The following is a 71,316-nucleotide window of genomic DNA, read 5'->3' on the forward strand; positions in this document are numbered from 1 at the left end:
ACCGAGAGAAGGCACCATTTACTATCAGTATTGTTTGTGTGGAGGTCTGCCTGTTTACTACAGTTACTTTAACAGGATATCATTAACTATGACTTATAGAGGAAAGGCAGTTAGGAATTATTGTCATCTTTGGGTCTTAAGTTTTCTTCCAAGCAAAATGACCGTTTATTAGTAACTATAACTTGAAAATAAACAATTGCACAACGAGGTGATATCAAGCATTTATTTTCCATCTTTACCAAACAAAACATAGAAATATCATTTGTATCTCTTCATTAAACAAAATCATCCACATAAACAGTTTTCTAGAGACAAGGATATAAATACACTGAATGAATCATCCTAACTCAGTAAAAATGAAACAAAAAGGCTACCTGAAGCCAGCAAACATTGTTTTTGTTCTGTTAGGCCTACCAACAATAATGTACCACAAGCTTGATGCACTAAGGCTCTTTGCAGATCAACAAGAGATTCCTGTTACAGTCTACTTAATCAGATTTCACAGAAAAACAGAGATTTGCCACCTTTAAAAAAGCTGTAGTAGTATATACACCAAGTGGTACTTCAGGAACAAGCATTAACAGTTAAAGCAAGAGACAGTTCAATTTCATGTTCATTAGAACTAGTATCAAAGTCATGCAAGATGAAATTAATTCTGACATCAAAACTTGCAACTAAATGGTAAAAAAAACAAACAAACAAACAAACAAAAAAAAACCAAACCAAAAAACAGATGCCAATACACTTTCTATACACCTATGGATTAAGGCAATGGAATTAAATTCCTTTACATATGTGTATCTTTTTCAAAAGCCAACTTTGACGTGTAATTAAAGCTGTTCCTTTTCATCTATTTCAATTTCAATTTCTGTCAAGAACCATGATTACTGCCATCATAAATCCAGGAAGTTGGGTACTAAAAATATTACATTTCACATTCTGCAGAACAAGATGCCAAAATCAAAAGGAACTCAATACAACCTTTTGCACAGTGCAATCAGAGAACAGGAAAAAGCCCTTACAATCTGTACATATGGCATGGCTTTTTCGAACACAATAAACTGTTACAACAACAAAATGTTGTTAACAGCGCAGAAAGGGCCATTTGTGTATCTAGAAAAATTGAAGCACAGTCTATTCAGAAAAAAGAACAGGGATTATATTAGACCATACTTACAAGGAGGGATAAGCCAAGTGTTCCTAAACTTTACATTACAGTGCCTCCTGGTGGATTTTACATGTTATACACAGTTCTCTATAGCAGAAACTGTGTTCTCTGCATAACAGTTCTCTCTCTGCATAGCAGTGACAATATTCTTCAAATGTCATTTTTAGGGTTGTGGTTGAAAAAATAAAAAATAAATTTAAAATAAGATCAGATCTGGTCCATTTTCTGCAGTCACTATCCTCCAAATTGTATAGTTTAAATTTAAAGACAAAGACACGAAAAATACTGATTTAATAAACTTCATTTTGAGCAGGACTTCGTGCATGTTTGAATTTTTGACTTGCAGTTGCTCTATGTGGTCATCACTTCATGAAGAAGATGGATCATTTCTAACAATCAAATGGCATGAGAATGTTCTTAAAAACATCCGGACCAGTTCATTAAACATTATTATAAACATCATTAAAAGTTAACTGGGGTGGGGAGGCAGTTATAAACATCAACCCTTGAAGGAAAAAACAAACAAAAAAAAAACACTTCTGATGAATTAAAAAATAATTATTCAAACATGTCCACTGCAATTCTGACTGTCCTGAGACTCCAACTCTGTTTGCAGTGCAGCAAATAGTGCAAATTAGTTAAGATTTCAGTCCATAGGACCACATTTCCTCATTATATTCAGACAAGCAGGTGGTGTCTCCTGCTTGCTTTCTTTTTGTTTCGGTAACTGATAAACTTTTAATGTACCTCAGAAAGAAACTTTATACCTGGTAATTATTGCATGTGACACTTTTAACAATCATTTGCATATGCTTGTTTGGACCTGTGATGTGACTTCATGTTTCTCTTCTGACTTTTTTCTTCTGTGAGGGCTTTGGAAGCTCCACAGTCTGCTCAGACTCTGGAAGAGGACGGGAAATGAAAAAGGAAAAAAAGAAAGGGATCATTATTGTTAATAGTAGTAGGGGTGGTGGTAGTGGTGGTTTACTCAACTTTTTCTATTTATATATTTATATGGACAAATTACAAGTTTTGTTCTAAATACATTTATGTAAAAAGAAGGACTGAATAATAGTAGGAGTAGTTATTGTTATGCTGAATTCAATTACTACTCTGCGTGATGCTTCTCCCTCAAGTAAGTAAACCTAGAAACAGAATCACAACTGCTGAAACCTACTTTGAATCAAAGACATGTTGGGATTCGGCTTTTTGGAAGCCAGCAAAGGAAGCTCTTGGGGTTTGGAACCTGTACTGACCAGGGGTGCTGGGCCCACCGTCTTTAATCATAAAATTGAAAATGGAAACAAAACAGGGACAATGGCAACATTAATTGTATTTAAATGCATGCAATAATACAACAATGTAATACTTTTAAGACCATATTGTAATTTTGACATTTATCTAGAATTTGAAATGGTTTTTTTTGCCTGAGCTTCAGATGCAGCATCCTCTTCTGTTTTCTTCTTCTTTTTTCTCCTCTTCTTGGATTTGGCTGTTCCCCCAGAGGGATCCTCTATGTCCTTCTCATCTTCTGACTCCTGCCAGAACAAAGACAGACATGAAAATTATTCACATTGAAAATGAAGGAGGTGGATTTGGGATCAACACTGCAAAGTACAGAATTTGTGGACATAATTTCACATATTATAGGACTCAGGCTTTGATGGGTGGGAATTTAGAAAACATATATACAATATACGGTCATGCTTGGAATTAAAATAGCAGGCACTAACTTTTGCTGGTGTAAAAATAATATAAAAATTATCCAAAATGATACAGCCTCAGAAGAACAATAACAACGTTTCCATTGTGCCATTGTTTTTTCAAACAAAGCCAAACAACAACAACAACAAAAAAAAAAAAAGCAAAAGTGGGCAATAGTAAGTACCCCCTTACTGCTCAATAAGATTTAAGAGGGTAAATTGCAGCCAGGTGCTGTGAATCTGCCCTCATATAACTGATCATTACCTCTATAAAAGCAGAAGTTTTTGCAGTTGGCTGCATTAAAGCATACATGGTATGTTATGTAGGGTGGGTTAACACAATCCCAAGAAGGAACGGCATAAACAGTGCTTTTAGAGAGGCTATTGTTGCTGCAGATCAATCTGGAAAGGCTTATAAAACTATTTTCAAACAGTTTGGAGGTCTTAAAAGTAGAAAGCATTCTACACAGTTGCCCACAGTTCAATTGCGTTGAGGTCTGGACTGGAATGGCTGAAAAAAATCCTTTAATTTTCAGCCATTCCAATGTAAAAATGCCAGTGTGCTTTGGATCAGTGTCCTGTCGCGCGACCCATTTTCAACCAAGTTGTAGCTGTCGAGCAGATGGCCTCACATTCACATCTAGAATCCTCTGGTACAGAGGAGTTCATGGTTGACTTAATGACTGCAAGGTGCCCCCATCCAGTGGCGGCAACCCAAGCCCAAATCACCAGCCCTTTGAGACCGTGCTCGACAGTGGGTATGAGGTGTTTCAGCGGCAGGGTCTGAGATGTAGGTCTTGTTTTTTATTTTTTTCTAACTGACTTTAGGGTGAATGTGCTTGGACGTCCACTCCTGGGAAGACTGGCAATGGTCTTGAATGCTTTCCTCTTCTATATAATCTTTCTCACTGTAGAAGGCTGTACTCCAAATTATTTGCATATAGTTTTCTAACCCTTTCCGCATTGACGTGCAGCAACAATCACTTCTCTTAAACTACTGCTCATGTCTTTCCTTCATGACATTGTGTTAACACACCTGAATGCACCAGACTAGCAAATTGCCAAAACTTGATGATTCGCAGCGCTGGCTGCAACTTACCCTCTTAAATCAAGTAAGGTGGTACTTGGTATTGCCCATGTTTTGTTTTTTTAAAGCTTTATTTTTTTAAATAATGGCACAGTTGAAAAATTATGTTGCTGTTTGTTTGAGGTTGTATTTGCCTAATACCCACTACAATTAGATTTGAATTATGTTTTAAACAAACAAAAAAAGAAACTGAAGACAGCAAGACCTTCTTGGCAGCAGGCTGTTCTTTTGGCTTGGACAGAGGGGCTGGTGTAATGAACACAGAAGGCTCTTCATAGTTTCCCCAGTGCTCTGCTGGGGCATTCCAATCAGAGGTGGGGTCCACTGCTGCCATCCCATCTACAAAAAACAGAGCAAAAGTAAGGTGTAGGAAATCCCAAATGCTTATCATTTATTTTCAATCAAGCAGCAGTTCTTGTAAGGTTGTGTTTGGACACGATTCTTAAACACTTACTGAATCCAGACCATTCATCGACAACAGCACGAGGGCTTGTCCACTGTAGCTCAATTGAGCTTGATACTCCTTCTAAAACACGGAAGGAAGGTAAAAACAATATAGTTACTAAAAAACAACAAAAAGGAAGCGCTTTCAGCTTGTCACTTCAGCGGTCGCCACAGCATAACGTGTTCAGCACGCTGATTTGGCATGAGTTTGTACATTGGATGCCCTTCCTGCCAAAACTCTCCCATTTTATCTAGGCTTGGCACTAAGGTAGCCCTTGATGCTGGGAGGGGCCACACCTGGTGGCACGGCCTTCTGCATCCCAACCTGATGCTCTAAGACACCAGGCATAAGAAGCTATTAAAATACAGTCCTGTTAGGGATGGAATAAAATGGGCAGTCAATCAAAATACAGACCTGTGGTGTTTAGGGCCATCATGGACAAGGACACAGGGTTCATGTCCTTCTTTGTCCGGTCATCAATGCCAGGCCATGCTATTTGTGAGAGCACAGAGAAACACAATTTTATTGTTGGAATACTGTGCTGCCTACGCTCTCAATAGAGGTTTGAAGGACTTCCTAATAACTCCGCACTGCCATTCATTTATATTATAAAAACACCATCCTCTTTCCCAGACTTAAAGATATGATCTATTTTAAAATATTTAATGAAAAAGGCTACCGTCTATTTCCACTTCATAGCTGTATATACACAGTGCTTCAAATTGAAATTTCTGTCCACAATGAAATAATTGAATAAATGCAGTTAAAACTGGGAGTGATCAGTCCCTTGAATAAAAAGGCCTTTGAAATATACTGTTTACTCAACATAGTTATAACTACTCCCAAATACATTTAAGCTCAAAGTCAGCAAAGCCCTTTCATTGTTTTTCAAATCAAATATGTATAACAGAACAAAAATAATAAAAAAACCTCATCATTTTTTGTTTAAATATGTTGTACTACCAGTTATTTCTGTCTAGATTGAGATGGTACCTTGTGGCTCCTGTCCCCAGCGCTGGGGCTCAACTGTAGCCCTGTAATGCGGTGCCGTGGAAATGGTACTCCACTTGGGTCCCTCTACAGTACCCATCTGACCTGGGATCTTCAAGGAAACGTCAGCCCATCCTCCACCATTAACTAAGGGCTCCTCTCTCCAGCTGGACGACACTGAGGTACACAGAAAGTCAGACTTTAACATTTGTTAGTGCTGAAATACCTGGATAGCAAATCAGCATGGAAAGCAGATAATTAGGTTTAGACCAATCTTATTGGTTTAACCATCACTTTTAGATAAACAAGTTTTACTAAAAAAAAAAAAAATAAAGACAGAAAATGACAATTATTAAAAAATGTTTGTCATTGTCACTTATTAGATAGATCAAAATTTAATGTTCAGTGTTCTCTTTACCAGCTCTACTGGCTGTATCTCCCTTTCCAGTGGTTCTTGAATGCAGGGAGTCTGGAACTAAAAGAAAAAAACCTTGATTTAACTTCAGTCAAGTTATTAAGTATATGTGAACTAATCCCTACCTAGCTCCAAACAAAGCTGCTTAGTGAAACCGAAAAAATAATAACAAAAAGGAATTTTCAACTTTTTCTGACAGGCACAACTTTTTTATTACTTCCCTAGGCTTGAGTAGAACATAAAATCTTTATATTCTAACATCTATCAGACAAATACCATTGTTTCCTCTATTCTTTTTAACACTGGTTGGTGCTGTGGCTACAGGTGCTGGCACAATGGTTTTGGGGACCTCAAAACCTCCGGGGCTACCAGAGTCTTCGGGACCCTTGTCCTTCCTGCGCTGCTGCCTCTTCTCTCGGTTACTGACTTTGGTCTCCCATGCACCTGATGGGCACAGAAAAAAAACGACAAATAGTTTGGTAGCCTGGTGTATGCCATGAAATGCAAGGGACAGTGTTTTAGATTTTTTACCCATAGGTTACTGTACACGGTTTACAGATAAGTGTACATCCCCCTACAAGCAGTTTTTATTGTAAGGGAATGCAAACTTAACTCTTAACTTCAAATAAACTAGTAAAAATGTTCTATCATCATAAGTAAAAAAAATGATTAAATGTGTGTATATTTATCAAATACTGAATTGAAAATGTACTTTGAAGAGACATGCACATTAGGTTACTTCGCATTAAATAACTTTAGCACGAGACATTATTTAATCAAAATGGTGGTTACGAGACGTGACAAGTGGAGCAGTAAGTGAGGCCAACCACAGCTAAAGTCATGAAAGAAGTTGTAAAAATTTAAACTATGGCAGATGTGAGTAGAATTAAAGAGTCAGTTTCAAAATGAGAAGTTGTGAAATTTCCCCCACAATGCAGACTTACCATCGTCAGGTTCCTTCCCATCATTTGTAGACAAATGCTGGACTGGTTTCACATTAGTCTTGGTTTTCTTCTTGTTCTTTTTCACCTGCACTGGGGACTGTACCTCATGCCCCTGTCAAAAGACACAACTAAATAAGTGAAGAAGAGGGTGTTAAAAAAAAAAAAAAAAGTATACTAATGGCAATTGTGTAACATTGCCATTTGAAACCATGCCACATTTGCCAATCTAACAAGGAGTGAGAGTAGGGTTTAGTAATATTTCACAATAACAAAATGTCTTATAGATTTTTAATAAATGTGACTAGCAAAACGTTGGGTACTCTACCCATTGACATCTACCAACAGTTTCAGGTCCTCTTAACCTTGGCAGCAGCTGCTCAAATATACCTTTTCAGTTTTGGTCTGTGGGGACGACTTCGATACCGCTTCAGTCACTTTAACTTCCTCCTGAGCTACAGTCACTGGTTGTCCATTAGAGTGAGTTTTCTAGTGGGCAAAGACAGATATCAGATAAACATGTTGGTGCTGATCATATTGGCCTGACTTCACCCCTTAACGGCAAATTAATCTAACATCAGTAGTACTGTAAACGTTTGTCTTTAGAAGAAATCTGCTTTTTCAGTGGGTTTTTCGAATGGAGTTTCACATTAACACAAATGCTGCCCAAAAACCCATCATTCTGAGACATGAATATTCTGTCTTCAACTTAAAACTGTTATTGTTGTTTACGTACATGATATGCAAACAATGCAAATGTGTCTTATAATTACAGTATACTGTAATGACATATAAAAGGTAGTAGTAAATGCATATAGTCAGCTGGCTGACGATAATGTTTTAACCAACTCGCGTTTGATAAAATATTATGGCCAATCACGCAGCTAATTAGCATTTATATCCAAACAACACTGGCTTTCTTTGTATATTTAGCCAACTAACGTTATTGTGTTCATTCGTAAGTAGGTCCCACAGAAAAACTGAATTTATGTGGCGTAAACAAAGTGTGGTGGTGCGACAGAACAGCCAAGTTAGCCCGCCCGTACTAATTTCAACGTTACACTCCGCAACCGTCGGAGCTAAAATAACAAAGGGAATAAATGTATTAAATGAGCTAACAGCGAGCTAACTGAGAAGAACATCAGCATCAGTTGTTCGCAGACACGCTTGTATTAGCAGAGCCATCGTGATTCGGTAGCCCGCTAACGCCGCGTACTGTACCTTGTCGGGGGTCTTCTTTTTGCTTTTCTTCTTCTGCTCTTCTGGCTTTGCAGCTTTAGAAAGATTGGCCTTGGCAGCTTCCCCGCTGCTCGGAATGACCGGGGATCCCCGCTTTTTCCCATCAAACGCACCGCCACAGACGGCGGCCCAGGACAGACAGAGTATCAACAGCAGACCCGCCGCCGCCGTGCACAGGATGACCCACGTCGGGTACAGCTCGGGCTTCAGACCCAAATCCACTCCGAACTGAGCACGAACATAAACTTGTCCTGAAGACAGGAGGTCCTTTAAGCGACTCGAAAGCAGTTCAGCTTTATCCAGCGCGAAGCCCTTCAAGTCCCCAGCCATCGTCTTAAATAGCGAAAACACTAGCAGCTAACTGTTAGCTATCATTTCCAACATCCGTATGCTAAAGGACGGAGGAGTGGCTAATGAAATCTGACCTTTGGGAGAAATCTCAGTGAAACTATAGTACGGAGCACATTGTACAGTAATATTCGATTCAGGAATTAAATCATTCCCAAAGCACGTTTGTAACCCACAATTAAGAGGGTGAAGAAAGGTGGCTTCATTTAGTCGTTACGCAGAAACCTCTTATAACTTGCATTTTATTGTACATTAAAAAATACAAAATGTTAAGAGTTCTTTAGAGAAACCAGCAACCAGAACTGCACACTAAATACAATATATAACATCTAGATTTAATTTTTTTTTTTGTATGTGCAAATAAGGTAGAAAAAAGTTGCTCATCATCTCTTTCATTGTTGGCTAAACCTGGGATCAAATATGACTGCAGTGTGTCATGGTCAAAAACAACATTCAACAGGATGTTCTCTTTTTTCACTTTACAAACTACACTGGTTGTTACTTGAGTCAAAATGTAATTCTCGATGTCCAAGCCCTCTAATGGTCTGCCTGAGAGTAGTTTTTAAAGTTTTCACCTTTAATTTGCACTATATATGCTGTTATGATAATATAAACATTTTCATAAGGCAGCATTCATCTACTGCATGAACAAATAATAAAATAAATTAACAAGTCAAATGTAACAAATATTTAACAGAATGTCATCTTAGTGTCAGAAGTCTGCATCAAGAGTGAATTCATAGTTCACTGTGTTTGACATGACTCCAAATCTCTGATACTCTCCGACCCGCTTCTCAAAGAAGTTGGTTTTCCCCTCTAGTGAAATGGACTCCATGAAGTCAAAAGGATTCTCAGCTTGATAAACCTTTGAAAAGAAGAAAATTTCACACTATTATAAAATAAACTAAACTAGTGTTACGTTACATATTTTGTTAAAATCCATTAAAATCATTAGTCAATAATATTTCAAAACCTTCAGCAAAAAATAGAGGTCTTACAGTCACACTTGACAGGATCCTGTTTTGACAGCACATTATGTTTTACATTTGACCTATTTCAAGATTTTAAAATATTCAATCACCTTAGCCAGTCCAAGATCAGTGAGAAGGCGGTCGGCCACAAACTCAATATACTGCTTCATCAGACAACTGTTGATTCCAATGAGATCCACTGGTAAGGCCTCAGTCAGAAACTCCTAGAATAGCAAAAAGGATATGTGTCTATATTTAAACAAGTACTATGACCTGCCAAGACTGTAGTTTGTAAACTCAGAGGAGAAAATCCGAAGAGCATAAACTTACAAGCTACTTTGTCTATTTTTATGAAAGTCAAAATAGAAAAAGTTAAAGGTAAAATTTAAAAAATGAGAAGCAGCAATATACTGTTACAAAACTTTATAATATAGGTGTTTTATAATGGGTAGTATTTTACACCCCCAAAAAACTGACCTGCTCAATGCCAACAGCTTTGGTGATTATGTCCTTCACTCTGTTCTCTGATGGCTTGTTTACCAGGTAGCTATACAGCAGACAGGCAAAGGTACAGTGCAGACCCTAAGAGACAAATCAATATATCACGACAGTAGATAGGAAATCAGAGATCAGCCATTATTTATGTTCACATGAAAATTGTGACCATATCACTACATAACTACTACATAAACTAACCCTAGAGCACCATAGCTAATCAGATCATTTTTAACAAGCAAAGTGGGAAAGGAATAGCTAAATCAAGTCAGCAGTCACACTGCAGGTCATGTAGCCAGGAATGCAGTATGGGAACTTCTTAGAGTGACCTGAAATGACACAAAAAACTTGTGCACTGTCAAACCTCAGTGCAGGTGTTTCAAACAAAGTCTTCCAAGATAAAAGTACTTGACAGTACTATGCCAGAACAATGGATAACAATCACCATGTTTTACTTTACATACCGCAAAATTTCACGTCTATCTAAAAATATAATTTGCAAGGCAACAATTTGCATTACATGGAGCAATGTGAGTTGTGTAGCCTGAGTTCAAACATAAATCCTCTTTATATTACATGATCATACTTTTTACAACTTTGTCTCAAATAAAGAGCTCCTTTCAACAGATATAACTACTTGTCTTGTTTGCCATTTCCACTAACCTCATCCCTGCTAATCAGTTCATTGGAGTACGTTAGGCCTGGCATTAGGCCCCTCTTCTTGAGCCAGTAGATTGCAGCAAATGAGCCAGAGAAGAAGATACCCTCCACAGCTGCAAAAGCCACAATTCGTTCCCCTGAGGCCAAAAAATTCAAAGTTACTGTTAATACCCCAAAATGGGAAGCTCCACCAGGTCAGACTTGCTCATGATATTGCTCATCAATGATATGATGATATGACGTTAACAATGTCATGTCTTCCTTACCAAATGTGGATTTGCAGTCATTTATCCATTGGAGGGCCCAGTCTGCTTTTCGTTTCACACAAGGCATGGTCTGAATGGCATTAAACAAGTAATCCCTAAACATAACAATTCCAGTTACGGGAGATAAAAGGACAACCTTACATTATTATTGATTACATTATTACTTCGCTATGGAATTATATTGGAGGCAGCTTGTTTGTGTTTTACTTCTGAATGAGCAAGCCAAAACAACATGATACATGTTATGGAAGAAATACTTTTTAAGTCCAGATACTTTTTAAGAATCATCCTATCGTGAATGAAATTGTCATCTTCCTAGTCTGTGGGTACATTAACAGCACAGCAGCTGTGAATGCAACGGAATCACCACAAAGTGGTGTTGATTTCGTCAGTGATGAACAGGTGTAGGTCTTTGTTTTAAATTGTTAAAAAAATAAGACACACAAAAATAACTTGTCAGTTTATGGTTACGCACTTACTGTGAGAAGGTTGAGTCATATTCCTTATCATCTGGCCATAACAACATTTTGAAATAATTTATACAAATGACACTTATACAATGCTTTTTTAACAAAATGTTTTATATTGCTATATTCAATTGTTTATTAAGCCACCAACTATCAAACAATGTGTCTCACACTGCGGTGGAAAATGTATGCTGTTATACTCCAAAGAAAAATGTAAAATTTAGAAAATTCCAATCACAGTTGGCCTAAAACTTGACTTCCCCTAAAGTTAAAAACTTAAACACCACGAGAGAGGACTAAACCAGTAAGTAACTGACCTCTCCTTCAAGTCTCTAATATATGTGTTGATGAGCATGCTGTACATCTCTGAGTGAACTGTCTCTATGAGGATCTGGAAGCTGTAGAAGGAGCGTGCTTCAGGGATCTGCACTTCCTGGCTGAACCTCTGCACCTGTTAAATTAGACAAATACAATGCAAAGGCTACTATGATACATTACTGTATGTAATAATACAAAAATACAAATTTAAACAACCGGATTTTAATTAGTCCTTCTTGATGGTTGTGGCACTCACAGTAGACATAAACAGCTGACTTATTAAAGAACAAATTTAGTCAGGTTGCACTTTGCAGTCATATAAAACATGCTGGTTAGGATATTTTCGAGGTGGCTATAGACGCTGATTGAGCACAGCTCACAGAGTTTCACTTTGGGATTAAATCGTCCTGCTCTGAATCTATAAATATTAGGCACATGAAAGAAATGTTGCACACTCTGCTATCTTTTCGAGGCACACATCTGTTCCAGCTGATTAACAACCTTCTGACCGCTCTCTCACCAGGTTCTCATTGACGATACCATCACTGGCAGCAAAAAAAGCAAGGACATGGGAGATAAAGTATTTCTCCTCAGGCTTCAACCTGTCCCAGTGCACAAGGTCTTTGGACAGATCAACCTGTAAGACACAGAGTCAGCAAATATTGATTGTTCAGTTTTATGCAACGATGTCAAGCTGTGTTGGACAGTCAATTGCGATTCATCATTAGATATACAAATGCATGCATGTATATTCAGGGAGGTTCAATGTGTGTGGCAATCTATCAGAAAAACGAAGTGTTGATTACAAAGTGCTATAAAGGTATAACGTAATATGAAACCGTAATGCATTAACAAGTGTTAAATTTGGTTCAATGATACATTATTTTCGCTGTAAAGTGGGTTTGTTGAGGGAAAGTTTTTTTAAACACTAGCCTTTAAATCTACCGAGCTAGCAAAATGTGGACCCCGCAATACCCACCTCCTCCACCGTCCAGAAAGAGGCTTGTGCCTGCTTGTACATCTTCCAAATCTCGGGGTATTGAATGGGGAAGATGACAAATCGTCTGGGGTTGTCTCGGAGCAAAGGTTCCGCCTCAGAATCATTTGGGCTTTTTCGATCTTCATATTTGAAGCCCTTCTACACAAAGAGCCCAGCATTGACACACAACAAATAAACATTTAGACTGCCATTGGTATTATTAGATGTCTCTGTTATTCCGTGTTATCGTTGAACTTTGGAGGACAAGTCTTACGCATATTTTTTTTTTTTTTTTTTTTGGTCCTTATCTCTTGAGTACAGTCCCTTCACTTAAAAAACAACTGGCCACTGCGCTTGCGCTTAACCTACAGTATGTGATAACGCTACGCTTGACAGCTAGCTAACATAAACAGGCAAAGCTAACTTTTACGTTAGCCGTGGTCCTCACTCATGGGATTAATGTGTAGTAACATTATATTTGTATAGACAAAAATAATTTAGTCTAATAAGCGCCGGCGAAATTAGCTAATTAGATAACCAGCCAAGTCCTCCGTTGTCGAAAACACACAAGCTAAATGGTTGACAATGAGCCCACATCACGTTATACTTCCCGTAAACACATTACACGCTTTGGCCACTCACCGGGTCTTTTACATTATCAAATAGCTCCTTCATGTTCGTTACATCCATTTCCTACGGTTACAATGTTTTCGCCCTCGGTGTCATTCGGGAGGACTCTGTTTGTCTCTTCTGGCTCGGTCTTCGTCTGCGGTACAACCTTCTGTGGCTGTACCTTTGCTGGTTAAAGCCATTTAAACTGACACTGATACAGAGGCGGAGCGGTTCCAGCGCGCGCGCACACGCACGCACACAACCTACGTTACAAAACCACCACACACTACAGAAACACATGACAGTGACAAGACTTCACACTTAAACGTAACTTCACTTATGAGTCATTCTTTGAGTAATTCAACAAATAAAGTATTACAAAAAGTAGCCCAGAGTAACACATTATTTTATTATACTGGAATGTAATTACACATGACACACCTGATACAAACAGAACAAATAGAGCTGTTCTCTAAGCTCAAATGTCTTGTGTTTTTATAATGACAGCATGACACAGTATGGAATCAGAGATGGATGTCAACCACCAAATTAAGACTACTAAACTGGTATATTGTGTATCCCCAACCTGAACACATCGTTTGTGCAAGCCCATGCACAGTTTTGGGACTTCAGCATAAACACTTGATGGAAGGCCATTGGTGGATCTTCATCTACCTGTGGTATAAAATGTTGTGAGCCTCTGAGTATATGTGAGCACATAGATGACAAAACAAACTGCACGGCTGTAGCTCAGCTCTAATCAATGTGTGTGTGTGTGTGTGTAAATGAGAAGCAACATTATAAAGCACTTTGGATAAAAACACTATATAGGCAGACTTTTTTTTTTAAAATATTTTTGCCACACAATATTCATTATAAGGACAATATAAATGTTGAGGAGGACAAGGGAGTTTTAGCTTTAAAATAAAATCTATTCTCAATACCTAGATGTTTTTTCAGGCAATTAAATAGTATAGTAAAAGTGTATAAGTGTATAATGATTAATTAAAAAAACAGATAAAATAACATAAAATCAAGTTATGTTAGGCTGCAAACTAAAAGTTTTAACTGTGAATTAGGTGCAGACTCATACTTATCAGCTAAACAAGACCAGCTTACCTGTAACTGTCCAAACACCATGATGAGGATACAACTGTCTATTGTGGGTTGGAAGTCTTGTTCTGTGATAATGTGCTTAATACGCTTGAAAGGCAGGTTCTGGGGAGTGGAAACATTATTATCATAAAGCGAAACAACATTGATATTATTTCTGTAAAGAAAAAAAAGGAGGTAGCTGTTCAATGCAGTGTGTACACAAAGGCAGGTACTCTTAGAAGACAGAACAATGCACAAGTGCTTCCACTTTCTTTGTGGAATGTGATTAATGCTAACCATGTAGGAAGAGGGTACTTACAACTAGTTTGCCTGTAATGGCTTCTCTCCCTTGAAATGGTGACCCTTCCCATGTCAAACAAGCATCAGCAGACTAGGAAAAGAGTAGGTTTACATCAGATACATGTAAATGCTATGATGCGTAATTTCATAAAACAGTAAGTGAATGTTAACTTAGAGGAACATTTTGATTTGCTGCAAATATAAGAGATGATTTAAATATATCTAAACATGCAATAACTGAATGTACAGTGACAAACATACATAAAGGTTACCCAGTCCCATCCTATTGGTATTGTCAAACTGGTTGTAATATTCTCGGACAAAGCCCTCTCCAATCTTTTGCCATATTTCTTTCTCGCAAGCCATATGTGAAGCTTTAGATCTGGGAAACAGAACATTGTCATCATTAGCTGGCAGTCACAGTTGTGGTAGACAATGGGATGTGTTTATGTTGATTAACACATGAAACATTGTTTTTCTGTGGTCATTTTTTTGCAGAATTCACGTTAAAAGAAAATCAGCATAGGAATTAAGGTAAATACTGTATGGATGGAGAGAGGACACATGTTCAGTGTCCAATTCTGTTTGTTCCACAATTACAACTGCACAGATGATACAACAACGTATTTTGGCAGAATCCTTGAAGGAAATACATACGCTTGAAATAATAAAAACTTCATGAAAGGATCTACCAGCCCTCATTGCTGTGTATAGGGTATTTGGATTGCATTAATAACACAGTACAACTTAATATCCATGCATATTTACAGGAAGGGTCCCATTTTGTGGACACTTTGAACTGTTTAAATAATAGACAGTGAGGGTGGCTGTCCGAGTTAGATTTTTTTTCAAAACACAAGCATCGTGTGTGTGCCTGTGTGCCTACACACATACACAAATATATATATATATATATATATATATATATATATATATATATATATATATATATATATATATATATATATATATATATATATATATATATATATAACATTTCATGGGTTAATTAGTTTAGTACTGCTGATAGTGTAGCTTAGATGATTATACATCTGAAGAAATAAAAACTTTCATCTTCTTTTACTTTCACCTGTTCCCTTTCACAGGCCACCACAGCGACTCATGTGCCTCCATCTAACTCTGTCCTCTTCTCTCACACCAACTAACTTAATGTCCTCTCTCACTACATCCATAAATCTCCTCTTTGGTCTTCCTCTAGACCTCCTGCCTGGCAGCTCCAACCTCAGCATCCTTCAACTGATATATTCACAAAAAAACCCTAAAAACGTGTCAACCTTCTTAATAGTATTCAGCTCATGGAAAACGCACGAGATCTTAATCGGTTGCAACAAAGAAAACAGAACTGACAAACACAATCGCAAATATATGTTATAGCTGAATTTATTTAATTATCACTATGTAAACAATTGTTTGTTATAATAAATTCTGTAACCGGTCCAAGTCATATTAAGGTATCTTAATGTTAACCCGGGCTTGGCAGTTTGACAGAAAATCCATCAAAAGTTACTATTGGGACCCACAAGCAACACCAACACCAAGTAACTTATGGCTAACGATTAGCGCGTACACAGAGACAGGATGTTCCCGGAAACGTTTGCCTATGCATCGAATTGATCTTCGTTTCATATAGTTTTACCCGCTTCAACACATCTAGTGCACTACCACTGCTAAGATATCTAATTTGATTCCAAATACAGTTGTTTTACATGCTGTTGTGAAGTTTAAGCTTACTTTTTCAAGCGGCGGATAAAGGCAGCGTGGAAAAAATTCAGTCCAATGGCGAGTTCCCGCTTCCTCTGAGTTATGACAAACTTATGACGTCGCTTAGAAACCGACCAATAAAAGCCCAGAAGATTTTCGGAAGAAATCCTGAGTTTAGTCTGTCAGGTTTCGAGCGGCTGAATAGACCGATGCCTCCAAGTGTTCGGCGTCATGTATTGCGTATATTAAAATATATGTTTTAATAACAAATATTTCATTATATCCTACATCCTTTATATTCAATGAGCGATTAGAACTTAACTTAAAAAAAAACGTATCTCAGGGCAACACCTCTCTTAACTTAACTCTTAAAATCACACTAACCACTATTAAGGACAAGCTTGAGAGAAGACATTAAATGAATACGCAACAAGTCTCAAATAAATCTTTAATGGCTATTTAAAAAATGTAAAACATAATTAACCAACTCTGTAAATTAAACAACTTTGTTTCTAACTCTTTTTAGCAAATAATATATCAAATAATGATTTACAGCTATATGGCCATTATTGATAAAACCTTAAGAAGGCGAAGGGTAACATTGCATTTCTAAGGTACAGCTGCCTTCTAAGTATGAAATCCAAGGTTCCTCCAGTTACAAAAGTCAGTCACATCATCATTCTGCAAAAACTCTGATTCATCAAACAGTCTGACTAAAAAAACTAACACAACCAAACTATACTGTGCTTTTTTTTTTTACATTTTGTTTTTTGGCAGACATTTTTATCTAAATGGACTTACTAGTGAGCTTTTTTTAAGTCCTTTATAAATGTAGCTTTATACCATCTACCATCCATTGCCAGTAACATCAGGTTAGCAATAAAGTGAGTATATTTGAATGGAAGATACTTAATGCTTAACTGGATGAGACTGATATTGCTTGGGGTAGAGTGATGAGACATTACAAGTAGAGATGGATTCATAACAGCATGCACATCTTTATAAACACCAGTCAGAGCAATGCAATTTATAAAAAAAAGCTGTATTAGTTCTTCACATAATACATATTAAGATTTTTACAGCTCCTCCTATTGTACCGTCTTTATGGTGCGATGAATTTGTCTTTGACTTGTCACAAATCTGAGATTTGATTATTTTCTTCACAATTAGTGAAAACAAGACTGACAGAAAAAAGAACAAATTAGGCACTTTAAAATTCATTTTGCTTCAGTTCAGTGCTTGTTGCTGCCAGGGAAATGACACTCAAAAATTCAGAATGTCTTCACGCACTTGATATCTGGAGACTTGTTTATGAAGGCTACTATTGCTTTGTTGAGGCCACTGCACCAACAGATCCTCATGAAATAGATGGCAGTAAAAAGGTGTCTCTACAGTTTCAGCAAACAGGTCTCTGAGGTTAGAACCATGTTGTATATGACATGTCCCAGCGTGTCACTGTTGAGGCTGTAATGTGAAATAATCATCTGTACGAAAAACACCGGGGATCTCTTGATGCGCATGCGCTGCTGGTCGTCTTGGGCTGGCCGGTTTCTGTCAATGACCAGACACAAGTTCATTCAAACTGTCCACTAGTACAGCCTTGGTAGAATTACAATTATTTCTGTGAAAGGGTTTTGTTAGTTTATTGGAAAAGATATTCATGATCATCATGAGTAAATGTGAGAAGACATAAAATCCACAGTTACAAAAAAAAAAGCACAATAAGTATATGAGGGAGTTCTTACATTTAAGAAACTTGGGGTGCTCATTGTGCGGAGGATCTTTTTGAAAGCACCCGGAAGTGTTCCTAAGTCTCCCTCTGCCTGTGTGACCTGCTCCTCCATGGCACTGACATTAGCAGCAACCATCCTTACAAAGGCCTGCAGCCACAGAATAAAATGACAAAAGGTCTATCAGAAAACTTAATTCAAGCTAAACAAACAACAAACAACATCATGTAAATAGATCAATGGCTTTCGGCTTGTCCCTTCAGGGGCCACAGTGAATGCACACAAACCCTACTTCTAATACATTAAAACACAGCATTCATGTTACATGGAGTTCTGAATCCCAATTTATATAATTTTAAGACTCACTGATCAAACATGCAGTACAAAAGCATCAAAGCTAATATTTTTATAAAGCAGCCATCCCATTCAACCTCACAGGTAAAAACATTAATTACCTCTAACTTATCAATTCTTCTGTATATTTGTCTCATTTCAGTAGACTTCTGCTGGATCTGAGGTAGGTTTTCATTCACTATCTGGGAGGTATCATTACGGATCTGGAGATGATACATTAGAACATGTGAGACAAATATGCATGCAATTCAAATGAGGTACAGGGTAATTACATTCTTTGATACTGTCAGTTTTCTAGCTTACCATGTCTAGCATACCAACAAACTCGTCTACTCTTGTCAGCATTTCTTCCAAGCTCTTCTCCAAGCACAGAATCTAAAAGCAAAGCCATTAAAAGAAAAAGTTGTAGGGGATTGACATTACTCGTTTCCCAATAAGGGAAGAAAGATACACTCACCAGCCACTTTATTAGGTACACCTGTACAATCTAATGCTATCCCATACAGCAGCTCTTCCATGAATTCTAATTTTACAATGTAATAATTTTTTTCAGTAAGATATGTGAAACTGTATTAGATAAGAACTGTCAAGATGACCTGGTCTGTCATACGTTCTCTTTATGTTTATTTGCATAAACATGTATGTACCCACATATATATAAAACTGCAAATAAAAAGTTTAAAAAGAGAAAAGACAAGGTTGCAAAGCATTTCACACTGTGCAAACTCAAACTGCTAATTAAACATCAACCTTAAATTTATGTAAATGTCCCTGTTAACTTCAAATTTAGTTCAACTTGATACAACTAGATTATGCTGGAATCCAATAAAATGTCTTAAAATCGCATAAGGAACCACAAGATCAAAACACAGGGGCCTTTGTCTTCCTACAGAGGCAGCCTGCTCACTCAGCTTCTATATAAATTGCCTGGTTTCACATGCATCCAATTAATGTCAACTCAGGAGTGACAGTGAACTGGTCAGTTGGACATCACGAATAAGACATAAGAACACATAGTCAGAACTCAGAAGCACATACCTCTACATTTACTGACACTTTTTCTGAGTTACCTGACTGTGAGCTCAGGTAGTTTGCATGTTTCTCTTATGACAAATATGATTTGTTTGTTTTGTGATCAACAAAAACCAGAGGCAAAATATCTGGCTCAACTTAACGACTGTTAACTGTGCCATAGAAACAACACCAAGGTGATCTTGATTGTCTTGATCTTTTTGAAGATTATTTTAAAGTAATAGTTGAAACACTCTTAATGGGCAGCAATACAGTGTCCCACATCTGTAAACATAGAAGGTAGGATAAAAAGACAGGTTAAAAATCTGTTGCAGTCCTTAATTGTGACTTAAGACTTAAATCATAAAAAGGACAGATGCCATCTTAATGCTACTGTTATTAATGTACAATTTTAAGCTATAAAAAATGTTAATTAACAGGTTTGAAATAGAACTGTTCTGCAGTCGTTCTCCAGACGGTAGGTAGTCAAACAGTTAAATAAAGGTTTCGGCTGGCTTATAACTGCTCTATAAAGCAGTATTAAACGACATTGCACCCTAGAAAGTGTTTATAACTGGTGCCTCAACATAGAACGATACCACAGAGAACATTACCTAGTGTTAGCGCAGTTAGCTTGTTTCCTGTCAACAAAAACCATAAACCCAAACCTCTTCTCCAGCTGTCGCCCTTATGTAGGATGAGTAGCAGACGGCGGTGTTTCTCAGGACTTGGTCTTCCTGGTCTGGGACGTGCTGGTCGGTCGTCCCGGACTCCGTTTCGTTGAAGCTTGGGCTCTGAAGGTTCACGTTAGCTGCTGCGCCAAAGCTGGGGCTCTGCGACACGGTACCGCTGCTGAGGATTTCGCTCACCATGGACAGGCTGCTCGTACTCTGGGACACGATGCCGCTATCCCTGCTTATCTCAGCGCTGGACTCCTCAAGAGGGGACAGAATTCCCACCCTGTCAATCCGATGATGGTCCATGTCGCCCGTCTTGCTGATCTACTGCCGTGTTTTGCTTTGTCAACTGACTGGATCACGTGTTTTGCATTGCGGATGGTGGCTCATAAGGGTCAATACAGTAGTGCGCAGCAAAGCGTTAAACGAATTGCCTTTTTTTGTTTCAGTTTACTTTCAATTTAATCTGCCTTTTAAACTGCACTGTGAGTGTTCGCAAAGTAAAAGAGAAGTCAAGGCAAAAACAAAAGACCTTGTTGTGAATAGTTTGAAAGATCACTAGTTCATGGTGTCAGATGAGATGTAATAAGGAATACCTTACATATTATGGTGATGTGTCTGGTAGAAAAGGTAATAGTTAAACAAGCATAATCTCTTAACCAAAACGCAGCAATAATTCCTGAAAAAATGAGTAACCTATTGTCATATGCCTACAAATGAAATGAAGACCGTGATGTTTTGTTAGGCTGATATTCTGTGTCGATGACAAATAATGTCGTTCCAATCTCGCCCAGCAGATGGCATCAGTCAGCAAAGCACAGATGCAGACGCACTCTTTTGCCTGAGATTGGTTGATAAGTTTTGCAACACCTTTCAAGTAGAGTGGATTGTCAAAACTGTTCATTTAAAAAAAGGGTTTCATCATTTCCCTTTTAAATAAATTAAGTTAGACATCTAGAAGTAAAACAAACACATAGCCCACTGTTTGTGAATTAAATGGCTGTCTTATTGTTTCAAAATTTAAATTACCTACTTTTCATTTTTTTAAATCTCTAACAAGACTTTATAAACACCAATCATTCTACCCTTATATCGCACTTAGAACTGACAATGGAACATGCGAAGAACATGTCTTTTGCACCTTAGTGCTAAAAGTCTACTGCATGTGCACAACTTCTGCTGAACGCTTAACATTTTTTATGCAAAGGTTGTCATGTGATTTAAATTTGGGTTAGGTCACTGATGACAAACATGTGTGTGACAGAAAATCCACAATATGCTGACTGGCAGTGCAGAGACCGGTTGGGTGATCTATTAGATGTTTGAGCTGTGTGGCATCCCCCTAGTAAACACAGCACACAAGCATTAATTAGCAGAGACGTGTAAGAGGTTTGTTTCTGCTGGCAGGCATCTGACCCAAAACAGAGCTGCATTCCTTCTTCATATCCAGGTCAAATTGTATTGGCTGTAACCAACAGCTACAGGATGATAAAGACTGGTTTTGTCTGAAAGAGAGAAATTCAACCTTGAGATACCTTTTTTTTTTTTTAAACTTTGTGATGTCTAGAACGTAATTGGAGTGAGGGTCAACTGACAATAAAATTGCTTATCTAAGTTACAAGCCCTCATTGCAGTTTTGCTTAGTTTTCTGTGGTTATAGTCAAAAACCTCTGCATGGTTTTACAGATGACACAGAATGGTTATAGCCCCAGCAGTAATTTCCAGAGAAAGCACACGCCATATAACATGTTTTGTGGTTATACATTCTTGGTCTACAGATGCTAATGGTGGTAAAGAAATGGGATGTCAGCCTCTTCAGTGATTATTTGCACTGCTGACTGTTAGCAGTGAGCCAAGAAAATATCAGTGACTTTTACTTTTAAGGGAATGGGACAAAAACTAGATGTAAAACCCAGTCGAGCTGATCTAGAAAAATTAGGTCTGCAACTATTTTGTGTCTACTAAACATTTTTCTTTGGTTAAAAAAACAAAAACAATAAAATGACCAACTGTGCCCAACTCAGGTGAGGAAAGGGAGGATTTAAACTGAAGTAAACCACAGGTCACCAACCATTATCGGCCATTAGAGCATTCTAGTAAACTCAGCCTTGTCTCAAATGCCCCACTTTCCTGATATTACTACTTTTCAAAATAAACATCACATCATTTAATTAGCAAAATTTTAAGACAGAATAATTTATTGGAACAGATACAAGGACTTGATCAGAATCGTCAATGCATAAAAGACCTATTAAAAAAAGTCATACTCTACACAGAATATAAGAAATATAGATTTACTATTTAAAAACTTCCATAAGCAACCCCAAGTTGGTCCCAGTAATAAGAATGACAAAATTTTAAAAGTGGTCACTAACAAAAATATTAGGCTGTAGGCACATTCAGAACTCTAGGATACAGTGGACTTGCCCCAAAACAGTTATTTGTTCTGATAGTTATTACATACAAATCTTTTCATGTAAGACAAAGACAACCTTAAAAATACAAGACATATATACAAAATATGTTCTTTGTTTACTGGCTTGTAACTTCCTATATCAATTAAGATTTAAAACAAACATAAGTTGCACAATTTGGATCTGACAAAACACATTTTGCTCACATTTATCCAGCCTGGTGTTCCAGTTTGAGTCTCTGAGCAGTTCTGATGTTTATGTCTCTGAGTGTTATGTCTATAGTTATTATAGGGTAATGACTGTGCCATCCTCCTCCACTCCTCCCCTGGGCAATGCAAGACTATTTCGTGGGTCCGTTTTCAGGGAATTGAGGATTTTGTGCAAGCTGCCGTTGCTGTGGCGGAGGGCCGTGTTGCTGCTGTGAAGAGAAGGCTGTGAGGGGTGGTGACTGTGCTGGAACTGTTGGTGCGTGTTGTGCTGTAGGTTCAGGTCTTTGTGGAGCTGGTAGCTGAGGCTGCTGTGTTGCTGGTGGTGGTGGGAACCTCCGTTAAGGCTTGGCTGGGAGTGGAAAGAGGCAATAGAAAGCACTGATGAAGGACGTGTAGGTGGGCTGGGAGGTACCACTGGGGCTGAAATGGTTGTTGCTGTCTGCTGGTGTGTACGAGACACACTGGACACCAGGGAAAGATTAGACCTCTGGGATGGACGCTTGAGGCTGCTCTCAATGACAATATCTGCATCTTCGTCACTCTCCAGGTCATCTTGGTATCCATGTGCTCCGGAGGACGTCACCCCTGCTGAGGCCACGGACAAACTTGGGTAACCACTTGACCCGCTGCTGTCAGACGACTGGCCTGAGCTGCCAGAGATTCTGCTACTGCGGACCACATTGTTGCGCTGGTTCACCGGCTTGACTGTCACAATCAGATTGTGGCTGTTGGCGATCATCATATCCGTTACCTGATCCAAGGACTTTCCAGTTACCTCAATGCCGTTCACCTCCAGCACCTCATCATTAACTGCCAGCAGCCCAGTGCTCTCTGCCAACCCTCCAGGCACCAGCCGAGAAATGAAGATGCCCGGAACTTTCTCCAGCCCATGCGGTGTCACCCGGACACTAGTTCCATCTCGGATGTAAAAACCCAGGGGTTTGTCCGAGCCATGACGATAGAGTCGGACACGCCGGTGAGATTCAGGTAGGATGTCCACATCAATAATGGAGGACACAGGACGGAAATCCTGGGGCATGCTGATTTGGATGTGCGGCCGCTTACGAATAAGGTCGTTGTTGCGCAGTGCGACCACCGCCTTCTTCTTACGAGTTAATGTGTTGCTGCCAAAGTTGGCATAGTCAACCTCTTCTGCAAAGAAATACAGGAAGGCAGAAAAGAGAGGAAAAAAAACGATTATTTTTCTATCATATATTAAGTTCAGTATTATAAATGTATATGCAAAGAAATACAGGAAGGCAGAAAAGAGAGGAAAAAAAACGATTATTTTTCTATCATATATTAAGTTCAGTATTATAAATGTATATTTCTTTTATTATTACAAATGTTTCTTCCCTACATTTTAAAATGCGCACACACAAAAAATGTTGAACACGATTTGTAGAGCAGCAAAAAGAAAAAGAAGAAGAAAAAAAAAAAGAAATGATGTGCAGACCAAAAAAAAAAAAGAAGTTTGAGGGGGGATTTTGACAGTTCAAACAAACTGAAAACAGAAAAGATTCCATCCATCAGCTACAAAAACTGTACACGAACACTTCAACATCTGCCTTATCCTTTGAATCAAACCACCTGGCTTATAAACTCAACAACCTTTGTCCAAACTATGCACAGACGTGCTTTTAAAATAATTCCATACAAATTTCTACATTAACACGATTCTTATTACAGAAGTTAACAAATCCAGCCATTGTATGAAGAACTTGTAAACAGGCCAACTAAATACAGACACACATTGTTGCTACTTAAATATGGTGTGTGTGTGCGCGCGCACGCATGTTCAGATAAAATGCTGAGTGTGCAGAGCATTCCTTTCTGTGCTGACAGAGGTGACACGCCTTTCTGCTACTAAGCAGCAGCTGTAGAGTTTCCCAGTGTGCATTTCCAAACCCAGATAAACAGGCACATCCTCACAACAAACACAGAAATCCAAAACAGACAAAAATACTGATTGTCCATTCAAGGTATTTGGCCAATTACAGTATAATACAAGCAAAATCATCGAAGATCCGCTACCTTTAACTAAGTATAACGTGAACCCAAAAGGAACATGAGAGAGTGCATTCTAAAAAGATATAGCTGTAAGGGAAGATCCCCCTTCACTTTAAGCACAAAGGTTTCAACTGGAGATTTAGAGCAATGAAAGAAACAATGAAAACCTTTATGGTGGACTAGATTACATATACTGTGGAATAAGGAAAAGAGGGGTTGGTTGAAGGTTGAAGTTTAGCTGCATTTCACACAAGAATATGTTCCATGGTGGGAAAAATAAGATGTAGGTTCTGAGAAGGAAACATTATCCATGTGTGTTCAGCTTAATGACAAAATATAACCTGGTCTCAGTAATCTTCCTTTCTCAGGCAGACAGGAAATCTGGACGCAGCACAACTTGATGTGACAGGAAGTGACGGTCCCCAAGCGGGAGCTCCTGCAGTTTCATGGCAACAACAATGAGTCATCTTTGCCCTACTGCTGGACACCTGCTTTATAAAATTACTGTGTGTGTGCGCGAGGGTGTGCATCTGTGGGTTAGCACACTGGAACTTTTGGCCCAGTCTTCAAAGTGCTCTATAAGGACAGAGAACACTGAAACAAATATGGCATCTCTGAGATGAGCCAGCTGGCCAGTCTTTTTCCCTGCCTTATCCCTGCCTTATCCCTGCCTTATCCCTGCTTCATAGGAGTATGGACGTGTGCCATGCGACTCCCCATGCACTGCTGAGTCATCATTAATGTACGTCTTCTACTTCCAGCACCTCCGGAGCAGAATGTTGACTAAGTAATGGCATATGCTGCTACAAGGTTAGAGAAGAAATGGAGTATGAATAGTCTGGGAGGAAATTGAGAAAAAATTGGTATGCGCTCACTTTCCCAGTGCAAGTCCTTACAGGTCAGGTGAAAAGCATCCGCTTGTGTTACACTGACACCAAACACAGAGCACATGGGGAATTGGCAATGACTGTTGACAAAGGGGGGGAGCATAAAGAAAATGGAAAAAAAAACAGGAGAATAAATGACTGAAAGAGTAGATTAGAGTCTCTAAGCACAGCATAAAAATGTTGAGCTCACAGACTTCAGCAGAACTGCTGTACCTAAAGTACCTAATATGTGATAAAGAAATGCCACTTACCGACCTCTTCTGTTTAAAAGTTTGTCGTCATTTTCATCACAAGAGCATCGGAACATCCTTAAACGTATAATGTATGGTATTTTCTATGAGTGTCGTAGTAGAAGCTGAATTGATTGAATCCAGACAAGGTATTTGCTACAGGGCTGGAATTTCTGCCACAAGTGCAAATCTTCCTGATGAGAACCATATTGGAGGGGATCGCATCTGATTACAGGTCCGGTGTACCAACCTAACTCTTTCACACCATCACCTCTGTGTGACACCAACGTGCGCCACATCACCAGCATGTTTAGTAAAACAGTCTCTCCTATGCATTAAGCTTTAATTATACTTTGTACCATCTCACAGCTGTACTGCAAAACCCAATAAAAACTCTATGTTGGTGTAATTTGTTTAAACAAAGCTACAAAGACAAAAGGTATATTTGATATATCTTAGGGCAATACGGGTGAAGATGATTGATTTTAGTTGAGCTCAGCAGAGAGACAACAGAAAACTTTGTGCTTAATGCAAGTAAAGTAACAGATAGCAGGGATAGAAAAACTGATACCACATAGAGACCGATTTAGTAAAAGTGGTTATTTATCTAACTGAAATGTCAATAAAAGGCTCATACTACATGTACCTACCTATATAATTAGGAAAATTCAAGTAATGTCACACTGTGGAAGAATGTGACAAAGAGAAGGCATTTAATCAATGTGTTTTTCAGTCCAATCAAAAATGTCAAACATTTCTGTCTTCCAACTTCAAATGTGAGAATCTATTGCTTTTATTTTGTCCTTAATGGTAGAAAACTGAACATGTTTGAGCCAACAGGCTGTAGGATGATTAGCTTTTATCACCAAGGCATTAATCAATTTATCAAGACAAGTAGATTCATTCATGATGACAGTAGCTGTTAACCTTTAAATGTTTTAGGCCTGCCACAAAAAGTAAGGCTGAAAATATATTCACATAGTAAGTGAAAGCCCTGGAGCATCATGGGATTATAGGATGTAGTGAGGTCATCAAGACATCAAGCCAGAGAACCAGACAGTGGCTACAAAACCCGTCCATCTGTCTAAGTCAATTTGCAAAGGCTGGAGCAGCATACTGTAGACCAGTGCAATCAAAAGGAAACTGCTTTTACTTTGCAACTTTCACATTATGTTCTCTGCCACTGATGAGTTTTAAGGGAAAAAAACAAAATACAAAAAACACCCTATTACTAACATTCTAAAGGTAAACTTACATGCACTTCTGTAGGAACTACTGCAACATTTATGTGTTATGTATTGTAATGCTTCTTGCATTGTCCTGCAGTCCAGGATAATGTGACATTAGAGATGAAAAGATAGCATTTCCTACAGCAATCCAATCTCATAAAAGGCGAGTGATTTCTTAAAAATAGCTAAGAAAGAATGACCTATTAAGCATTGAAGCAAACACAGTTCTGCCCAGTGTGACACACACACAAACACATACACTCTGGCACAAAGCAAGTCTAGGTGAAAATGTTCCAGCCGATCACACAAAGGTTATCGTAACAACTCCCGACAAATCTAATCCCTGCTAAACCGAAGCATGATGGGTAAGCCAATCTGAACCTGTTGATCAAAGGCTGTGGGGTCACCGACAAGAGTTTGCAGGCTCAACAGCACCTCAGAGCTAAAGCCTATTACGAAGACTTGATGCTTCAATTAGCTGCTACTCAATATCTACACAATGCTGTTTAATATCAAATAAAATTCCCCAATCAGGACATAGAAGATAAAGGGAGAATTTAGGTGATGCACAATCTAGAAACACCAACTGTGCTTGGAATGTGCATGCGGACACCAGGCATTTGTGTTCACCTTTAAACTTTAGTTTCTTCTGAACTATTCCAGGGAATTCCACCAAAATCCAGCCAAAAGCAGAGCTAAATGCTAACACTGATGGAAAAGCTTAAATTTACTTAAATTGCATTTAACATCTGTAGTCAGAGTATCAGTGAGGGTAATATGAGAGTTCAGGAATAGACAGTGGGATATCACCACTACAAATATATGTCAGCCTTGTAGCATAAATTCCAAGTGCTTTTCTAAGGAATGCTCAAGCTGAATCTAAAAACTAATGCGGCTCCAATCAACAGCTCATCCAAGACCAGGTGAAAGAGGTCAGAGGTGGAAAACGGCTTCAAGATTGTGTCTACATTTTGCTTTGTGTGTGCGCGCGCGTGTGCGTGTGTGTGTGTGTGCGTATGTGCCTGATGCTTGAGGAATGTGGGGTAAGTGTAGATGGAGATATCTCTGAACAGGTTGAAGACCTGCTTAACTTCTTAAGACAGGCACAGACTGCTGTCAACCGAAACAATTGGCCATTTCAAGCTTGCCAGGATACCGTTTTAAGTAATGAGATCCATCACTGTCATAGTGCTTCAAAATAGGCCACAAAATAGCTGGCAATCAGATTACAATTAGCTAGCAAACTGAAAGTAGAGGAGGAGAAAGTAGGGAGGAGAAGAAAACAGCTAGTTAACTATCTGGCTTCTATTTAGATACAATCTGAATGCCTCATGTGGTTTTTAAAGTAAAGGCAAAACATGGAAAACTGTATTTGTTCCACTAAAGCTCACCTTTAGTTAACTGGAGCTATGAAAAGAGGGTCTTTTAGAGCCCCGCTGCTTTTCCATCACCTCCCATAAAAAGACAGGAATCTAGATAAAGTTTTATGATCAACCAATAAGGCCTCAACACACTTGTTCCTTACAGGTCTTCTTGCGTTCACTTTTAGATCTACACCATTGTAAACAAACCGAAAATCATCATGCATCTGCATGCATGATGCAATTAATAGTATTCAGATATTTATCACCAGAATTCGTAAGAGGTGTGTGTGTGGTACACGTCACTGTCAATAGGTGATGTGAAAAGATTCATCTGTTCCTGGATTAACAATAAATATGCAACAACCACAGTCCAAACATTACTGGGATGCTTTCAATTCCTAACAACAATGCAAAAGTTCATACCTATGATGTTTTTTTAAGAGGCTTTTGGAATTTGGGGCTTTGTATAAGATTTGTTATACCTGTGCTGGAAGTGGACTTTTGTGGATCATCATAAGGGCAGGAGAAACAATTGGTGCAGGATCTTAATCCAGAATTAATATAAATATTTTTGTAATTTGTCAGTGTTTAGTCTACGGTTCTGGCATGTACCTGCATGTCCTGCACATGAGCAGTGATCTGTATGAATAGAAATCTTTGTGCTTGATGGCAAGTAATAGGAGCAACATTCTGTACTCAGCTTTAAAAAAAAAATTAAAAAAATTTTTTTAAATAAACTCCAGGCTCAAACTCTGACTGTCTGAGTCACAGTCAGTGTAGCTGTAAGAAAATATTTATAGGCACATACTGTAAAATACAACTAGTACATAAAAATAAGCCATTAAAAGAGCTTTTTGATCATTTCTAATAGTAAAACTAAACTATCAGTAGTGCTTGTCTGACTTAGGGCAAAGGCGACAGTAGTGACACCCTGCTAATAGCTTTAGTGGGGCCCCTCAGGGGTGCAACCCCCCCTTATTGATATTCCCAACCATTGATATGACACAGACACAAGAAGCCCAGCTGAGGAACTTTATGAACACAATCTTTTAAAGTTGCATCAGAAGGTCAATACTATGGCAACACTAGATCATGCCAATAACTCAACATTAAAATTGGGTACTGAGATATGTGAATATTTTGAGCAGGTAAAAGAAAAAAAAAGGGGGGGGGGGGGGGGGGGGAAACACAGAAGGAAGAAGCTTTGGCTGCACAAAAAAGGTTGGAAAATATACCTACTAAACAACTAATAATTAAAACTCATTGGATTACATAAAGAGCTCACCAACTCATCTCTTTGTTTTCATAGCTCATGACAAATTGAGATTATGAAAATGCGCATTTTTCAGAGCAGGGTGAAGTATTTTTCTGGACAGTCTAAAGTACACTACAGTGTATAACTCCAGTCTGTTGCTGTTTCTACAGCATATCCAGCTACAGTCTATCTATACAAGTGACATTCCTGCACCCCAACAACCCTGCCCCCATGATGGTCTTCAGCCAAGCGTGACAAAGTGCTTAGTGACAGGAGAGACCATAATCATTGGAGAGCGGGAGAGACGAGGCTCAAAGAGGAAATAGTGAATAGTGCTAGACCCTGCTGCCTTTTGCATTAGGTCACTGGATGCTGTGGCAGTGGGCTTCATTCTTGGGCCCCACAGACACACGCACAAACATAAAAGCTTTTGAAATCACCAGGAATATGGCATAAAGTAGAATGGGATGAAATGGGGCCACAGGACAACAAGAGAGCCAAATATAATACAGTACAGTTGGCATGTGTGTCCACAGACATTTTTGCTTTAGCCACATCTACATGGTTTGCCCCTTCTGCATTAGAAAAGACATGCATTAATGAAACGCAGAGGGTTCTGTATTGCTGTCTCCTCATAGCGTGGGATCCGCAACAGCAAGTTTTCATGACTCTCGTGGTTTCATACAACACATCCAAATACACAAAAATGAGCTGAATAGCAAATTTCAATGTTTCTTTGCCATGCAGTAGAACTGCAGAGAATACTAAAAAAGGATTTTTCTCTTCCAGTGGAGTTACATTTACTTGCCAGGTCACTTTTTTTTCTCTTCTATGCTTTGTCAACATAAAATGCATGTGGAGCCACTTGCAATGGGACGTGCACAAATAAATGTAAGGAATGAACTAAAACAATCAGTATGCTTGGATGTCTCTTCTCTTCCCATCTGGAGAAGCCTGGGAAGTCTGAGTTTTGAGGCAGACTGCTTCCAAGGCATTCTGCTAACACTAACATGGAAAAAGAATCTAGACAGAATAAAGACTAACTTTTTTTTGAACATGCAAAAATATTTCACATTCTTGCAGGGGTGGTTGAGGAAGAAGCTTGACAAACATTTGTGGATATAATTGACAGCTGGACTTACTGGAAGTCTGGGACCTTGTGCATGCTGTGTCATGCTAGGTGCTCAATAAAGGAGGAACACGCAGACACGAAGAGTAACTACCTTACTCAACATTTAGTCACAACATTTTTGTACCTCTTGTATTTCCACTGTCTTCTACTTTATACTTCTACTTCACTACATTTCAAAGTGAAACACTTCAGTACAGGTACCATTGTTGCAATTACGTGTTACTTAAATCAAGATTTATATTAAAATTAGGATTTTACTTTCACAAAATTTGATGAATTTGTAAAATTAGAATGTATTGTCACAGATTAAACAAACAGAATTTTAAAACCGAGGTATACTGCATAGTGAGTACTAAAGGGGAGTAAGTAAACAGCATGAATCTCTCTTCCTTACTGCACACAGGAGTTTTCCTTTGTATGAAGAAACAAAAGGCCCCAATAACAAAACAAAGAATGTTCTGTTAAAAATATGTTTGCAAGGGAATGAGGGGGAACCATAGTTCATTCTTCTTATAAAACAAGTTCACAAACTGTAGCATGCATATATGTGCTAGGCAGCACTCTGCACACACCCCCTCTTTTCCCTCAATCCCTGCACTCATTACACTAGCAGTTACCGCTGCACACATGGGGCCGAGATGCACATCTGGGACAAGTTAAATGGAGCTGCCTTGTCTGCTTCTTTCTGGCTCAGTCCATGTGGTGAGGTGGGGAGAGAGTCACAGGTTTAAAACTCACTGCAGGTATCCACATCCATCACACACACACACACACACACACACACACACAGACCCCCAACGGTATGAATACGTACATGTGTTAATTCAAATCACAAGAAGAACAGAAGACCATGAAGAGAGTATTTAAAGAAGGAGTACAACTGTGTACTTTTGGAGTTTAACCTGTGAACTGTGTGTGTGTGTGTGTGTGTGTGTGTGTGTGTGTGTGTGTGTGTGTGTGTGTGTGTGTGTGTGTGTGTCTGACATAACTGAGGAGGGGAGGGTGAAACATCAAAGAGGGAAGAAGAGGAGCGCGATAGACTAGACAGGTCTTGCATTCCTCAAAAGGAACAATTTACAGTCCATCAAGTGTTCCTACACTTCAAGGAAAAAAAAAAAAAAAACACTTGCGTGGGGGTGGGGGGGTGGGGTTCACTAACCTCCTTCTCTTTTTGAAATAAACCAACTACTGCTTCTGGTTTTAATCCAACTGCCTGTCTGCTGATCATATGCATGTTTTCAACCAACAAAACACGTGTCGTTGATTTAAACTACACAAAGTGTCCACTGCCATCTGGCCCACAGGTACACAAAGCTGCCTTTTCTGCTTACTACCCCTAATAAGATATTTTTAAAAAGTCACTGTATAATACAGGTTTCATAGTGTAATACATAAGTGTAGGACATTTTATATAAAGAAAACACACACTGAGCTATTGAGAGTGGACAGATTGCTGTACTCTTTTGAAATGACAAACACAATAGAGCAAACATTAAAAAACAAAAGTCACATAGTGCGAGTCAAAAATAATTTTTTTATAGGCATTTTGGCAAAAGGAGATCATGGAAGTAATGGGAGTGTAGTGGTGACACTAGCCACAGCAGCAGACATGGACTTGAGTCGTTGCCACCTGTCTGGCTTTATGCTTCTGTAAGTATCCACGTGAGCAACAGTAAAACTCAAAATGTATTTAATCAACTATTAAGAAAGAAGAGACCGAGTTTCCTGGTATACATATACCATATATATTCTTTTTACTATATATTCGTCCTCTATTGAACACAGCAAATACTCTACTGCGTGACAGACATTAAAATATTAACAAAACAAGACCAATTGTTGTAAGAGTTCTTAAATTCTCTCCCACACTTACAATCAAAAACACAAGCTTAGAAGCTCTTAGCCTCCTTGACAATCAAATGTTTAATGAGCCCCAAGGTGAAAAGATCCGCTCTCAACTGTACTTGCTCCACACTGCTTCACAAGGAGAACAATGTTAATGAGTCCACGTGATTGAGAAATTTCAGGCATGAGAAAAAGGGAACATGGCTCATTTGAAATAGCTTGTTGGGATAGTTTTATAGTTTTATTAACTAAATGAATAAATCCATCAAATCACGGCAGTTCAGTTTAAATAATTGTTGGTTGAAATAATTTATTTCATTTAAACAGAGGTTCACAGGTTTTAGTAATTTCCCATAAAATGTGGCCATCATGACCAAAAAAAAAAAAAAAAAAAAGCCTAAAAATATAAAGTGAATATAGTGGTTACTGCAGAGGGTGGGTGAACTGAAAGATTTTTATATTGCATAATCCAACTGAATTAAAATAAACACTAACATAGTGCTGTCTACAGCTCTATGCAATCTGAAAACATGCAGAAAATATTTTGATGTATTTGGATGTGCTATTCAATAGCAAGCAGCTCTACAGTCAGAAAGTAGTTACAAAATAATCTTAATAAACTTCAAAGAGTAAAAAAAAAAAATATATATATTTTTGCATCAAGAGTTGGTAGGCATTCATGTGAAAAGATGTTTTTAAATCAATATCTGTGAATCAATTTCACCCATCTGTTTTTTAGGCAATTTAAATAATAGTGTGTAATGTGTGTAATTTGTGTAACAGAGATCCTACATAACCTGGTAGATATTCTTGGCCCCAGTCTGACTTGGGTTTGGAATGGGATTCAGCTCTTCTACTGCCTTCCATGTTTGTCCCCTGAATTATTGTCCTCGCAGATCTGTTTGTACTGATTTGAAGAGTCACCTGCAATCTAATCTTGTCAGCAGCAGGTGACGGACAACGAGCAGACTGTCACTTTTGCTGTCACTCACTCACACACCAAGAACAGAAACAGACAAAAGTACCTTCTGTAAAAAGGAAAGTTAATTTTAAATTCAAAAGAGAAAGAGAAAGAGACTGGAAAAGAACATGATTGTCTGCCTTCACAGAAAATGTCATGCTGAGAAGGTCTAACATCAATCCACAGGAAAAGTGATCCTTTGTTATGAAGCTCTCTCTGGACACATTCAGCTCATTCACACTGTGGGCAAGGAAAACATCACATAATAAATCGACTTAAAGGTGGCCAGAGAAAATGTTATCTCTAAAGCTGAATGAGATACCTTTTTTTTATCCTTATCCAAGCAGACACACATCCCTTGCCTACTGAGAAGCTCTGGCAGTCAAATGTGTTTTGTTCTGTCTTGTTTTATCAATGGGGACAACCTCTATTTTTGTTGTTGATCCTGTAGTGCAAAAGTCTTGTATGTGTTGACTACTTCCATTAGTGCGAGCACTCCAAGTGACTTCTCTTCACTTATGGACATGGATCAGCGAAAAGCCCCTTTCAGGACTGCATGTGAGGGCCCCACTTTCCACAGGTGATATCCGCTGCAAGCACGGGCAGGCTTTAGTCTCATCCCCCTCCGCACCTGAAAACACTAGCACCACCCTCTTTTTCACAACCACACAAAATAACTGGACACTTTCTGTATGTTGCGACACACATGTATCCATGGTTCTCCCTGCTCCTACTTTGCACCATGATTCCATTTGTGGGTTACTTACTTCATCTCCTCCCCTTCCTTCCTATCCCCCTTGTGAACTGCTGACTTGACCTGTTTCAACCACCAACTCGTGGTCAACATGTTTGGAGAAGGGGGGAGGATGGCTGCAAGAAGGGGCAGCATCTCCTCACGGTGTGTTTCTTTCTGCCAGATTTTTAGGAGTCAGTTCAGGAGCTTATAAGATTAGCTTATTTTCCATAAGGTAATTATTTGGGTTTGCATTCAATTTCTGAACATATATTAAAATTTCAATGTACACATCCTGAATGTACCAGTCTAGCCTTCATCATTCAAAATGGCCTCAAGGACTGACCAATGTAGACACACTCACCTTTAGGTAACTTTGACAAAAAGGTATGTACTAGTGGGGGTTTTTAACAGTAAAAATAAAAAGGAAATTGTCAGTTTCAACCCGCCTCCCTCATTTTCCTGAATCATGAAACTGATCACTAAAATAGACTGGTTCAATAGTACGCAAAAATAAATCGGAAAATGTGTAATAAGCAAATGAGAACTGCAGCAACTCTCCACATGAATTACTTTGTGGACAAAGTACAACCAATATTTGTGCTTTAGATGCACTTTGTTGTTAAAATAAGGCGGCAGTGCCCACTGTCAGGCTCATTGCCAGCTCTGGTGATTTGACATAGCCAATCATTAACAACCTGTGGCTTTTTTTAACCAATCAGAGGCTTCCAGTGCATGTTATGGCTGAACAACAGCTACACTGGTTAGGGGTACGGCAGCTTGTTTAATTGTTTTAGTCTCATGACCTATATAGGCATGAACGTCTTCTATAGCTGCCTGTACATGAGACACACACACACACACACACACACACACACACACACACACACACAAATTGAATGTGTCACGACACAGGTCATCACTGTCATTTAGAGGTTCAAAGATGATTAACGGCAGTAATTTTCAGTATCAGCTGCCATCAGAAAAACAGTCCCATTTTTCCATTAAAAACAAAATAACCTCAGACTTCATCAGCATGGTTTGGAAACAAGGGGATACCAGAAGTGTCAAGAGTAACAGTATCTTTTTAAATGTTAAAGGCACTTTGTTCTGTTACATGAACATGCAGCACTGCGTGTAATCAGTGCATGTGTCCTTAGTGTATGTGTCCTGCATGTGCCGTCTATGACTCGGTATGCCTAATACAGGGGTCCTAAGGTTCCACTGATCAAAAACCATGAAACACAGAATCAATACAGGCTGCATGACAGTACACTGAGCATAATAACAAGTTTGCACAGGCTCTCAAAATGAATGGTTTAAGTTTTGAATGTTTTGTGCATCAGGGAGAGGGAACTTCTTACTCTAGATATCAAAGGGAAAAATAAATCACTTCACATGTGACAAGGCTTAACACATCTGAGTGAGTTCAGGGGACAATGAATGTGAGTGAGAGTGTGTGTGTGCAATCTAAAAAATGTTCTGAAAAAAAAAATGCATCTGGGCCTGTTATGTGCACCAGCAGTGGTATGAACAACAAACTATTTCAAAACAATGTTAAGAACTTTCCATTAACTGCAAAATGAGAAGGGTGATGTGTATACTGTGTATTAATGAAATCTTAGAGCTTGTTGTACAGCCAAGAAAGGGAGCAGAGTGGCTCTAAAGCCAACTTTGCCAGTGGTGAGTGTGTTTGCTTCGGGTGAGTTGTTGAGAAGCAAAGCCAGTCCCTCCTTTGTAATTAAGGGCTCCCAAAATAACCCTTTGCAGAGGCAATGCTAGGCTGATGTGTTAGCTAGCGAGCACTTCTCATGGTTCAAGTCACGTTTCCTAAAAAAAACAGAACAAAAACTACTTTTTCCCCTCTGAGGTCAGACTGTGAAGACGAGGTTATGATTAAAAGAATCACACATGCGCTTTGCAAATCATCCCTGTGTAATAAGAGAAAAAGTGTAGTTTATAATGAAACATCAAAGTGAACAAGATCTTAAGATTCTTAAAATAAATAAATAAATAAATAAAAATTCAGACTGTCTCCCATCTCAAGTGGACAGACTAAAACAACAAAATAGACAAAACTGTGAAAATTATAAGCTGAAAAGAAAACCTTCATACAAAGTGTGCACCAGTGTCAATCCACTATTACATGTTTGAGGAAGAGTAAACAAGTAGGCTTGAGTAAGGTAAACTAGGATTTTCTCAAAAGGAAGAAATCTGTTTCTCAAGCTTGTGCAGTTGTGTTCGTAACATTTGCGTGTGTGAATTAATGTTTTTTAGTGCTACGCAGATGAACAGGCAGAGCATGCCTGGCCTTGTCCTTCAGCAGAGCTGTAATTAAGGAGGAACTGCAGTGAGCCGTCTCGCAGCGAGCAGTCTCTGCACAAACCAGCAACTCCTCCCTCAAAAACCCACTAAACACCCACCCAGCATGCATATTCCCCACTGTCTCCAACCCCAACCTTCACCCTGTTCACTCAGTTTGCCCATGGCTTGGTTCTAAACATGGCCTGGGAATTTTCCACTGCATTCTCTTATTTGACCACTTTCAGTATCATCTTTGTCTTTCCACTGGCTGATAGAAAAAAAAAAAAAAAAAACACATTCCTTCATTGTTTTATGCCATAAACCTGTAAAAGTGTATGTATTGCTGATCAAATATGTTCTCTGAAATTGTTCCTGTTAGGTTAACTTTAACAATGACTCGATGTTTGTAAGAAATATGTTCAAGCCCAAAATGTCAGAAGGAAATGTAGTGCTAGTAACAACGTTAATCACAAGTGGTATAACACTGTAGTAGAAGGAAGAATGGTCTGTGATGCTGTCAGACTACAAAAAAAAAAACAGTGTTTTTTTCCCCCCATCTCTCGCTCCCTCTCTCCCCCCCATCTATATCCATCTCTCTGTTTAATGTAAACTTACAGCCAGCAGCATGTTAGGTTAACAGAAACGCTGGAGACAGGAGAAAAACCTTACTGTCCAAAAGAGGACCTCTAAAGCTCACTAAACAAATAAGTTAGGCCCTGTTGTTTACTGTATACAGAAGCCAGGGCAAGGTAGCAGTTTCCTCCTCATTCCAATTTTGTTTACATGCTTACGTATGCTAAATTAAGGCGAGCAGAGATAAGCAGCATCAGAATGTAACATCTAGCACAAAACTGATTGTTTTGTCCATATGTTGCTGGTGTTATGTTACGTCAAGTTAAGACAGACAAAATGCCCAAAACTAAATCCTTATTATTATTCTTATGACATCATACAAAGCAAACACATAAACACAGATCGTAATGCACACACGGTTGGTAAGTCTTGCGTGTCACGTGATGTCTTTCCACTTTCCCCCTATGCCAAGGAAAAGCAATAAGGCACCAATATATTTCCAGCCCATTTCCCCCCCTTTGAAGGTTCATGTTGCTGAGGAGTGGCCGTGGCAGCGGCTTAGGAAGTTGTTTGTTTGTCCCAGAAGGACCAGCTATATTCATTACATCCAGCATACACTTTTTAGAGCCTGTGTCTCCGAGCCTATTAAGATGCAGGAAGAGGTTAATTTCAACTCAACCACTGAGCTTTAGATCAGAGCAGTCTGAACACAAAGTGTGTTAAGGTGTGATGACATTTCTGAATTGTGAGCAGCTGTGTATACAGTTTGTACAAATGACAACTCAATGGCAGTCTTCAGGAAATTTGCATGTCAAACATTAGACAAAATTAAGCAGTTTTGTTAGAAGCCAAGACTTTTCTTTTGACAATTTTTGTTCATGCAAACCAAAAAGGAAACAATGTTGATTTAAAAATATGTCTGTGAAAGGCTCACCCAAAATGACAAACAGACTGGAGAAGTGCCCTGACACAGACACTCTTGTCCCACAATGTCTGGAAACTTCATTGTGGGGGAGCCAGGGTGCAGTTCAAAGCAGGGTCGTAAAACAAAATGAAAGCAGAGACTTAGGAAACACAAACACCAATATAGTTTTGCTAAACAGAAGAGCCTTAACAAGTTTAATTAAAACACAGGACCTCCCCTCAGTTCACAAACATAATCTAAGCACATACTAGATATGACAAAGTGTGTGTTTATGTGTGTGCACATCCTAACGTTTCTAGTATCTGCATGTTTAGTTTGGGTGTGGATTTGTGTTTGTGCACACTCATGCACGTTTGTCCATTTTGTGCCAGCTAACATAATTCACGGCATCATCCAAGCTGGTTTGCAGCAGTTTTACAAATTAGAGACACAAAGAGAAGCAGCTCCCCGTAGGACATGACTGCTGCTACTCTGTCCTGCTCCTGGCAGGCACCACACATCTCCATCACACTTTCACTATGGTTGGCATTGTCTGAGGACACGCCGAGGAAGGCCACACACAGGTTTTATATAAAGCCCCCCCCCCCACACACACACACACACACACTACCTAAGGAGGTTTTATGGTGCAGAAACCTTTCCGAGTAGTAAAAGAGATTTATTTGGTATGGCACAGAGATGCACAAGGAGATGCACAGTAGTTGGTGTAGGACAAATGTCCTACACCAACTACTCTTGAAACCCTTCACTTGCCTGTGATGAGGCATTTGTGCATTTGATGCATTTTCCCATGCTGCTGCCCTTTAAATATGTGATCAAGGTATCTGGCTAAAGATAACGAAAAGCCTTCAAACTCCACATGAAATTTGCTTGTGCTACCTCTGCTCTAACAGGGTTTCCTTCCTTCCTAAAACGTTTCTGATTTCTCTTGGCTCAGATTTTAACAAGAGGACAACAGAGAGAGCACAGGATGGAGGTGCATTCAACCTGCCCAGTCCTCCCTCCTTCCTTCCTTCTCAACGCATGTCTTTCGTTCTTACTGTCAGACTGACTCCCCACTGTCTGCCGTGGTTTTCTCCACTTGCCCTCGACAACTGGGTCAAGGCTGAGCTCTCATGTGAAAAGAAGATCGGTTTTGAATACTGACCAAAATGATTAGATGGATGGGTTGCAGTTTTTTGTTAAGTCTATTTGACAGGAATTGCACGCTTTGCCCATTGTGCTCAGGAAAGGGAAAGCACAGAAGGGCAGTGATAACAAAGAGGAAAAACCAAAGATGTGTTCTTACTGACAGCTGCTGTCTCCTTCAAGGAGCACTAGGCAGTTATGTAGGACCGTTGTTTCATAGCAAACACTTTTACTAAACCAGCTCCTTCATTGCACAGCCTGAGGCTGCTCTCTTGTACCAAGCACAAAAATAGTGAAAGCTCTGGTCCCTTTGACGTTTTACAAACAAAGTAACAAAAGCATACTAAGGCAAGGCAAAAGGCAGTGCTTTACATGACTAAAATAGATCTGCTGGTATGAGGAAAAGGATGCCCAGTGTGGCACTTGACGCTGGAATGTATTATTAATTCACCAAAAAGCATGACAAAGTGGTGCAAAGAGGAAAACGTAGAAAACAAGCTGCACGTTGGCATGAACACATTCAGAATCATGTACACTAATCAAGAGATTCATTTTAATCCAGTGTCCGAGGAATAATTTAGCTTTGTTAGGTCTGGCTAGGATGAAGAGCCCATGCTAATTACTGAAGACGTTCACTCTCTTCTCTACATGGGTGTAAATGCTGTGGGATCCCAGTTTTAACTTACAGCATGACTAAGCACAGGCATGTTGACACATCTGCTGCACAATCCCATCTAGCAAATAGGACATGAGGACAAAAGTACACACACACACACACACACACACACACCAACCCCTTTGGGTGAGAGAGTGGCCAGATGTGCCAACAGAATCCATGTAGCTGGCCACCAGAACACAGTGGATTTTGAATTTAACTTCTTTATGTACACTGCGTTAGAAAGTTACTGAAAACAGAAAATTCAAAAAGGTTCACAGGCTTTCAAGCACCAGAGACATTAGTACAGTGAATCAGAAAAGCAACAGAGAAGATTTGTTCCTTCTGGAGATGAAGTGTTTATTAGTGTAGTGTGACTACATAGCCAAAATCAGTTGGACTGAGATGATGACCCAAAACAACCCAAACAATATGTGAAAAAGTGAAAATATTAAGCCCAATGTTCCAAAGTAGCTACGGCTTTAAATGTAAAAGTTCAACCATAAAAATCTTCTTTTATGAGAGGAAACGTTTTATGAAAATTTAAGCAAAGCCTTTTGTTGACACAACACCACATTTAGGGTTTAAGTGATGCACAAAAAAAGTTGGAGAGATCTGAATGTGGAAAGTAAGAAAAGTGCAGGCAGCCACAGGAATATCTAGCATTTCTTTGATCTCCAAACAACTGTGCAGCCCAAGTTAAGAAACAGCACTGGTTTGGATGTCTGCACTTTTCAGCCTTAACTGGTGTAGCATCTGTAACACGTTGGCTTTTTTGTTTTGTTTTGTTTTTTTTAATTCTCCTACAGTGGCACATCTCTTTAGCCTGGCTGATGTTGATATCTGGCCTTTTAGTTTTCAAAGGTGTTGAGACCAGTTCTGTTGACGAAGCACCCAGCAAGCTGAATATGAAGTCATATGAGCTCGACCTTGGCCTACCTCAAACGCTCCATTTATTTAAACTTTTAGCCCTTTGACAAAGGGGGGTCTCTTCTCTGTGTTGAAACTTTAGTCTGTATGCAGGGGCACTGGCACGGTCTACAAACACAACTCCATTTTTCATTGAAAAATGAGCTGCAAAAACAGGGATGCCTTTTGCTTGGACGGAGACCATGTGTGTGTACAGTTATCACAGGTGCATTTTAAATTGAAGTGCACACATCCTTAATTAAATCCCACCTGTCACCAATGGTGCACAGACCATTATAAAACAATATTATTAATATTACTTTAGTCATTGCTGTAATGTGGAATATAAGTATACAGACAGTGCTTATATAGACTCTAATTTGCATCACTTTGCACAAGACTTGGAATATGAATTAACAGTTGGTACTCTCAGTAGTTTTCCTAGATAAACATACCATAAAGATACCTAAATGAGTGTAGTGAACATGCCTCTGAGCACAGTGTGTAACAGCAGGAACAGTTGCTGAATCCAACTTTTAAAACACATTTAGAAGAAAGTAGGAAACCAATCGTCAAGATCAAATTAAGATGCAGAAACTTTCCTCTTCTCTGTATCAACATACAACTAGTCACAGCCTTTGCAGTTACTGAAAGGTCCATTTGGCCCCAGTCTAACATCAATCATCAGCTGACCATACTTGACTAAACTACTACAATCACACACCCACATACTGAACATAGAGTCCACCTCCACATACAGTGCTGGTTCACTCACTCCCCTTTCACCACAAATCTGTTGATACATCTCATTTCTTCCCATCACTTCTTCACCCCTCCCCCACATGATTGAGTGTGCAAGAGAAATGTAGAAGACTCCCTGTACGAAACTCTGAAGTGACTACCCTCCCCCTCTCTCTACTAATGGACATTTTTCTACCATGGGTTTTACAAAACATAATAAAAAGTAGAAATTGCAAAAGTAACAACTGTGAAAAACGCAAGAAGTGAAAGGCAAGTTGTTTCTTCACACCCATGACCTATGTTGTTTTCTTCCCCACTGGCACTTCAATGTGTAAAATGCACAAATCTTTGCCCATTTACAAACTTTAAATTGAGGGGTTGGAAAACTTTGAAGCAGGTGGAAGGATTCATGAGATGAAATCTCACTTTCAACATTCAAGGAACCTCAAGGAACCTCCTATTTAAAGTAATCTCTACAGAGGGGTACTAACGTGCATGTTATCTTCATACACACACACACACGCGCTCTTAAAAAACATTTCGTGGCTTGGTTCAAGAAAAGTTTTTTCCTGCATCTAATTTTAGTCTTGCATTACTAACAGTTCTCAGCTGTAAATTTTAAACTTAACAGGATTTGACCCAAGTTTCAAGCATACTCTGACAAATTATCTGAATCACTGCCTTTTGCCTTGCGTTAGTATGCCAACTTTGAGGTGTGAAAACCCCAAATATAATTACCTTAAAACACAATAACAGAGGATACACCAGAGCAGCAACTGTGTAGTGTTGGGAATAAACCACATAGTGTAAGCCTTTATTCAGTAGGTGAAAGTTAAGACTTAAAAAAAGGTAGCCATCTCTCTTCAGTAGTCTCAGAACTGCTGCACATGCTGTAGCGACCGTGATAGCAAAGGCGATCTAAGCACAATAGAGGTATCAGGTCAAAACACACACACACACTCTAACACCTAGTGTTACATTGACAAAAGGAGACACACAAGGACAGTTGCATAAACTTATTGTGTTGTCAGGTTGTAGAGGAGGGTCTACCCTAGTGAGAAATTAAAAAGATCTAAAGTATCAGTCAAGGCTGCCCACTAAAGCAAAACTCTACTTTGTCCACATCTTTGATGTGTCACTTGACATTTTTGGCTGGGGAAAGTCTTTTTTTTTTACCTCACTATTTTTCTTCCACTCTCCTTAGACCATGGAGACACTCCCTCCTCTAAAAGTTCTTTTTATTTCCTGTTTCACCTGTGTCTGCTTCATCTTTAACTGATGAAAGGCTTTGAAGCCAATTATTGTACGATATTGGAAAGAACTTGTACCAGCATTGTGTAAATTGCAGAGTGTCCCTACAGTGACTGAATGGTGAGTCACTGTCTTTTTAAATATGTGAACCATTCATCTGGGAGACTTGGCTGACCAGGACAGAGAAATGATACCAAGAGCTCACTCAGAGATGACCTGTGCTTAGCAGGCTGGTACTGACTGATACAGTATTTGTCAAACACACTGTTTCTCTTGCATGTACCATACTCAGCGCAGGGCAGCTTTACTGAGACATGAGGTACTCACACACAGTCATACACACACCTCTTTGTCTAGCAACTAACAATAGACTGCAGTGAGGCTTAGGATGGTTAAATGGCTTCAACATCAGTAACAATATTAGGCATTCCCCTCAACCAGAGCGCCATGTCAGTGCTGTGTTTACACCACAACAGTAAATGAGCCATTTTCCTTAGTGTAACAATATCTGCCTTTCAACAAGTATCTCTGGTATTTTAGAGGGTTTCTCCAGTGTGTTCTGCAGAGTGACAGAAAGTGAGAATAGGATAGAGATAAACGTGGCAAAGGTCATGAGAAACATCTGCCAGATTTACACTGTATCCCAAGAAACGGAGACATCAAGACCTGACAAAGTTACAAATAAGAAATACAATAAAAGTTAGATATTTCCTTTTGTCTTACAAATGAGAAGGAGGGAAAGATGAAAAACAGTGTGAGTTAAGGATGATTTTTCCTAATAGTATTTATTTTTCTGGTAGACAAAAGTAATGCACAAATGACCTTTTTGTTCAGTTGAATGATACAAGCAATTATAAAACTGTTACATGGCTTCTTTTATAGGAGATGGGGACTATGGATAGAAGACTTTCAAGAAACTTTGCAAAGCTTGCTATCTAAAGTCACAAATTTGTGTGTTTTCAAAACTCAGAAAGTGGTTATCAAATTGAACATGCTTATTGCCCAAATATAATTTAAGATGTCTTATCAGCAACATACAATGATTTCATTTAGTTTTGGCCCTATGAGCTTAAGAGATCAAATCACACAACAGACAAGCCTGCTGGAGCCTTTTGAATACGCAAACATAATTTGTTGTTGTGATGCAATAATTGACTGCACCATGACTACGTTTTGTATTTGAACCACCAGACAACAATTAAAACAATACCTTAGGGTGTACAATACATAAAGTGGGGGACATTCCAAGAAGGATTGAGGGTATGAAGAGATGCAAATGGTGATAGATTCATTTGTATGCTCACTAGCTGGTTGGCAAGCAGTCAAGATCCACTCCAGAGTTGGGATCAATGAAAGAGAAATGGAGTAAGAGTGGGAGAGCCACAAACACACAAACGGAGGGAGCTCAGTAAGGAGCCTCTCTTTTCGTGCAGATCTTTTGTTTCTTAGTAATGTCTGGTATGCTGGGATTCAGGCTAGTCTCAATGACCTGATTTCTGTGGGGCTGTCGAGCCACTGGACTGTGTGTGAGTGTATGCGCTTGTGTGTGTGTATGTGTGTCTTCATCTGTCTGCAAGCTCTTCCTTTGGATAAGACATAGGACTTAACCACTTAGACCGAGTCCGATCCAGCCAATAAGAGGACAGAAAGAACACAAAACACACAGATACACAGTCACACACACACAGAAAGTTTGGTATGAAGTAAACAAAAAGGCCTCGAATTACCATAGCGGGAAAAAAGACATAATTGGATAAGGAAATATTCTGTGGGTAGACTTGATTTGTGTCAGCCCCATAATTGCAGCCCAAGATGTAGTTAATGCAGTAGATTATTGTTTTATAGGTTTAAAAGTTGCAGGATGTTTAAAAACCAATATCCATCCAATACTTATGTGGACTAAACCAGTTTTAGGATTATTTGAAGAAAAAGCCTACCTAATTTTTTGACTTAGTAACCTTGATTCTGGCTGTGTGAATAAATATAAGAAAAAGACTATAAAAAAGTCATAATGTCCTGATTATTTTTCAGACAACCTACCTTGTCTCTGTATGAAGATCCGGAGCAGTGGGTGAGCTGTGGACACCGCCTTGCAGAAGTTGTCATCATTGTTAATTGGCAGCAGGTCACCGTGGATGTCGGCGTAGCCAATCATCACCTCCATATTTGCAATACGGTGGATGTGAAGAATGAGTTTGTAGAACTCTTCAAACTTGCCGGGCTTGACCCGGTCCACGGAGAACCGGCGGAACTCTGCCCCATACTGAAAGATCAAAAAGACAAAGAACATTAAAGAAAGAGCCAAACAGGAAGAGGAAACAGGGATGTCTGACCTCATGCATTTATCTCAACCATTTGAGTGGCACACATAAAACTAAAAGCGTGGAAGTCCGTCTAGCTCCGGCACAGCCGTGGTTGGGACTTTGTAGCACGGAGGAAGCCATAGCAGACTAAAATCGATAGCAAAACCGTTTAAAATTTCAAACAACTGCATATTACCCTCAAACAATGATGAACAGACCTGTCAAAGCCACAGAGAGAGTCTGACAAAACACTGATAGCATAGCAAATCATTAATATTCAACCACACACCCAAAGAAAATGTTGGTTTTCCCACAACAAATTCAAAAACATTTCAGAATTAGTGTGGTATTTTGGGAAATGTGTGTTCATACCCTCACAGATAATTTGCAAAGAAAATCAATACCACTGTCACATCGTTACTCTGAAGGTGAGCTAACAGTCTGTTTGCTTAAATTAGCACAAAGGCTGAAAACATTTGTCTGAAGGTAACCCAGCAGCCCCTGTAAGTTTGATTCAGTCATACATCTTTAACTCTTGGCTAAGACTTTTTAAAAACAAACCATGCGAATTGTAAGTTTTACATGAGCTTTAGATGCGTTATGTTACCTTTAAGCTTTTCCTGTTTTCAGCTAGCTGAAAAAACAAATGCTAGATAGCTAGCGTCTGCCCCCCTTATTGTATAAATAACGTTTGGCTGTAATTTACTAACTAACCACTTAAGCTGGTGTAATATTGTAGCTTGCATCACTGCACAAACAAAAATTATTTGTTTGAACCAAGAAAAAAAAAAAAAAAAAAAAACAGGAAAGAGGAGGGGGCTTCTGTACAAAAGAACAATACAGGTAGATGAGTAAGCTGTCTCAGCAAACAGAAATGGCAGTGACAGGAAGCTCTTCCCTACCACCCACTATTTACGCACAGGACTACAGACTTGAACAATTGTGCCACTGCTTTTCTAGCTAGGTCAGCAACCACCAATGAGAAGACGGCTGAGGGTCACAGTGGGGTCATCATGTGACTCAGACAAGCATAGACATGTGCACAAAAAGCACAGCTCAATAAACCACAACATCAGCCAACTGCAATAGCACTGATGTCTGAATCACAGTGGTAATTTGTAGAGAAAGGTGCTGTTTGCGCTAATCAGCAGTTCACAGCTGAGGGAAGCCGACAGCAGAGGACAAGAGTGTGGAGATAATGTGAAGGAGGAAAGGGAGGGAGAGGCAAACTGTGTGGAGAGAAGAAGAGCGAGGGATACATTAAGTAGCTCTGTAATTAGAAGATGACATATGAATTTAAAACAAGGCATATTAGGAGACTAAGGGGATGCCAGCGGGGGTATGGGGTGAGCTGCCAGATTCACTGGAGGCAACCTGCAATTTGAAAGTATGGCACCCAACTTGTACTGCCACTAATAAAACTCAACCTACATATAAAGATGACACAAGAAGTTGACAAACGGGTTTGTCTTTATTCAGTAAGCGTACTTAACATTTAACAAAATGAAACCTAGACCTGAATTACCTGTGATTAATACTGTAAGACTGTTAAACTCATATATAATTATACAATCTGCATATCAGTGAGTTTTAGCTCTGAATGTTCTCATAGCACTTCAACAATCTGTTTTCACAGGCATAACTTTGCTCTGGGTTATGAGCAAGTCTGAACATGGGATATTAATCATGGGGCTTAATGCTCAATCCAAACCTAAGAATACACCAGTGCTATTGTGACATCACCCGTCCTCCTCGTCAACAGGTTCAAACATGTCGGGAGACTCCAACTCTGCCACACTGGAGAAAATGGAAGATAACTGACTTCGGTCTGCTGCCAACATTGGCTCTGCAATGCTGTACATATCAGAATCAACACACCTGGACAAATAAACACCCACCTTTTTTTGCATTTTAGTAGATGAAACAGCTTATAAACTATGCCACATGATCTGCAAAATTACTTGCAGTTGACACTCCTCAGTTGTAAACCTGAAAATGCACTAATATACTTTATTATAAATCTAATTCACTAATGGAAATTCAAGATAGATCAAAAGTTCATGGCAAGGGGAGTGAAAAAAAAAAGTCCCACCCAACCCCCACCAACCCCCTGCACTCTCTGTGCCTGGGACAGGAGATTCCACGTGAGTGAAACCAGCTTTCGGCTGAGGCTCCACGACAGGCTGCCAGACACCTCCAGTGTTATCACTGATAAGATTATCAATGGAACCATTTCCCCTGAAAAACTAACACTAACTAGTGAGACCTGGGTACATGACATGCACCTCACTCACTGTGCAGAAAACTAACGTCAGCTTTTGAATACTTTACCCAAATACCTGCTTAGTAGCTTTTCCTTTAGGTTTTTGAAAATTGTGACTGAGTTTGAGAGCTATGCATCCAAACAACCAATCCTCAAACGGAAGTAAGACTACTATGAATGATTCTAATATTTTCTTGATTAAACAAATAGTTTGATCCATTAAAGGTCTGCAAATAATAAAGAGAAGCCAATCATGTTTCTCGAGCTAAAGCTGCTGTCCTACTTAAATATCTAGTTTAATCACAATAGTCCAAAGTCCCCAGATGGGAGTTTTTAATTTCAGCTGTGTTTAATTTGTGTGTCTGTATTTATCTTCTGAAACATATTAAGTTAATGAGGTATGTTAAACTGATGAAATATATAATGTGGCAAGATTAATTTGGCAAATTTAAAGTTTCAATTTATTATTGTCAAGTTATGAGTTACTAGGATCGTCAGTTATTTGTGTCTAGTTTGCCTATATGTCAAATACAGCTTAATCGGATCCAGGAAAATGTGTAAATGATGATTGTCAGAGACTGACAAGTAAGTCAGAGACACTAGATAACATTTTTTTAATTCAACTATCCTCACCTGCCATTCTCCTTTAATTGGGTTAAATGGGGCCAAATGTATTAATACCTGAGGGTAGGACACCAAATTACTTAAAAGTGATCCAAATAGTTAAAAGTGTGACGTTGTGTGACGGTGAGTCAACTCTGCAGTGCCTTAAAGTCCCCTGACTTGTCAGTCCCACCCACAAACAACCTAAACTGGCTAAAGAGTGATCCGTCCTGTCTCTGTGGAAAAAAAAAAAAAACTCATGAAACTGAACCAACCCCCTCTCTCTGCAGGTCGACGCCCGCCACCCCACTGAAACTGGACAGTGGGAATAAGAACTTTAAAAAATAAAGTCTGTTGACTGAGTCATCTCTCGCAATACTTGTCCATCTCAATTTGGCATGTCAGCTGTGACTCAGGACCTCACCATTCATTTGAATAGACATACACACACACGCACAAACAACATCTCCAATGTCTTCATCCTCATCACCTTGCTGGAATGTAAAGAAAATGCTGGTAACCTGTTTAGTTCCTCCTTATTCCATGATGTATACTCTTAGGTCTATTTGTTTGATACAAATTTTAACTAATGGGGTTCTGGTGTGTGTGATTGGGTTTGGAAGGATTCAATTGTTATCATTTCCATGATTTAGTGTTTTTCTATTACATGCGGCTCAAAAATGTTAGATAATTTGTAAGTAAGTCCATCAGCACAGTTAAGAATGTAAACAGTTGTTATCACACTGTCAGTCTCTAACAAACTACCCAGGACAGTACTGAGCCTATGTAGCAGAAAACCATTAAGAAGAACAAACCATGTTGCTAAAAACATCCGTATTACAACACATTAGACCTTCTTTCGGTAACAAATAGCAACAGGTTTTTCAAAAACAATGTCAGACCAGTTTTCTTTTTTTTTCTCTCCTTCCCAGCAGCTTCGTGACAGAAAGAGAGGCGAAGAGCCAATTAGCTCGCCGTGCACGGTCGGAGGAGAGAGGGGAATAATCAGGGCAAATTAGAGAAACATCTACAAACTGTTGAGTATGATGCACAAGAAACAAGCTTCGTCTCTGAAGGATAGAATTATGACTTTTTAGTCGCAGACAGTTTGTCCGACCACCTCCAGCTCTGTGGACTGTGGGACGACCATGTGGGACGACCAACGCTTTATTTTCGCTCTAAATGTCCATTTAGAGGCGATTAACTCCCACCAATCAGCACTCACCTTGCTTTTCACTTCCACCGCGTTACATTCCGCAGTTCGCAGAGGTTGCGACTTGTTGAAGCTCCGATTCATTTTTTCTGGTTGCAGTTAAAAAATAAAAAAAAGAAAAGTTCAGCCGCCTGAGGGGCTCTGGTCCCGAGGTTTGGTATAAATTCCTTCTGCTTCTTCTGTACTAATGAAGTTCGTGTTTTCCCTTTCTTTTTCCTTCTCCTTTCCTTTTTAAGTTGTATTCGCCTCCTGTGTTTTTTTTTCCGTGTGTTCCGCCGGACATGAAACAGAAGTTCGCAGGACAATAAGCGGTGAACAACTCGCCGCGTTGACTTGTGAGTGTGAGTTAAGTTTTGAAATGACATCAGCCCTCCTCAAAAATGGGCTCCTATGACGCCTTCAGGACTGCTCGTACATCCCACTTTCTTCAGTCGTAACTTTGGGCACAACCGCTCTCATTGATAACATTGGCCTACATTACCCCTGCCCATATATTTTTTTGACTAAAACACAATGCAACATTATAAATAAACACAACAATTCTTAACATTTTGTATAACGTATGTCTACATTTTATTATATTTTAAATGGCAAACGCATTACAAACTCATACTACTTTAAATTTCTATGATAGAAAATTCACTGAAATGTTTCAACGTTTCAATAAACATGTTTTTTTGAACGCACATTTTAAAAACATACATTTTTCAACGTGCGCCTGAAAATAAACAATACCTAAGAGGTAAATTGTATCTATTCTTATCCATTATTTCATTTCGTCGTTTATTATTAAAATAATATTTCCCACTCAACGTTAAGGTGGCATGACGCAACTTTGATCGTCCGGTGCGCCAGGGGGCGCATTTCTCAACGTAAACCTTTCGCTGTAAAATGTTGGATTTAAATAGACAGTTGATTTTAATGGAACATTTTTAAGCAAAACACTAATCCACTATAAATCTTATTAACAAACGTATCTGCAGGGAGTCTGACAGTGTATGTATGCATACACAAGGCATAGCACTGTGTCTGTAACTGGTTACTTTACTTTCTTTACTACCAGATCACCATTCATACAAGAAAAATTATTCATTATATTTGGACTCTTTAGATATATGCCTTGCTCCTCACAGTCTCACTCTTTGTGACAGTGATCATCTGTAACTATCTACTATAGTCCATTATCTGCTACAACACACTTAATTTCACAGACCGACCAGGTGGAGATACTTAAAGCAATTTATTATGCTGTTTTATGTATTCATACTTCTGCAGGAATTTAATGGAGCTTTATGTAACTTAATTATGTATTATACAACTTTCAAATGCATATTACAACTAATTTTTTGGCCATGAGTCACTAAAAAATTAATGACAGATGTCTAGTCCTTTTTTGCCCTATCAGTGAACAATATCTTGCTGTTTCCTACCAACTATCCCAAACTGAAACACCTACAGTGTAAGATGCCTGTGAAGCCTGTGAGTGATGAGTGATGGGAATACTTGACTTCTGTTATGCTTTACCCAGTCCTAGGCTCCCTAAGTAGTTTGTATACAACAGCTGCAATACCACCGCAGTAGCTGCAACAATTGCTTGTTTACTCACTGCAGGAATGTGTTGACCAGTTAGAAAGCTGCTGGGGTTTGTTATATCATGTCTATGTTTTGCTTCAAGTGAAGATTGCTGATTTAACATTACTGTCGATACATTGTTACTTGTTTAAACCTTCACCATAGTTGAGATAAATTGTGAAAGTTTGACATAATCAAATGTTTTTTTTTTTTGTGTGTGTGTGTGTGTGGAGATGGCAGTTTGAGGTTTTAATACAATCCATTTAAATTGTCTTATGTGTTAAAGTTGCCTGCTAGTTAAAAGAAAAGGTCATCACTTTGGCATTCATTTACAAAGTGTTGTTTTAGTAAATGAGATTTAGAGTTCTGAGAATCACACATTTGGGAAAACAACAGATAATAATTACTAAAATATATTTCAATGTAATTAAATTATAATGAATTATTTTGAGACAAAAGTATTTATGCTAACACAATGTATGAAACTATTATCTTTGGTACATGTTAAATAAGAGAAATTAGTTACTTCATCTCATGGCGCCCACTTAAGGTTTGTGTATGGTATTGCACATATTTTCATTAAGGTTAAACTTTCATAGTCCTCTGAAAGAGTTTGGATTGTTGCACATTTTTTATGCTACATATTACTTAGTTGTGACATTATTTCATGACATTTAACATACAATAACACTAACAGTAAAAGAGTTAAAGGTACAATCCATGCAAACCTTGCTGCTCAGTTAATCCCGTGTCAATTCATTGGCTATTGATCAGGGCGCTCAGGCTCTGTTTTATAAATTCAGCTTCTCATTTTAAAATTTATGCTGGATCGTATATTTGTAGGCGGAGTTTGTTTGTTTTTTTACCATAGGAGTGTACAATGCTGTGTTGCAGTGAGTAGAAGAATCATGGGACACAAAGACAATTTATACCCTTGCTGGAAAGGAAAATAAAAATAAGTTGAAATCAAAAATTGAGAGCCGAAAAGCTTTATTTAGTAATACAAGTGTTTAACAATAACTGTGTAAAGAAACACCAGTGTTTGTTAAATCAAAACTTCTTATCCAACTCAGGTTGCAGATTTAACCTTGACTGACATTCAAGCTGTAATTATTTCTGCCTTTAAGCCAAGAAAATGCAGTAAAAGATTACGGCAGAAAAGAAGATAATCCTAGTTTAAATCCTAGTTTTGCTTTCAGGCTGCACAACCTTCCTCTGAGCCTTCATGGTCAAGAGTAGAATAAACAAATAAAAATGCATTAATACACCTCAGATAAATATTCATGAAACAAAAGCTCACTCTAAATTCAGATTTGTACACATAATTTATGTCAGGTGTGTCGTCACAATAAACCTGGGGCTCTGGCCTAATTATAGATCTGGGACAGTTACAAAATGGACAAACTTTCATTCAGTGAGAATGCCCATCTGTCTTGTTTTAAAACATCTGCTCAAAAAAAGGAGCTGTTTTAGTGTTAAATCATTTTGCAGTGACAGACTGAGTGGAGCACAGGGGAAAAGTGTCTTCGGAACTTTGTGATGTTTAAAGGCCAATAAAACACATTCCCACAGTTTCTGTTTTCTTCTTTACATATACAGACATCAAACTACAGAAAAGAGTGAGGATGGTGATGTAGCATATGAGACACGCTTGATTTTTGCTTACCTTACCCATATACAGTTAGACATATGCTGTGAACTTCTCTTTCCTGAAGGTCTTTGATCTATGTGATGATAGGACAGTTAAATAGCATCTGAAGAAGGACGAGAAATAAACATAAATTGAACAGACAGAGAGTCAAAACATTCATAAAACCTGCCATTATAATAACTACATCTGTCCTTCTTTAGAGACAGAAAGAGTAATAGAAAGACAGAAAGAATAACTAGTCTAAGATGGTGAGTGGAAGATAGAGTTTGACAGTAAAATGTCAGCGTCACAGCCGGCAGCCAATCAGGTTTTTCCCTATAATGTAATCCCACTTATGACCTGCAGATGTCAGCTCATACCCACATAAGTCACGCACAACAGCTGGACCTATGGGCTGAAAGAGCAAAGAGCTTTGTTAGGCACACAGACAGCTGGCACATTTACAAAGCATGTTTCTTCACTTTCATCTTCAGTAGGTCTGAATCATCTATAACAGTGACACATGATAACGAACATCAAACATTATTATCTGGATTAACAAAGGATGTTCTTTAATATGTGAAGTCTGGGACAAGGAGAGTGGTTTACTATTTTAATTCTTTCATATCCATTATGACTGTCCCATCTGCTTATTTATTTCTCATTATGTACTGAATCAGTGTGTGTGTGCATGTGTGTGTGCGTGTGAATGAGGTGCTTATTGCTACAATGTAAGACAAAGAGAAGAAAGGTTAAGAAAATGGAACAGCTGAGTGAAAAAAGAAGAAAATTCACACAAACACATAAAAATACCAAAAAAAGAAAATGCAGAAATGAAAGAAAAACATATGAAGAAAGAAGTTCTAAATGCAAAAAATAACAGTCTAAGTGAGTCATTTTATTGACATGGTAACTCTCACTTCCCCTTTTCTCATAAGGTGTTGTATTTGCAGCAGTCAGACACATAGCAATTTATACACAGAACTCAGCAGTGTGTGGTTTTAATCCTGCTCCATATGTCTGACTTTAGGTGGTCTTCTGGTGGTAATGCAAGAAGAAGATTACAGTGTGACGAAGAGATACTCGCAGTAATCCACCCTCTGTGTAGAGACACAGAAACATCCGGAGCTGGTTATAGGTATTGCGATGGGAGCAGTGCCAGCCTAAAGTCAGCTAGGCCGGCAGAGGGGCCCCTGACTCAACCTGGTCTGTTCTGCTCCACTCACTTTCTGATTAAAGAAGAAGGAGGGCACACACACACACACACACACACACACACACACACACACACACACACACACACACACACACACACACACACACACACACACACACACACACACACACACACACACACACACACACACACACACACACACACACACACACACACACACACACAGAGTTACTGCCTTCACATGCATCTCAGGGTGATCTCACCATTAACATTATGGTTGTATTGTAAAGAAGCAGACCTACAAACCTACACTAATCTTCATTCAGCATGACTGTAAATCAATTTTTTCACTAGTGACTGCAGCTGCTTCACATCACTTTGCAAAGACTTTGCATCATGCATGTGCTGTCTAAATCCAGCATATACTACATTTTATTTCAGCATATTTCCAGGTTCTCCCTGGAGTTGTCTACTTGTTGGACCAAACGAAATGTAGGCACTATGCCATTTCAAAATAGAAACATGAATTTGTTTCTCCTTCTCTCACTCTGGGTTTCATTACTATTGCAAATACTGTAGCCCTCTATGTCTGTGTGTAGTCTGTGGAGGAGGCAAAATAAGAAAGACAGTGAAGTGAACACATGCGGTGTTGTTGGCTAAAGCTCTTTACAGAGGCTGTCACCTCTATTGTGGGGGCGACTTGGCTAAGTAGCGCTGACCACACATCTGCTGCCATTGGATAAAAAACAAAGGAAATATTGATACATCTGATGCTGGTGCATGTTCCATTCTGGTACAACTGGGCCTTATGATTTTTTGATGAAAATGAAATTGTGTTCAGCACACAGCACTTTGCCGAACCGTCTTAAGACCTTAAGTCAGTCAGCAGAATATCTTTCTGTCTTCAAATCTTACTTGAAGCCTTACATCCTACAGAATACATTGTGCCACTGACCAAAAAAGGAATTAACTTTACGCACCTGCAACCTTGTGGCACGTAATAATGCTGTGCTAGCATGGAGAAAGTTAACCATGGTTTTATGTTTCTACTGCTGTAAGTCAGTTTTACCGGATATGCCTGAGTTGGAGAAGAGCAGCAACAATTAGGAACTTAAAAAATTCAGGTGGAAACACATCTCCCCCAATGAACCCTCCTTCCACTACTATCATATTCATCATTTTATAATTTTGTTTATTCTTAAAATAAGCTACCTCTGTGAACACCTGACACACATTGTGAAGTCCTCTGACATGGGTCCCCTGACTGCTTCTACTGTAGATCCAGAGCTTTAAAATGCTTTGTCAAATGACGCCATGCTTGGCATGTCTATGTTAACTTTCAAGATAAGACGTACGTCCTTATCAAGCTTTTTGATATGTGCACAGCCTCCAGCTTGCCATTGCCCAATTTCAGGTGATGACTTTATCTTACCATCTGCCTTTGTATTGGTGCATTTTGACCTGTGTCTTTTTTATTATGTCTCTTGTTTGAATATTTCCCTGTGTTTTTCCATCATCATCATCATTAATATCATAATTTTCCCTAAGGCGTACCTGTTTCTTATATTTTATAAATATTATTTGGGAATTATTACCACTGGGGACTTGTAAAGAACAAGACATTTAGACAGTACACGGTAGGATATAGTGCGTTTCACTCATAAACATGTGTTATGATGTGCACATACACACATTTACAAACAAACAAACACACCAGAATGCTCATACTCCTTGATGGACCCACCACCTGAGGGTGCCATTGTCATGCTGAGAGCTACACATGAACATGCGCTCAGGCACGTACACAGGCCTGTGGTGCTTTAACCCATTATTTCACTCTCACACTCTCTCCATCACACACACACACACACACACACACACATCGCCTGCTTAATTTAAGTCCAGTGCAGATGTCACATCTAGTGTGGATTATTTGATTTGTGAAATCTTTTGATTTCACAATATGTAGCCTGTAGATCTGGAGCAAAATCAGTGGAAAAAATAGACTGTGCAAGAATTCTTTCTAGCAGTTTAGTCTAAATCTAAGAACAATTAATAAAAAAAACCCAAAAACAAACAAACAAGGTTGTACTTTTTTCACTTATAAAATAAATATTGTAAACGAACTCTCTCAGTTTGCCCCATGATCCCTCACTTATAGGCAAAAATGCACATTAGTCCTTTCTAATTCAGCATTATCTGATCTGTTGATAGACACACACTCCCATCATCCTCCAACACTATCGTCCTCATTCCCTTCATGTGACGCTGTGTGATGTGGAGCCACTCTTGGTTCATTTCTTCTCCCTCCAGAATGAAAACATCAGCCATCTGGTCGAAGGGTGAAAGGTCAAATCTCAGGCTGGTAATGAGGATGGCGTCGCTAGGGGGACGTAGGAGGGGTGTGTGTGTGTATGTGTGTGTGTGCGTGTGTGCGTGTGTGTTAAAGAGAGAGCCTTGCTGAGCGTGTCTGCTTCCTGAGTGAGCATTAAACATTAACGAGTGAGCTCTGTGAGTCTGGAGAGAAGGAAGGAGATGTGAGTAGAGGAAAAGAGACAGTGCGTGGACAAAGTCACTTCAGAGGGAGAAGGGAGGCAGAAATGTGCAGGTAGACACTTGAATGCATGCACACAACTCACACATGTACCGATGCACAGAAAAAAAATGGAACGCATGTGGATACAGTCTTCCTTTCAGTCACTCTGTGCTCAAAAAGCTTTTCCTCTTGTTTATTGACTCAGCCTTCCAACATTCAGTACATCAATAGCTCTGGTCGATCAGAAAGAAAAAGGCACAGAGGCTGCTGTGATGGAGGTGTATGTGTGTGTGTTTCTGTGAATGTGCCTGCATGTTCATCACCTTTTTGTCCAAACCAGCACATTTTATTCAGCACATCTCACAATCTGTTGCAGCTATTTTCCACAAGGACTCTGGTCATTTCCTCTGCATTTCTACTGTTGGTAGCTATAAATTGCTGATCTATAAAAAGGTAAGCTGTTAGATGATAGTAACGGGTCTCATTTTGGCCTCTGCACTATAGCTGTCTAATTGCCAACAGTAAGACTCAGCAGTGTAAGTCAATACAGATAACTCACAAGAAAACAGAGTTATAAGTGTGTGTGTGCGTGTGTGATGTTTTTACTCTCTAGGCAGTTTAATCGCAATTTACAGAATGTACAGTAGATAGTCGCATGTACATAGTATGTAAAAAATAAATGAGTTTAAACAACATGAAAATCTTTTTTCATACTGTATGTACTTCTGAATGGTTCAGCTTAAAATATATATAGATTTTCTTTCTTCATTTAACTTTAAAAGAAAAAAAAAAGAAAAAACATTCAAGTTTAGATTTGCACTATATTTACTGCCCATTTACTGAAAATCCAAATATAGTGGACAATTTTTGTGAAGAACTTGCTAACTTACCTTTTTTTATTATATTAAGAGGACTACATAACTTTCTTTTTATGATAAACTTTTTAAATTTAAAGTTGTTTTCTTTGTTAATATTTTTTGTGCAGAGTCACTTCTCTACTCAAAAGAGTTCAAATTGTTTGTGTTTTAAACAGAAGTAAGTCTGAGCATCATTCAGGGCAAAACAGACACACACAAGTTAATGTTTGTACATACAGTATCTTACTAGTTAAGGAGAGTGTATTTGCTGGAATATTGCTGTGTGTGATGTATGTGCTGTATTGATTATTTATCATTGCAAAAATGCAAGCATAACACTAGGGAGAGTTTGGGCTTTTTTCTTGCCTTGAAGACTTGTATAATTTGTTCTTCTGAATACTTAAGACAGCTGGGGAAAATGAAGATATATTTCACAGAGTGTACAGAGAATATGTACAGTTTTTTCTGACACAGTTTAAGATATTTTCTGCACTCACACTTTTTAAATTTTTTATACTTCATTTAAGTTTGAGGACATAGTCTACATTGGTGAATAAATTCTGCCAACTCCTAAAGGTGTGTGTGTGCGTCTGTGTTCACAAAGTTTGGGTCCTAATATTAAAAAACAATAAAGTGTGTTCACACGAACACAGAGGCACTTATGCATCTTGTATTAACAGAATCTTACTATAGCCAGTTAAAGTTCTGCAGGTCACTAACATAAAGACGGGAGCTACGGATGCAGTGTCTACGCCCGACTCTTTCATACGCCAGTGGTAAAGAGTGTTTATGCGAGCGGTCTGCAGTGTGAGTGCATCCCACACAGATCCTTGATTGAAAGAAAACAACATCAATCTAGCACAGGCCCCAAGGCCTTAAAATAGCCGGCAGAGATCCCATTCCCTCCCTGATGCTGCAGCTGATTTGGGGCACACACACACACACACACACACACACTTTTTGCCTCTGCATAAATATATAGATAAACAGCTCTGTCTCTCTCTGCTACTCCTTTACCATTTAAACCTATACAGCCTCTTATCATTTTCCCCTCCTGTCCCTTTTCCACATTGTCCCCCAAGTCTATTATGGTCATTTTCATTCATCACCCCCATGATGCTAAAATGTCAAGGTTAGAGTGTGCCACTTCTCACACACACAAACACACACACAAACACACACACACACACACACACACACGGCGAGGGGAGAGGGAGGGGAAGGGACTACTGACTCTGAATGCAAGAATTAGTCAAGCGTGCATTTTCCTTCTACTCCCTTTCTTTGCTTCTGTCTCTACGCCGCTGTCCCCCGCTCTTTGTTGGCAGGGGCCTTTGGTGTGTGTGTGTTTGTGTTTGTGTGTGAGAGAGAGAGAGAGGGAGAGAGCGATGTGGATAGAGTTTAGGGGGTGAGGAGTTTGTGGGGCATCATCACAGGTGTTTTCACAGGGTTTGGGGATTTTGTTTTGAAGATATTTTATTATTTGATTTGAATGGAGTAAATTAACTTCCTGAACAATCAGCTCATTTAATGTTTGCTAATATTCTGCCTGTTCTAGAGCGAAATTTAGATACATTTACAAAACGTTACTTATTTAACCAAAAAAAAAAAAAAGTCTTTTTAGGACAAAATTCTAATTCACAAATTTTAAGTTACAGTAACCTTCTCTCCAAAATAGATTTTGGAATTTGCAAATAAGCACTTTTAGTTTTTAGAAAAATAGAGGGAAGGCAGAGAAGAGAGGAGAAGAACGAATACATGTGCTCTCAGAGGCTGAAGTTTTTATCAAATGGCAAATATTTACCTCTCAGTGTGGTAACTACCAACTTTTTATGTACCACACCACAGCACTGTGTAAGTGTGAATGTCACATGAAGTGTGTGGAATGAAACGTGTGATTACCAGAGGAAGTGACCAACATGCATAGGACGATGAGCTGTTGACAAGGCTGTCTAGGTTAGAACATAAGTCGTTTGTCTCATGTTTCACTGAACCTTCTGTCATATCAAAACAAGCGTTGCTAAAAGAGGGCAGTGGAGGACTACGCAGCCTTCACTTCCCCCAAATATCTAATTTTACCCCCTCTTACCCCCTCCTAATGTGCTCCCCCAAACTCCCCCTATCCCTCGAAAGAAAGAACCATCCCCTCCCCAGCCCTATAGCAGTGCCCCAAGAGAACAGAGGTAAACATGCCCCCGTTCCCTTCACCCCACTCAGCTCCCGCAGTTCTCAGCTCACTCCTCCTCCTCTCCTCTTTCTCTGTTTGTTTGCCAACGGGCTGCTTTCTGGACTTTTTGTTTGGTGTTGCAAGGCCTGCAAGGGACCTCCAGCTCAGGGCACACTTTGAAGATGCTGCAGAAAAAAGGCAAGACAATGAAAAAGATCAATTTGTAAGGTTAGAGGAACATCTGTGCATACCTTCTCTGTATGTACAACCAGAAATGATTTGACTAATGCCTGCAACGCCACCTAGCACCTAAGAAGCGTATGTGCAGTTTCAGTTGCCCCGTTTTCATACCCCAAACAAAGCCATGAGACACTGAAAAATATATATAAAGCCCAAATATTATTTCACTGCCTTGCCAAAATAAATAAGAAAAAAAAAATTGTGTTAAATTAAGGTTGACATTTGTTCCTACAATTGATCCCATAAACAATAGATTGCATTATTTAATCATTATTATTTTATATTATATTAATTTACTCCAACTGTTTTTACTCAAGAGACCATGGATGCCAAGCTGTGTCCATTTTTTTAAACTAGCTGACATGTTTACAGTATGTTCATGCCATGCTGGAATAGAGACTGTGTAGGAGTGAAAGGTAAGCGTGGGAGAGACGAGCAAAGACGAAGGAAGACTGCTGTTGGGGCTTCGTTTGTGTGTGTCTGTGTGTGTCTGTGTGTGTTGTTTTCCCTCCTTGTACTGCAATAACTGCTCATACCAAGTAGAAAAAAAAAGACATTTGTAAACGAGTTGTACTACAACCACAATACAAGAAAATAAACACTAATTAAAATATAGTCCAACCCCATATGCATTTTTTTAGCAAGGAGCCACATGTGGAAAAAAGTGTTTCCTGATTAAGTCAGCTTTTTCTACAACTACACTCCAATTTGCATCTTATGTATCTCCACTGACCCCCCTTCTGTCTTTACTGCAGATGTGGAGACGGATGAGGCTTCTTCATGCATCTCTGTCACACAGTAATGCAGTCCTCTGGGTCACCTGGTAAAACAGCCCATATGGTGGGAGGTTCTGACAACCCAACACACACACACACACACACACACACACACACACACACACACACACACACACACACACACACACACACACATAGACATGTGCACAAGCATGCACACACAGTGCGAGTGAAGGGGAGAGGCTGCAGACTCTGCAGAAAATCTCTCTTTTTTAAATAATGCAGACTAGTGTTCACCTCCTCCCACACACGCACGGACACACACACACACACACACACACACACACACATACACACACTTCACACACTTCAGCGTTACGAGGTGTCGCTGGTTGAAGACAGACGAGGCAAGTCTGGTTAGGATTAGTTCACCGAAGCCCTGTCCCAACGGTCTGGACTTGGCTTCCTTGTCTTAATATCTTTCTTCCACACCTGTTCCAGTACTGATTTGTACAGTAGCTCTCTCAATACTCAGCTATTACATTTCCTTTGAACCCCCGTTTTTATTTCTTGTGCGGATATTTTGTGGCAGCAGATACACAGCAGGGATTCAGTGCATTAGAATTTAACACTTATCTGCTGCTGAGAAGTTACAGGAGCTCAGTGAGAGAGCCATGTGCCCTTCAAAGGTCCCTACAGAATGAATTTATTTGCTTCAGAGCCTCCAGAAAAAAATCTCCATTGTTCTAAAGGCTCTGGGGGTACGCTTCCTCATAAAAGAGAATGTTAATGTACTCTAACCCGGGGTGGGATTATTATTTCGACAGTCTCTTGGCACATGGGGAGGATTCAGCTCAGTGGATGGCAAGCTTGGCCGGATCATTCAGAGCAGGTTGGACAAGGTGTCATCAGAAGCCAGATGCAGGATCAGCTATCAAAGAAAGCGAACTAGGTGTTTTGGCTCAGCTTGTGAGACGCCACAAGAGCTGTGGAACAGTAGAAATGAAATGATATACGAAAGCAGTCTGACGGCTTTGCATATTTGCACACATATTTACAAAACACGTACATGCTCTCAGTCACGCAAGCAGTTGTCACCAACTTGTTGAAGGTGTTTGTTTTGTGGAGGAAGTTAAGAGCAGACAGAGGCAAAAACTGTATGTCAGCTGTACATTAAGGGGTAAAGATCTAGAGCAGTATGTTTCATTTGCTTCTGCTTTTGTTGCTTCTGTTTTTTTAAACTTGTACTAATGCATCCAGGTTTAATTTTAAACCTTTTAAAAATGAGTAACTTTACTTTAAAAAAATGTACAATTGATGTTTTATAAAACTAATGTTTCAGAGGATACTGTGAGAACAACTTACACTGAATTATCACCCGAGTGTGCAGCCCCCTCTGAGCTTTATATTGACTTTATATCAGGTTTCAGCTCATTGTCGAGCCAGACCACAACTTACTGTAGTGGTTCTCTCCTACGGGTCTCTGAGTAGATTTCACCCATGAGAAGCAGTTGTGTTTATTGAAAATACCTCTCTCGCTCTCTCTCTCTCTCTCTCTCTCTCTCTCTCTCTCTCTCTCTCTCTCTTTTATACACCACACACACACACACACACACACTGATCATTCAATATTTAGTTAGTTTTCTGGTTTCCTTTCTCACCACTAACGTCTGCTGTCATTAAAGACCCTAGCTACTCCTTCCTGTCCCGCCCCTGCACGATCACTGCTCCTGCCTGAGCACACACCTGGCTCTTTTCTTTCTCTTGAAACACCTGCTGCTCAGCTACCTTAAATCAAAGTGATTTAAGGTAGCATGTGAATCCAGCTACCAGGATTTAAAAATCTGGGAGGTTTTTTATTTCAGTGTGTGGACAATCCCTCCCCTTTATCTTGGATTACATTTTTGTCCTGCACCTGTACCCAATTTGAATTGAATGTGCACACCTTTCACCTTTTGTTTATTACATAAAGTAGTTTAATTGAGAAATTAAAGATTAACTCTACTCTTATGGCTCTTAATGTCTATTTTCTTGTATATGACACAAAGGACCTTTGTAATTGACTACAAAGCAAGCATTTGTCTGGCTCAAGTGTATTTGTCAGGAACCACATCTTGGTCTGTGGAAGGAAGTTTAAAATGCCAAAATGCAAATAAACAAAGAGACAAAGTAAAATACCAAACATTTATTATGTGAAAAATGAATATGTATCCCCCAACACTATGTTTTTGTAGAAATGCAGTGTGAATAAAACTGGTGTGTTCTGTAGCCAACATTACTGAGAAATAAAATCAGCCAAGTGTGTGTAATTTGAAGTGCCCTGACTTGTGTGTTTGTGTGCCTCTACGTGCTTGTGTGGGCCTGTGTGTCGACTGCACTTTTTCTCACATACCTGACCTCACACAGTTTCATGTAGCTTCTGGTGCAAATCGCCACATGCATACATGCATTCACACATACTCTCGAGCTGCCTTTTGAGGAAGTGGTTGCCATTTAGGCTTTTTGGTTTGACATCTTGCTACCTTTGTTTGTGGGTGGTGTGTGTGTGTGTGTGTGTGTGCGCGCGCACAGCAGGTATTAAGCAAGACCCAGCTTGAGGTAAAAAGTCAGACGTGGTCACTCTTTCCTTTGTCTCTTTTCTGTTCTTTCTCTCTCTCTTCCTTTCCAATTTTTCTTCTCCTGTCCTCACATCTTCATGTCTCCATCTCTGTCCCCAGTGGCAAAGTGATGGATGGCAGACTGCAGGGGTGAAGGTGGAGGAGTGTGTGATCAACTGCCAGGCCTCTGTATGTTTTTTTGTGTGTGTGTGTGTGTGTGTGTGTGTGTGTGTGTGGAGTTCTCTACAGGAATGGTTGTGTATGGAGGTAAGCAGTGTGTGGTGTGAAACCTGTAATGATGAAATGAGTCACTAATCACAGTGATTAGTGTGATGATGAGGGGGAGGCAGTGACTGGATCTGGAATGGTGCTGCTTTCAAACACAAGCGAACTCTCAAACACATTGAAAGGGGCACATACATGAACAAACACAGAGACAAAACACACAAGGCCTTCTACACAGAACAATGCATACACGAACTGGGTAAATATGCACAGACTCAAAAGATTTACCCATTACAACACACACACACACATATAATGATGTTCATACACACACATGTGCTCACATAAAATTAATTAATTGAGCTCATTTAATAGTCTATGGGTTTATGCTCTCACATGTCATGATCACTTACAATGGAAATAAAACCTTAGCACATTACGCTTCAATTAGCTGTTTAATGTGTCCCATTAAACGGCTCCTATTTCAACTGGTGTATGATAACAGTTTGGAAAGTGATATAGGATTTTATGGGCTGTCCTCAGTGAATCTATATGATAAGAGGGGATATGGTGGTTTTACTGTAGTAAATGCAGTATAATTGAGCAGTGATGATGATGTGACTTTCGGGTGAGACCACTCAGAGAGTCAGGGGCTATCTGCAAGTGTTGGGGATATTCAGCAACCTAAAAAGATGAAAAAAAATGATGAATGAAAAGGATTAATAAGGAATTCTTGGATAAAGTCAAGTTTGCTTCTAGGACAGTATCCTAAGGACATGCAGTAACCTATTTGTTTTTTATTTAAAACCTGGCAATAAAAAAATGAAATGAGTTTCTTTCACTGATCATATGCCAATATACTCAACTGTGACAGAACACTATGAACAGTTATTAACCCCACTGGGAAACCCTCCAAATATATCTGTGCTCTGATCACAAATAAATACATTTTAATGTCAGATAAAAGATCATTTACTTATTTAGTGCACTGCACCACATGTTTGGACAGAGCAGGCAATTTTACATTAATTTCATCTAACAAATGAAATGATTTATAAATTGTTTAATAATAGGAAAAACAAATTCTTAAAGACATTCCTGAGCATTGTGACCTTTACTCTACATCTCTGTTTTTAATATGTCACTGATTCTTTTATTCACACATCTCTCTTAAATAACAACTTGATCACAACGAAACAACTTTTTTTTCGAAAATTATGAAACAAATAGATAAAATACAAATAGCGAGAACTGGCAGGATATAAAATATTACTCCTCCAACAACATTTATATTAAGTTTATTTTCCACATAAGTCCTCTAAAGTTAGAGTGCTGCATATTTTACATGTATTTGAATATTATAGTAAAATGTATAAGTCTTAAAAGTCTTTTATTTTCTGTATTATCTGGTTATGTCAGTTAAAGTATGTATATCATATTTTACAGTCTTCACAGACTCTGCACTTGATTGAAGTCTGTGATTTTGATGCATTGCAAATGTGTGTACTGCTTCACAAAACAATATGTTTGTAAAGCCAACTTGTAAAATGCATTTAAACACCTTCATCTTACACAGGCTGCACCTTACATCCTGTGTGTTGGTTTGTGTATATGTGCGTGATCACACAGGAGAATATATGTCAAACCACTGCAGTATCTCTCCCCCACCTTAAACACACGTTTCTTTGCAAATGCACAAGGACACGCACTTGTACACAAACACACAGTGATCAGCAAGCACAACAAGCCCCACCACCAGCAGCCCCACGACAAGGTCTCGGTGTTCAACAAGGTACAAACTCCCCTTTCATTTGCTAAGCAGAAAATAAGCAGCTATAAAGATAGAAGCTTCTGCCAAAACAATGACTGTGTGTGTATTTCCTGTGTGTTGTACCGGAGTCAAAATGTCAAAAGCTAAAACAAATGACAACCAACCTTCAAAAACAGTGTGCATTGCTAAACGATGATCAGCATAATTCTTCATGCCTATCTGCCTAAAACCAGCATCCACTGCAATTTATCATTCCCAGTAAATGTGTAGATGAGTGTTTTGAGAGTGTGCTTGATTGTACATTTCTGCAGGTGATATTTCATGCAGCTACGACACGTTCTATGCTATATACCTGTGCATATTTGTGGGTTGGGGGCTACACTAAACAAAATAGCAATAAAGGAACTGTAACTAATTGATGATTGCCTGTGGGCAGTATTTATTAACATCTCCATCTCAGCATAATGAAATGTTCTAGGGCATTTTCTCAAATACACATAAGAGAGCACAGTGTGACGGTGTGAACAAGACAGAAAATAACCCAATTATTAGACCATCTGACACCATACATTCTGTTGAGTGTGTGAATCAGTTTAGAGGCTTGTGTTTCTGATATGAGTTGTAGCTACACCTTTAAAATCACAGTTATCAATCCCTACTGTATACTGTTAGGATTTCATGAGTTCACCTGTCTTTAAAATGCAGATAAAATCTACAGTCAGATTTTTGTGGTGAGTCAGGATTTGAAGGTAGGACAGATGTGCCTAATCTAAGGATCATGTTTTGCCCTATGTGTTCCTCACAAAGACACTTTTGCATAGAGATTGTATATTATACACACAAGCAGACCCACACACACACACACACACACACACACACACACGCTCACACATATTTTTCCCCACCAGAGGCAAACCTGCCGCCTTGTCCCATGCTTGAACGGCATCTGATGGATTATGAGGACACCTCAGATATACCTGCAGGTAGCAAAGAAATCCATTTTGGGACAGACCGTCAAGCGTAAAGTTTTATTTTGCTCATCAATGAAAAGACGCTGCTAATGCATCCATCTTGGCTCTGGTGCATGGCTGCAAGTGAGTATAATGTCAGAGATGATGGCTATCTGCAGAGGCTGATGTAAACAATTCAGAACTCTTACTTTCCCCGTGTAAAACAAGATAAGAGCGAGGCCCTGTAGAGGATGCCACCGTGGCAGCATAGTTATGGCGTGAACTTTGTTTGATGTACTTTGGTACGAGGGTGGTAGAGAGAATGTATAAAAGAGTTATGTTTAGATCAATATCACAAATCACGAGTCAGAAAACCACCTGCAAAGACCTACAGAAAAAATACATCCTCCCTGCACATGTTTCTCATATTGCTCTAAGCTGCTTGTTTGGCAGGAGGGTTTAAAAATAACAGTGTACGTCCCCCTCAGCTTACTATAAAAATGACTCGTACACCATGTACAACTAGTACTACTACACTTTTCTTTCTTTCAGTTTTTTTTTTTTTGACATGTTGTTTGCTTAAATAGACAATGAGTACATCTGAATGACACACATAAGCTTGTTTTAGCGTTCTCAGCTTCGGCAGAGACAATTCAATACAAAAATAGTAGATTAAAAGACAAGCAGCATAAACGGATGATGAAAACATATTTTCAGTATTATATGTATATACATTTAATTTGCAATAACCAGTGGTCACACATTAATTTGTGGTGTGAACAAGTAATAAACTGAAGAGATGTGACCAGCACTTTGATGCTTCACTACATTATCTTAAGTTTACCATTGTATATCAAGCAGGACCAACGCTAGAAGTGATACAGTGTGAGGACAATGATATTTTAAAGAAACTAATGTACAAAGATCAGCTGGCAGTCTGGAATTTCTGCAGCTGGCACAAAGACAATAACTTTCATTGTGATTGGTGTGTTTAGAGAAACCACAAAACAAATTTTATAGGCAACGTTATTGCTGCCAAAGTAAATGAAAAGACATGATGAGATGCAAATATGCCTGGGGTGGTGGTGTGAATTCGCTCGAAGACACATCAACCTTGGGCTGCATGATTACTGTGTTCTTGTGAGCAAAAAAATAAATAAAATTTTTTTTAAATTGCAACTCTTATAAAAAAAAATTAGGCTTATCATCCGCCCTTTATGAATCAACTTCATGAATTGAAAAATGAGAAACTGGAGGCAAAATAAATGAAAAAAAAGGCAATTCTGAGACAATTCTGCACAAACAATAGCTGCATGGTGCAATGTGTGAAACCTCACTCTCTTCCACCGTGTGACATTATCCAACATCAAAATCTCAAAATACCTACTTTACTCTGAATTTCTGCAAAATGAAATCATTCACATGCCGTAAAAATTTTAATGCATACATTTATTAAGAAATGCTTATGCATTTATGCATAAAAATAGGGAAGAGCTACAGTCAACTAACTTTATTTTAAACTCTGGAAGTGAAGGAGAAACCACTGCTATTTACTGCACTGTCCTTGAGAAATCTCCCATATTAGTGGCATTCTTCCAACACTTACAATTTTACTCAGGATCAAAAAACATCACCCTCAACTCCCCACAATCAAATGGATTTATGCCTTGTCATTGCCAGACGTGAAAAATTGAAAATGATGGATTTGGCCGTATATTACTTATGCTGCACTTGTCAAATGTGATCTTGCCGTCCAGTATTGTTGATGAAAGGCCAGAGCTGGCAGAGGGAAGTAAATCTAATTCCTGCTCAAATTGAAGAGACTGTCAGAGCAAAGTGGAGCTGACACAGTCACAGGAAAAAACCCATCAGATCCACTTCCAGGGAAAAATGACCATGCTGGATATGTCTGTCTTTTTTAACAAATCTGACAGACGCAAAGGGAAAATCTAAACACGGATGTGTACAGTATACAAAGTTCCCTAAAGCTACATATTGTGTAAATGCACAGAAATGTAAACATTCAAATAATTTTAGCTAAACTTTAACAAGGAGACACTCTGTGTTACACACGTGTTGGCGTTTTTCAGTCTGGAAAATTAAGTGAACAATTTAAAAAAACAATACACATTAAAGATTTTTAAAACTAAAAATATATAAGATTTGTAGCTCTGAAATTTAATGCTGCACATATTGAAAAAGCAGCAATTTTTACACACACACAAACACACACACACACACTCACAAACACACAAGCTGTCAATTAGATGAAAACATTACCTTCCGTGATGCCACATGCTCCATGCAATTATTCAATTTGCTTGGTCTGCAGATCATTGCTGCACAGAAGACCTGGAGAGCGCAGCTGAATCTGCCATATCTCTACTCATCTGCCCTTGAGAGAGAGAGAAGCAGAGAAGATTGGATAGCTTGGGAGAGAGAAAGGTATACGGGTTTGGAGCCAATAAATGCCATGAAGTTTCACAGCACTTCAACTATATAAAAAAACGAAGTGATTTTTACTGCTCGTGTTCATTTTAGTGAAAGCACTCAGCTGTCCTGCTCCATTCAAGTAAAGACATTAATTGAACACACTAGATCATTTAGAGACAATGGAGCATTTTGTGTTATTGTGTAATTGGACAAAGTGACTAGTTGGCTGGTTTTCTATTGTTTCATTAAATGTTTTTTGATTGGAGACTTTCCTCCCATGAATAAGAACAGTGATTTCAGCAATTGACACAAAATGTCATTTATTTATGAAAGATCCCTCTGGTGTCCTTTGTAGTGACAAGAGGAAAGAATGTGGTGGTTTTACAGAGTGGCAAATATTGCGAATTAACCACAGCCAGTTCAGAATTGTAATTTTCAAAGGAGTAAAACAAAGTTTTTAACAACATAAAGCTACAAAATGCAACAGCATGAGAGTGGAAATCAGTCCACTCTGCTGTGCCCAGCTCTCTCTCTCTCCCCCGGTTCACTCTACTGCTCTACCATCTACCATATGGATGGAAATCGCTCCACAATACTACGCTTCACTAAGCTCTTCACAGCTCTTCAGGTATTAGTCCATATCAAAGCACCTACGTTCTCTACGGCAAAACAACTTGTCATTTTAATTCATGTCAACAAATATTAGTTGCTGTTTTAACTTGTAGAAACACATGTACGTTCTACTTACACACGCACATCTTGAATGTAAACACACACACACACACACACACACACACACACACACACACACACACACACACACACACACACACACACACACACACACACACACAGCCTAAATGAATGTCTGGGTTTATGGGGAGGCCTTAGTCAGGTCTGTTTGAGTTTGCAGTATAATCAGCAACAGGAAGAAAAGACCAAAAAAAAAAATCCTGTCTAACATGTTTTTACAATTCCAGACTTCTGTTGGTTTCTTATAACCATATTGTCCACAGGCTTGAGCACAAACCTGCTTTTGCCCCGTTCTGGTTTGTGGAGTCTTGTTTTGAAGTCGGTATCAAGTTGCTACATAGTTCCAGTTTTTCCTTGGCTTTGGTTAAGTTTCATGTTGCCAGTCGACCAGTAAAACACAATTAATTAGCAAAGTCATGTCCTTTTAAGTCTCCTTTATAAGCAATGATTTATTCCACTCAAACCAAATTAAAATGGCGCTTATGTGATTTCAATTCAATCAAGAAAACATCAAACTACATGATCCTTGATCAAATGTGCTAGGTATTCTCCTGCTTTTCATGGGGGCTGCATTGTCACCTAAAAAAACCCCTCAAAGTTTCACTTATTAAGACACACTCAACATCTCTTTGCCAAGGCACATTTTTTTTGCAAAGGTTTGGTGATTTAAAAAATATATTTTTTTAAAGTTTGAATCCAAGCAAAAGACATATTTCTACAGAAGGTGTAGATTCACCTTAGAGTGTCCTATAAACATCCCTTGTTTATCATCTTGGAGGCCTTATCTTTGCTGTGTGTCAGCCTTCTGTATTATAAGCTCTGCTATCTGATCTTTTAGTTTGAAGTCATGTCACCTGGTGTACGCAGAGCTTTTTTACCACTCCTTATTTATAGCCCGGTCTATCAACAAATGTTTGCGACTGGCTGAATTCACACCAGAGCTGCTACTTCCACATTCTGCAAAACCTGAGCATAAAGAAAAGCACAATGTGTGAAAATGCAAATTACCATTAACAAAGCTGTAATATGAACTTCTCCTTTGCTTCTATTCTTTTACTCGTTTACTTCTTTGTTTCCTATGTAGCACCACCTTGAGCATCTTGCCTTTCCTATATCATTTCTGTAACGCAGTTTAACTCAGGTTGCTATTGCCGTTGTCCCACTGTCACCCAAATCCTCCCTCGAAGACACCTTTGTGTCACCTGTTAGTCTGACAAGTCTTTGGCACAGCTTGGTGCCTTGTGTGAGTGTGGAAGGAAGGAGTGGAGATACAAAACTCCTTCCTCCTTTCTTTTGTTTCTCTGTGCCTCACTAGACTTCGTCCCCACCACCCCCACTGTGTCCATCTGTTCATCTCTCAGCGGAGCAGGGTGAGGAGGAGGTGAGACACGCAAACGCAGACACGCAAACACTTACATGGGCTGTAAACACAAACTCTCTGCTGGCACACACATACACACACACACAATCGATATTTATGTTACAAAGTCTGAAAAAAGTCCATGACCTGCTGGCATCCTGAAATTCCACTGTCAGTAACCAGATTTTAACATCAGTTTACAGTCAGATATTTTTGTCTATTGTAATATCATGTTACAAAAGATTCCTTCTTTAAAAAACATTTATAAAGATTGAGTTTTTACCAACTAATGATACAACCAAATCATCTTCACTTTAAAATTAGTTTAAATCATGAATGCGGGAACATTTTTGAGTTACGAAAAAGACAATGTTTTAAGTGAACTTCAAATCCCTTAAGTAATCTGGGTTCTTTTTGTCAGTCAGACAATACTTTGCATAGAGCCAAGAGGACAAGCATTTAGTAACCTCACACTGGTGGGAATTCCCCCACCTACCAACCCCATCCCCCTAGAACGGTGTTGCCACGGTGATAAGGCAGGGCCCTTTGCACTCTGGCCCCTGCCCTTTGCTACTCTTGAGGGGGCATGTGCCATCAGTGCTGCAAAAAGCAAAAAGAACCCCCGCTCATGCCGTCAAGAAAAAACCTGTGATGAAAATGGATGGTACTGAGAGACTATGTGTTTGACTGTATATGTGTTTGCGTCACTGCAGTCATTTTGTAATGTAGGTGTGTGTGTGCACTGTGCACATATTCTTTCCTGTCTTTGCACGGGCACTTGGAAACCCACGCAATCAAATAGAGAAGGAAAATGTAAATGTTTGATCAAATGGCAGCTGCTTTAATCTGTGAGTCGGCAGCCAGACCGCAGACGAAAAACGTAAGATGAAATTATCATTTATCATTTAATCAGCACACAACTGTTTTTCTTTCCAGTATGTTTTTCACTGTCCTTCTAGGTGCAAGTACGTGTCATATAGAATCGGTTGCTCTTACAGCAAACATTGTAAGTAACTTGAACATAAAATACTATAATATTGTATATAGCATTTATCTCATTATAGAGACTGGGATATTTTTCTGATCTTGATGAATCAAAATAATAATGAGGATATAATTTAAGTCTGCATACTTAATGTGGATATTTTTATATTGATTTAGAGGTTAGACGGATAAAAGAA

The 71,316-nt window shown here is 39.0% G+C and overlaps 5 protein-coding genes across 8 annotated transcripts; all 5 read right to left on the reverse strand.

Annotated features, from left to right (window-relative positions):
- Window positions 1-209: 209 nt before the first annotated feature.
- On the reverse strand, window positions 210-8,483 carry mtdha (metadherin a). The gene is made up of 12 exons (XM_067499954.1): window positions 7,971-8,483; window positions 7,140-7,238; window positions 6,753-6,864; window positions 6,085-6,252; window positions 5,812-5,868; window positions 5,397-5,570; window positions 4,818-4,895; window positions 4,413-4,484; window positions 4,164-4,297; window positions 2,596-2,706; window positions 2,346-2,445; window positions 210-2,069 (listed from the first exon to the last, which is right to left on the reverse strand). Exons 1-12 carry the CDS (start codon window positions 8,316-8,318, stop codon window positions 2,005-2,007), a joined length of 1,518 nt encoding a protein of 505 aa, XP_067356055.1. The 5' UTR covers window positions 8,319-8,483; the 3' UTR covers window positions 210-2,004.
- A 77-nt stretch (window positions 8,484-8,560) lies between these two features.
- rrm2b (ribonucleotide reductase M2 b) lies at window positions 8,561-13,352 on the reverse strand. 2 transcript variants are annotated; one of them, XM_067500023.1, is made up of 9 exons: window positions 13,135-13,347; window positions 12,493-12,651; window positions 12,034-12,150; window positions 11,513-11,646; window positions 10,729-10,823; window positions 10,466-10,599; window positions 9,785-9,889; window positions 9,418-9,531; window positions 8,561-9,201 (listed from the first exon to the last, which is right to left on the reverse strand). In XM_067500023.1, the coding sequence occupies exons 1-9, from the start codon at window positions 13,180-13,182 to the stop codon at window positions 9,049-9,051; spliced, it is 1,059 nt and encodes a 352-aa protein (XP_067356124.1). In that variant the 5' UTR covers window positions 13,183-13,347; the 3' UTR covers window positions 8,561-9,048. The 2 variants fall into 2 exon arrangements, with proteins under 2 accessions (XP_067356124.1, XP_067356133.1); XM_067500032.1 differs by lacking the exon at window positions 12,493-12,651 and having other exon boundaries at window positions 13,135-13,352.
- A 141-nt stretch (window positions 13,353-13,493) lies between these two features.
- LOC137125116 (nuclear transport factor 2-like) lies at window positions 13,494-16,355 on the reverse strand. The gene is made up of 5 exons (XM_067500106.1): window positions 16,252-16,355; window positions 14,761-14,881; window positions 14,519-14,590; window positions 14,224-14,322; window positions 13,494-13,779 (listed from the first exon to the last, which is right to left on the reverse strand). The coding sequence occupies exons 2-5, from the start codon at window positions 14,863-14,865 to the stop codon at window positions 13,663-13,665; spliced, it is 393 nt and encodes a 130-aa protein (XP_067356207.1). The 5' UTR covers window positions 14,866-14,881; window positions 16,252-16,355; the 3' UTR covers window positions 13,494-13,662.
- Window positions 16,356-16,652: 297 nt separating this feature from the next.
- Window positions 16,653-20,366, reverse strand: bloc1s4 (biogenesis of lysosomal organelles complex-1, subunit 4, cappuccino). Its single transcript, XM_067500045.1, has 5 exons — window positions 19,985-20,366; window positions 18,609-18,680; window positions 18,407-18,508; window positions 17,967-18,101; window positions 16,653-17,772 (listed from the first exon to the last, which is right to left on the reverse strand). The coding sequence occupies exons 1-5, from the start codon at window positions 20,297-20,299 to the stop codon at window positions 17,674-17,676; spliced, it is 723 nt and encodes a 240-aa protein (XP_067356146.1). The 5' UTR covers window positions 20,300-20,366; the 3' UTR covers window positions 16,653-17,673.
- Window positions 20,367-22,159: 1,793 nt separating this feature from the next.
- pard6gb (par-6 family cell polarity regulator gamma b) lies at window positions 22,160-49,486 on the reverse strand. Of its 3 annotated transcripts, XM_067499992.1 has the most exons (4): window positions 49,143-49,486; window positions 44,789-45,011; window positions 38,074-38,139; window positions 22,160-23,768 (listed from the first exon to the last, which is right to left on the reverse strand). In XM_067499992.1, the coding sequence occupies exons 1-4, from the start codon at window positions 49,212-49,214 to the stop codon at window positions 22,693-22,695; spliced, it is 1,437 nt and encodes a 478-aa protein (XP_067356093.1). In that variant the 5' UTR covers window positions 49,215-49,486; the 3' UTR covers window positions 22,160-22,692. The 3 variants fall into 3 exon arrangements, with proteins under 3 accessions (XP_067356093.1, XP_067356103.1, XP_067356112.1); XM_067500002.1 differs by lacking the exon at window positions 38,074-38,139 and having other exon boundaries at window positions 49,143-49,485; XM_067500011.1 differs by lacking the exons at window positions 38,074-38,139; window positions 49,143-49,486 and adding an exon at window positions 25,502-25,593 and having other exon boundaries at window positions 44,789-44,921.
- Window positions 49,487-71,316: the final 21,830 nt, after the last annotated feature.

Source organism: Channa argus, chromosome 1, assembly GCF_033026475.1.
Source record: "Channa argus isolate prfri chromosome 1, Channa argus male v1.0, whole genome shotgun sequence".
In the NCBI taxonomy this organism is placed as follows: domain Eukaryota; kingdom Metazoa; phylum Chordata; class Actinopteri; order Anabantiformes; family Channidae; genus Channa; species Channa argus.

Coding starts and splice junctions, on each gene's coding strand:
- mtdha (XM_067499954.1), bottom strand. CDS start 8,318: ATGGCTGGGGACTTGAAGGGCTTCGCGCTGGATAAAGCTGAACTGCTT. Junction 5,869..6,084: donor AAAGAATAGAGGAAACAATG/GTATTTGTCTGA, acceptor TTTTTCTTTTAG/TTCCAGACTCCCTGCATTCA. Junction 5,571..5,811: donor AGATACAGCCAGTAGAGCTG/GTAAAGAGAACA, acceptor TGTGTACCTCAG/TGTCGTCCAGCTGGAGAGAG.
- bloc1s4 (XM_067500045.1), bottom strand. CDS start 20,299: ATGGACCATCATCGGATTGACAGGGTGGGAATTCTGTCCCCTCTTGAG. Junction 18,681..19,984: donor GGGCGACAGCTGGAGAAGAG/GTTTGGGTTTAT, acceptor CTTTGCTTTTAG/ATTCTGTGCTTGGAGAAGAG. Junction 18,102..18,406: donor GAAGAATTGATAAGTTAGAG/GTAATTAATGTT, acceptor CTGTGGCTGCAG/GCCTTTGTAAGGATGGTTGC.
- LOC137125116 (XM_067500106.1), bottom strand. CDS start 14,865: ATGGCTTGCGAGAAAGAAATATGGCAAAAGATTGGAGAGGGCTTTGTC. Junction 14,591..14,760: donor TGGGACTGGGTAACCTTTAT/GTATGTTTGTCA, acceptor CTCTTTTCCTAG/TCTGCTGATGCTTGTTTGAC. Junction 13,780..14,223: donor TGGTGTTTGGACAGTTACAG/GTAAGCTGGTCT, acceptor TTTATACCACAG/GTAGATGAAGATCCACCAAT.
- pard6gb (XM_067499992.1), bottom strand. CDS start 49,214: ATGAATCGGAGCTTCAACAAGTCGCAACCTCTGCGAACTGCGGAATGT. Junction 45,012..49,142: donor CGGTGGAAGTGAAAAGCAAG/GTGAGTGCTGAT, acceptor TTGATCTTTCAG/TATGGGGCAGAGTTCCGCCG. Junction 38,140..44,788: donor GATCTTCATACAGAGACAAG/GTAGGTTGTCTG, acceptor CCCACAATGAAG/TTTCCAGACATTGTGGGACA.
- rrm2b (XM_067500023.1), bottom strand. CDS start 13,182: ATGGATGTAACGAACATGAAGGAGCTATTTGATAATGTAAAAGACCCG. Junction 12,652..13,134: donor TTGATAATGTAAAAGACCCG/GTGAGTGGCCAA, acceptor CTCTTTGTGTAG/AAGGGCTTCAAATATGAAGA. Junction 10,824..11,512: donor ATTAGAGACTTGAAGGAGAG/GTCAGTTACTTA, acceptor TGTTATGTTTAG/GGATTACTTGTTTAATGCCA.